Genomic DNA, 72,089 nt, shown 5'->3' on the forward strand with positions numbered 1-72,089 from the left:
CTATGTACAAGAATATAACTACTATAATACTACTGCTATGTACAAGAATATAACTACTATAATACTACTCCTATGTACAAGAATATAACTACTATAATACTACTCCTATGTACAAGAATATAACTACTATAATACTGTTCCTATGTACAAGAATATAACTACTATAATACTACTACTATGTACAAGAATATAACTACTATAATATTGCTCCTATGTACAAGAATATAACTACTATAATACTACTCCTATGTACAAGAATATAACTACTATAATACTACTCCTATGTACAAGAATATAACTACTATAATACTACCTCCTATGTACCAGAATATAACTACTATAATACTACTCCTATGTACAAGAATATAACTACTATAATACTACTCCTATGTACAAGAATATAACTACTATAATACTGTTCCTATGTACAAGAATATAACTACTATAATACTACTCCTATGTACAAGAATATAACTACTATAATACTACCTCCTATGTACAAGAATATAACTACTATAATACTACTCCTATGTACAAGAATATAACTACTATAATACTACTCCTATGTACAAGAATATAACTACTATAATACTACTCCTATGTACAAGAATATAACTACTATAATACTATTCCTATGTACAAGAATATAACTACTATAATACTACTGCTATGTACAAGAATATAACTACTATAATACTGCTCCTATGTACAAGAATATAACTACTATAATACTACCTCCTATGTACAAGAATATAACTACTATAATACTACTCCTATGTACAAGAATATAACTACTATAATATTGCTCCTATGTACAAGAATATAACTACTATAATACTACTCCTATGTACAAGAATATAACTACTATAATACTACTACTATGTACAAGAATATAACTACTATAATATTGCTCCTATGTACAAGAATATAACTACTATAATACTACTCCTATGTACAAGAATATAACTACTATAATACTACTGCTATGTACAAGAATATAACTACTATAATTCTACTCCTATGTACAAGAATATAACTACTATAATACTGCTCCTATGTACAAGAATATAACTACTATAATATTGCTCCTATGTACAAGAATATAACTACTATAATACTACTCCTATGTACAAGAATATAACTACTATAATACTACTACTATGTACAAGAATATAACTACTATAATATTGCTCCTATGTACAAGAATATAACTACTATAATACTACTCCTATGTACAAGAATATAACTACTATAATACTACTCCTATGTACAAGAATATAACTACTATAATACTGCTCCTATGTACAAGAATATAACTACTATAATACTGCTCCTATGTACAAGAATATAACTACTATAATACTACTCCTATGTACAAGAATATAACTACTATAATACTACTGCTATGTACAAGAATATAACTACTATAATACTGCTCCTATGTACAAGAATATAACTACTATAATACTACCTCCTATGTACAAGAATATAACTACTATAATACTACCTCCTATGTACAAGAATATAACTACTATAATACTACTCCTATGTACAAGAATATAACTACTATAATACTACTGCTATGTACAAGAATATAACTACTATAATAGTACTCCTATGTACAAGAATATAACTACTATAATACTACTCCTATGTACAAGAATATAACTACTATAATACTACCTCCTATGTACAAGAATATAACTACTATAATACTACTCCTATGTACAAGAATATAACTACTATAATACTACTCCTATGTACAAGAATATAACTACTATAATACTACTCCTATGTACAAGAATATAACTACTATAATACTACTCCTATGTACAAGAATATAACTACTATAATACTACTGCTATGTACAAGAATATAACTACTATAATACTGCTCCTATGTACAAGAATATAACTACTATAATACTACCTCCTATGTACAAGAATATAACTACTATAATACTACTCCTATGTACAAGAATATAACTACTATAATATTGCTCCTATGTACAAGAATATAACTACTATAATACTACTCCTATGTACAAGAATATAACTACTATAATACTACTACTATGTACAAGAATATAACTACTATAATATTGCTCCTATGTACAAGAATATAACTACTATAATACTACTCCTATGTACAAGAATATAACTACTATAATACTACTGCTATGTACAAGAATATAACTACTATAATTCTACTCCTATGTACAAGAATATAACTACTATAATACTACCTCCTATGTACAAGAATATAACTACTATAATACTACCTCCTATGTACAAGAATATAACTACTATAATACTACTCCTATGTACAAGAATATAACTACTATAATATTGCTCCTATGTACAAGAATATAACTACTATAATACTACTCCTATGTACAAGAATATAACTACTATAATACTACTACTATGTACAAGAATATAACTACTATAATATTGCTCCTATGTACAAGAATATAACTACTATAATACTACTCCTATGTACAAGAATATAACTACTATAATACTACTCCTATGTACAAGAATATAACTACTATAATACTGCTCCTATGTACAAGAATATAACTACTATAATACTGCTCCTATGTACAAGAATATAACTACTATAATACTACTCCTATGTACAAGAATATAACTACTATAATACTGCTCCTATGTACAAGAATATAACTACTATAATACTACTCCTATGTACAAGAATATAACTACTATAATACTACTCCTATGTACAAGAATATAACTACTATAATACTGTTCCTATGTACAAGAATATAACTACTATAATACTACTGCTATGTACAAGAATATAACTACTATAATACTACTCCTATGTACAAGAACATAACTACTATAATACTGCTCCTATGTACAAGAATATAACTACTATAATACTACCTCCTATGTACAAGAATATAACTACTATAATATTGCTCCTATGTACAAGAATATAACTACTATAATACTACTCCTATGTACAAGAATATAACTACTATAATACTACTACTATGTACAAGAATATAACTACTATAATATTGCTCCTATGTACAAGAATATAACTACTATAATACTACTTCTATGTACAAGAATATAACTACTATAATACTACTTCTATGTACAAGAATATAACTACTATAATACTGCTCCTATGTACAAGAATATAACTACTATAATACTACCTCCTATGTACAAGAATATAACTACTATAATATTGCTCCTATGTACAAGAATATAACTACTATAATACTACTCCTATGTACAAGAATATAACTACTATAATACTACTATGTACAAGAATATAACTACTATAATACTACTCCTATGTACAAGAATATAACTACTATAATACTGTTCCTATGTACAAGAATATAACTACTATAATACTACTATGTACAAGAATATAACTACTATAATACTACTCCTATGTACAAGAATATAACTACTATAATACTACTCCTATGTACAAGAATATAACTACTATAATACTACTCCTATGTACAAGAATATAACTACTATAATACTGCTCCTATGTACAAGAATATAACTACTATAATACTGCTCCTATGTACAAGAATATAACTACTATAATACTACTCCTATGTACAAGAATATAACTACTATAATACTACTCCTATGTACAAGAATATAACTACTATAATACTGTTCCTATGTACAAGAATATAACTACTATAATACTACTGCTATGTACAAGAATATAACTACTATAATACTACTCCTATGTACAAGAACATAACTACTATAATACTGCTCCTATGTACAAGAATATAACTACTATAATACTACCTCCTATGTACAAGAATATAACTACTATAATATTGCTCCTATGTACAAGAATATAACTACTATAATACTACTCCTATGTACAAGAATATAACTACTATAATACTACTACTATGTACAAGAATATAACTACTATAATATTGCTCCTATGTACAAGAATATAACTACTATAATACTACTTCTATGTACAAGAATATAACTACTATAATACTACTCCTATGTACAAGAATATAACTACTATAATACTACTCCTATGTACAAGAATATAACTACTATAATACTACTCCTATGTACAAGAATATAACTACTATAATACTGTTCCTATGTACAAGAATATAACTACTATAATACTACTCCTATGTACAAGAATATAACTACTATAATACTACTCCTATGTACAAGAATATAACTACTATAATACTACCTCCTATGTACAAGAATATAACTACTATAATACTGCTCCTATGTACAAGAATATAACTACTATAATACTACCTCCTATGTACAAGAATATAACTACTATAATACTACCTCCTATGTACAAGAATATAACTACTATAATACTACTCCTATGTACAAGAATATAACTACTATAATACTACTGCTATGTACAAGAATATAACTACTATAATACTACTCCTATGTACAAGAATATAACTACTATAATACTACCTCCTATGTATAAGAATATAACTACTATAATACTACTCCTATGTACAAGAATATAACTACTATAATACTACTCCTATGTACAAGAATATAACTACTATAATACTGCTCCTATGTACAAGAATATAACTACTATAATACTACCCCCTATGTACAAGAATATAACTACTATAATACTACCCCCTATGTACAAGAATATAACTACTATAATACTACCCCCTATGTACAAGAATATAACTACTATAATACTGCTCCAGTTCTGTATTTGATGACATTACTCATTTGTCTTGGATAAGATTTTGGTGACTTATAATCTCCTTATATATTCCTTATACTGTTATTTTGCCCCTCCATCCCCCCCATTAGCGCTATACGTGGTCGGAGTGCCTGTTTACGGTATAAGTGTTGGGTATTTTCTTCTATCACAGACCGTCCTCATTATCCAATAGATCTCATGGTAGCCAATGACAAGACATTGATGTGATTCTTCTCAGACTCCGGCTCCGGCCTCGTTTCCTTTGCGCTCAGTGATAAGACTTTGATTTTTGCTTCTGGGAATGTTTGGACTTTATCACACAGAAATTGTTCCCCGTCTGTAACATTAGAGACGATTATATCCCTCTAGAAATAACGTAATGAGGAGGCGACCGCGGGCAGAGGAAACACCGGCAACATTGAGTATTTAAAGGGGATGTCTAGATACAATGTAGCGATATATGGAAGTCATAAGTCTTCTCAAAAATTTAGAAAAGTATATTAAAAAAAATCCACCCTATAATGGATATAAGTTTGAGACCCCCCTAACGTATTGCTGTTGGGCACCAGATTCTCGTGTCTCCCATTGTGGGCGTGTCCTTGCCCCCGACTGTTCCATGTTAATGAGGATGGAGAAAGGACTGAACTTTTTATTGGTTTTATTTCTGACTCATTTAAAAGGGAAAGTGAGGGCCCTCTAGGGGTCTATTATATTGTATAGGGCAGTGATGGGGCCATTATATTGTGTGGGTTCAGTGATGGGGCCATTATATTATATGGGGCCATTATATTATATGGGGCAGTGATGGGGCCATTATATTGTGTAGGGCAGTGATTGGGCCATTATATTATATGGGGCAGTGATGGGGCCATTATATTATATGGGGCAGTGATGGGGCCATTATATTGTGTAGGGCAGTGATGGGGCCATTATATTGTGTAGGGCAGTGATGGGGCCATTATATTATATGGGGCAGTGATGGAGCCATTATATTATATGGGGCAGTGATGGGGCCATTATATTGTTTGGGGCAGTGATGGGGCCATTATATTATATGGGGCAGTGATGGGGCCATTATATTATATGGGGCAGTGATGGGGCCATTATATTATATGGGGCAGTGATGGGGCCATTATATTATATGGGGCAGTGATGGGGCCATTATATTATATGGGGCAGTGATGGGGCCATTATATTATATGGGGCAGTGATGGGGCCATTATATTATATGGGGCAGTGATGGGGTCTATTTTGTTGTATGGGGTGAAGGAGGTCATTATACTGTGTGTGGGACCTAATGGGGCCATTATATTGTATGAGGGTAGTGATGCGGATTATTATACTTTTGGGGGTTTGTCATTGGATCATTATACCATAACCCTCTTTTTTTCCCCAAAAATCCGGGTATTGGGTATTAGGAATCGCGTCTATGTCAGCAAAACTGCAGATCACAGAAAGTAACGTCATCCGGTCAAACCGGCCAAAGGGACGGAGAAGGACATTTTTGAAAATTAATTTTCAAAGAGATGAGAAGGGACAGAGAAAGGAAATAGAAAAATTCTGTTTTGAACAGATGGAAATTTTTGTAAATCATCCTACGACGTCATTTTGTTTTAATTTTTCTCCTGCGCTTTGTATAATGAGCCAGTGATTGAGGTTTTATTATAAATGTGTATTCCCAGCCCCCGCACTCCTCTCCGAGAACACAAATTCATCATTTATTATCTCATTTCCTATCTTCGCTCCGGCAAGAATCTAATTTGGTTCCCAAAATTGGCAAAAACAGCGACCGCTGACCGGCCGTCTTATACTCGGCTGATCTTACTGGATCCTTCTCCGGAATAGGGAGGCAAAGATAGTCGTGCAAAAATTAAAGGGATCCTATCAGTCAGACATGATTTTTTCTAAGTACCACGTCTGAATATCCTTAAGAAAGGCTACTCGTCTCCTACCTTTCGTCATCTTCTCTGCGCCGCCGTTCACCTACAATCCCGGTTCTTGTCGGTATGCTAATGAGTTCTCTCGCAGCACTGGGGGCGGACCCAGTGCTCAGACAGCATTGGAGGCGGACCCAATGCTGCGAGGGAACTCTCTCCAACGCTGCCTCCTCTTCTTCAGCAGCGTCATCTTCAGCCTCTTCTTCTGGCAATGGCTTGTAACTTCTAAGGGTGCATGCACACTACGTAACGCCGGGCGTGTATGAGAGCCGTACACGCCGGCGTTACAGCAGGGCTGCCGAACACTTCCCATTCACTTCAATGGGAGCGCTCGTAACAGCGGCGTTTACGAGCGCTCCCATTGAAGTGAATGGGAAGTGACCGGAAGCCCTGCTGTAACGCCGGCGTGTACGGCTCTCATACACGCCCGGCGTTACGTAGTGTGCATGCACCCTAAGGCCTCGGCCTTAGACTGCGCATGCCCACAGGCCACGAGAAAATGGCCACTTGCGCAGTATTGGTAGTGGCCATTTTCTCGTGGCTTGTGGGCATGTGCAGTCTGCTCTGCCCAAGGCCCAAAGCCTTAGAAGTTACAAGCCACCGCCCGGAAGAAGAGGCTGAAGATGACGCTGCTGAAGAAGAGGAGGTGGCGCTTTAGAGTTCTCTTGCAGCATTGGGGACGCCCCCAATGCTGTCTGAGCGCTGGGTCCGCCCCCAGTGCTGCAAGAGACCATACCGACAAGAACCGGGATTGTAGGCGAACGGCGGCGCGGAGAAGACGACGAAAGGTAGGAGACGAATAGCCTTTCTTAAGGCTATTCCAACGTGGTACTAAGAAAACAAATCACGTCTGAGTGATAGGATCCCTTTAAAAATAAAATTCAAAAACATTCGACTTGTTTGTAACAAATTTCCAACAGAAAAGAGGAAGTCTCAAGACAAGTATTTGGCTTGGTGGCCAAAGTCAGGACTGCAGGTTTTTTAGTTTATAGATCACATGGAAAATTTTTGAAAATTTACCAAATTTTTTTTTTAAAAAAAATCTTTCCCATTAAATGAAATTGAAGAAAAAAACACATACCAGCAGGTTTAACCCCCCACGTGGCGGGAATATTTTCTCCAGTCTGCTCAGATTATTTACTTAAGCTGTTCGTGTCATTGGATGGGAATTTTTTTTCTAATTTTTTTCCCCCCGATTCTGGAATTTCTTTTTGTTTTCTTTCCTTCCGTGATTCTGTCATCTTAGAGCGGCCTCTCGCTCCGCTGTTTATTTTTCTCACTTGATAAGATGTAGATGAAGGGTTTTTTTGCCCCCGTTAAACGCTTTTTCACATCACTTTCCATTTTTTTTATTTTATCATACTGTAAACAAAGCGCCGGGCCCCTGGAATATTCCGGATATTCCTGGCAGCGTCCCTGGAAATCAGCAGGCCGCTGCGCTCTTTGTGTAATATGATTAACGCGACGGAAGAGCTGAGTGTTACATATCACAAATGTTATCGCAGCAGATTGGCCGCAATTGTCAGGAATGCAGACACTCGGGCTCAGGCAGGAATTTTTTGTTTTTCGACTTTGGATTTGAGGCATCTGAGTCTTAGCCGTGCAGGGGCAGCTTTTTATCTGATTTATTTTCCTGTTTTATATCAATGTTGCAAACCTAAGATTGGGATTTTTTTTAAAAAAATTCTGGGGCCACAAAAATTTGTGCAGAGCCCGGGACTGGGAGTGTCGCAGCGCAGCACAAAAATACTAAGGGGTACAGCCAATGGCGTAACTAGGAATGGCGGGGCCCCGCGGCGAACTTTTGACATGCCTCGACCAACGCTGAAGACCTCGACCAACTGACCCCCAATGCGCATTTCTGTGCACACTATAATATCCTATAATATCCTATATTGCACACAGTATTATGTCCCATAGTGGCCCCTGCACACAGTATTATCCCCCATAGTGGCCCCTGCACACAGTATTATGTCCCATAGTGGCCCCTGCACACAGTATTATCCCCCATAGTTCCCCCTGCACACAGTATTATGTCCCATAGTGGCCCCTGCACACAGTATTATCCCCCATAGTGGCCCCTGCACACAGTATTATGTCCCATAGTGGCCCCTGCACACAGTATTATGTCCCATAGTGGCCCCTGCACACAGTATTATGTCCCATAGTGGCCCCTGCACACAGTATTATGTCCCATAGTGGCCCCTGCACACAGTATTATACCCCATAGTGGCCCCTGCACACAGTATTATCCCCCATAGTGGTCCCTGCACACAGTATTATGTCCCATAGTGGCCCCTGCACACAGTATTATCCCCCATAGTGGCCCCTGCACACAGTATTATGCCCCATAGTGGTCCCTGCACACAGTATTATGTCCCATAGTGGCCCCTGCACATAGTATTATGCCCCATAGTGGCCCCTGCACACAGTATTATGTCCCCACAGTGGCCCTTGTTCACAGTATTATGTCCCCATATGGGCATGCTGCATTAAAAAAAAAATTAAAAATGTTAAAAAATTTACCCCCAAATTTGTAGCACATTCATAATTTCCCATTGACTTACAGCAAAAGTCTGGCTGCAGAATTTTTTTGCAAAAATAGAGCTAGCCCTGCACGCACCCGGCACTGTGTGGTTTTCTGCATTGTGGTTCTGACCGTTGCACCAGGGGTGGAATCATCAGCAGAAAAAATCTGCAGTGTGTGAACAAGAGCATAGTGTCCAGATAAATCTGAACAGGAGAGGGGTCCAAAAGTCCCCCTCAGAGGGACGGCACCCTGAAAAATCCAATCAAGTGAGAATCCGGAGATGGGTTATGCAGATACTCCACGCGCACTACAAGTCCCAGCATGCCTCCCCCTATTATCGTGCGCCTTTCCTGCAGGTTGTCGTGTCTCGCCGCATTCCTCTGCGCAGTGTCGCAGGACATGACCATTTGTGGAATTCCCTGGGGTAAGATGGACGATGGAGGATTAAGCATCGCGTCACATTCCTTCCGAAAAATATTCCAGCGACACCAGATCCTCCGGAACATCTACATCCTTCTGTACACTGTGTCTTATAGATTTATCTCTCCCTGGGAAAGATGGATGACAAAGAGTACAGCCCGGCTACTAAAGTCCTGGTGTTGTCACCCATCTTTTCTGAACACCTTGGCTAGTGATAATGACATCATAGTCCTGCGCAGCTAAAGATCCTCCAACACGAAGGAATTTCCGTTCCTGGAAAAGCTGGGTGACACTGCAATATAGCGACTATTACAGGTCATCACCCAGACTTTCCAGAGTCCTGATGGGAACATTTGCCTTGCTCTAGAGAGCTCTGGTATTTAGGATCCAGCAATGGCAGTTGCAATGGTCACCCAGCTTTCCCAGGAACAGACAGGACTAGGAAGCAGCTGCATAGTTGCACAGTCTTATAGTTGTCATTGACAATAAAGGTCAAGTCGATCGCAGCCAGCGCCAAATGCAAGCAGGAGGAGAGCCCGGAAGCTGCCAGCCCCGAGACGCCAAACCTTACATCAGCAAACTTTATGGAAATGTCAACAGCAGGAGGAGCCGGAGGACAAAAACTGCTCACAGCTGAGGGTTTGTTACCACTGAATCTAGTCTACACAATGCTCTGTGAGCGGAATAGTCTGGGTAAGAGACTGATACAATGTAACAAACTATCAGGACAGGAATTCATAGAGTAGTGCACTGAATACAACTGTAACACTATACAGGAGGTATGTGGAGCTCACAGAGCATTGCACTGGATACAACTGTAACAATATACAGGAGGTATGTGGAGCTCACAGAGCATTGCACTGGATACAACTGTAACAATATACAGGAGGTATGTGGAGCTCACAGAGCATTGCACTGGATACAACTGTAACAATATACAGGAGGTATGTGGAGCTCACAGAGCATTGCACTGGATACAACTGTAACAATATACAGGAGGTATGTGGAGCTCACAGAGCATTGCACTTGACTGAATGAGACTGAACCAGTTTTATAATTCTGTATATATAATCTGTACACTAGGAAAAAAAACAGAACCGCCAAATCGCTTTCTGGCTGCAGCTAGCCTGCTTGTTGTTGGTTTCCATTTACTCTAGATCTGACTTACTAACATATGAAATCTTGGGTCACAAATGTATGTTGATAGATGTGACTTTTTTGTGGTTCTGGCCACTCTCTGCTTCTTACAATCGCCTATTGTAGCCGTCATGGTAAGTTACCGTATTGGCTACGTCGCAGAATAAGGTGTGAACATGCCATAAGACGTTTTCAAGATAAGTTCATGTGGCAGGACATGGATCAGATGTCATAAAAAAAGAATGGGAGAAAAAGTTATAAGATCCGTCAGCAGCAACTAGCCTGCTTGTTGATGGTTTCCATTATACAGAATTGAACCGGTAAATGGGTGGAACGTTTGCTATAATCTGCCGCCTGGGCTCAATGTGGATCATGTCAGTCCTGACAATAGACTCATCATTACCCATAGCCACGTGGACGGCGGCGCCCCCTGGGATAATATTTGCCTCTTCGGGTAACAAACCATTACAAACAAGGATTTTTCAATGACAAACATCTGTGTTAGCTGTCACATAAAATTACCAGCCCGCCGGAAGACGCTGCGAGCCTGTGGCGACTGGAACCATTCACGTCACTGATAGCGGCAAATAAAAATAGGCTAAAAGAGCCGAACTCCGACCCCCGGGGGCCACAAGACAGAAGGGTGGACGAGTGACACCACATGGTCACCAACCACATCGCTAGCCTTGTGACGTCACTGCAGGGCAGAGGATTTCAGGACAGGAGTATAAAGAAATCATAGGAGGCAGAAACAGAACTGCGTTGGTATACAGTATAGTATAATCTGGGTGTATAGTATGGCAGTATTACTTAGGTATACAGTATGGAAGTATTGTCTAGGTGTACAGTATGGCAGTACAGTCTAGGTATATAGTAGGGCAGCATTACTTAGGTGTACAGTATTTTAGTATTATGTAGGTGTACAGTATAGTAGTATGGTATGGTGTATAGTAGGGCAGTATTACATAGGTGTACAGTATAGTAGTATAGTATGGTGTATAGTAGGGCAGCATTACTTAGGTGTACAGTATGGTAGTACAGTCTAGGTGTAAAGTATTTTAGTATTGTTTAGGTGTACAGTATGGTAGTATGGCATGATGTATAGTAGGGCAGCATTACTTAGGTGTACAGTATGGTAATATTGTCTAGGTGTACAGTATTTTAGTATTGTTTAGGTGTACAGTATGGTAGTATGGTATGGTGTATAGTAGGGCAGCATTACTTAGGTGTACAGTATGGTAATATTGTCTAGGTGCACAGTATTTTAGTATTGTTTAGGTGTACAGTATGGTAGTATGGTATGGTGTATAGTAGGGCAGTATTACATAGGTGTACAGTATAGTTGTATGGTATGGTGTATAGTAGGGCAGCATTACTTAGGTGTACAGTATGGTAATATTGTCTAGGTGCACAGTATTTTAGTATTATGTAGGTGTACAGTATAGTAGTATGGTATGGTGTATAGTAGGGCAGAATTACTTAGGTGTACAGTATAGTAGTATAGTATGGTGTATAGTAGGGCAGTATTACTTCAGTGAACAGTATGGTAGTATGGCATGGTGTATAGTAGGACAGCATTACTTAGGTGTACAGTATGGTAGTACAGTCTAGGTGTACAGTATTTTAGTAATATGTAGGTGTACAGCATAGTAGTATGGTAGTATGGTCGTACAGTCTAGTTGTACAGTATGGCGTTGTGTATAACTAGTTAGTGTCATGTGATCACATTCACAGATGTCTCTCCTACACCCCTGACTGTTTCGGTATTGGCCGCAGTCAGACTCCTGGTCCTCCTCTCATGGCTGTGGCCACATTTCCTGCCCGGACCGATGATTTTTGGTTTTTCAGTTGACACCACAACAACCTGTTGCCTATAAATACGGTCTTCCGCTCGCTCGGGCCCAGCCCTTTAGGCAGAACTCTACTTCCTGATATCATTTCTTCTGAATTGTTGCGGTTTTTCTTGTTTCTGCTTTTTTTATTTCTCTTTGTTAAGATTCCATCTCTGGTCCCAAAGATAACCTGCGGGGGAGGGGATCAGCACTACAGTACAGGGGGAGTTGTACTACCACCTCACCCAGCTTTTCCACACTCCTGAATGGTAAACCTGTCTATAACAAATACAATGCCTGATATGACTTCATCTACAGTGAGAGAGGATATGGCGGTATAGCATGGGGCGGGGCCTGCTCGGTGAATTATTGTATTCACACTGTGGTCTCTGTGTGACATTAGTGCACAGCGGTGACTTATGTGGTGTAAACACCGCCCAAGGGTGTCAATGGGAAAATCAACATCAGAGTGAAAGATTCTCAGAGAGTTCTGTCTTATGATGAGGGGGTCTAGGAGGGCGGTGTGTGTGTGGGGGGGGGGGGGAGATTTTTCCCCCAGCTAGGACCCTCATCTAGGAAAGCTACAAAGAGGACATCTCAGTCTGGAGGACACAGAATGTCTACTGCAGCCCAATGAATTTAATAAGAACTATGTAATACTTAATATCACCTGAGGAGGGCGCTGCAGAGAATTAACCACTTAACCCCTGGATTACATGTGATCACTGGAGATCTCAGTAGTAGGAAAGCCTGAAAAATAACGGGGCAGTCCAACCTGTAAGATACGAGAGAAGACACTTTACAGATCCTGCTACAATGTATCGAGCGGCTCTACAAATTCTTCTGGTTGTCCTTGGAAACAGACAACAGTCTAAGGCAAGCATTGCTGTCAGTCATGTGATGTAACAGCTGAGCTCCCACAATGCACTGCTCTCTGGGAATACTGGTACTGTACGGTATACATATATAACACGCTAAGGTTACTGTATTTGTAACAGATTATCACAACCTTTGTGTCTCCCTTCCTATCTTATTTTAATGTTTTTATTTATATCTATTATTTATTGGTTTAGCACTACTACCATGTACAATATGACAGTATTATTTAGGTGTACAGTATGGCAATATGACACTTAGGATGTACAATATTACAGTATTATTTACCTGTAGAGTATAGCAGTATTACTTAGGTGTACAGTATGACAATATTACTTAGGTTACAGTATAGCAGTATTACTTAGGTGTACCATATGGCAGTATTACTTAGGTGTACCATATGGCAGTATTACTTAGGTGTACCATATGGCAGTATTACTTAGGTTAGGTGAACAGTATAGCAGTATTACTTAGGTGAACAGTATGGCAGTATTACTTAGGTGTACAGTATGACAGTATTACTTAGGTTACAGTATAGCAGTATTACTTAGGTTACAGTATAGCAGTATTACTTAGGTGTACCATATGGCAGTATTACTTAGGTGTACAGTATGACAGTATTACTTAGGTTATAGTATGGCAGTATTACTTAGATGTACAGTATGACAGTAGAACTTAGGTTACCATATGGCAGTATTACTTAGGTTTACCATATGACAGTATTACTTAGGTGTACGTTATGGCAGTATTACTTAGGTGTACAGTATGACAGTATTACTTAGGTTATAGTATGGCAGTATTACTTAGATGTACAGTATGACAGTAGAACTTAGGTTACCATATGGCAGTATTACTTAGGTTTACCATATGACAGTATTACTTAGGTGTACGTTATGACAGTATTACTTAGATGTACCATATGACAGTATTACTTAGGTGTACGTTATGACAGTATTACTTAGGTGTATAGTATGACAGTAGAACTTAGGTTACAGTATGGCAGTATTACTTAGGTGTACCATATGACAGTATTACTTAGGTGTACCATATGGCAGTATTACTTAGGTGTACCATATGGCAGTATTACTTAGGTGTACCATATGACAGTATTACTTAGGTGTACCGTATGGCAGTATTACTTAGGTGTACCGTATGGCAGTATTACTTAGGTGTACAGTATGACAGTATTACTTAGGTGTACAGTATGACAGTATTACTTAGGTGTACATTATGGCAGTATTACTTAGGTGTACCGTATGGCAGTATTACTTAGGTGTACAGTATGACAGTATTACTTAGGTGTACAGTATGACAGTATTACTTAGGTGTACATTATGGCAGTATTTAGCCATGAGCAAACCAGTTTGGATCAAACCAGATTCAACAAACATTTTTCAAAAGTTTTGGTTTGTACCTGAACCTGAACATTTGTGGTTAGTCACCCGCTATTATACACGGGGTCTCGTCAAACCCCAAAGTATAATAAGTGGGGGCCCAGAGGAGTTGTGGAAATATAGTAACCACCGATACTCACCTTTCGTCGCATCTTTGCTCTCTCAGGGTCCTCCTACAGCTTTACTAGATGATTTCGTGCCCTGGCCCCGTTACAGTGATACAGATTTTGGGGCCCCGTTACAGATTTGGGGTCCTAGGTCCACCTCTGTCATTACTAACTGGTTTATTAACACCTTAAAGGGCTTTCATGGGTCCTAAAAATTTCCCCTCACCCAGGATCCAATGTCTCCTTTTTGCACCCCCACGATTAGATGTCACCCATACTGACGACCCCCCACCTGACCAATGTCACATACTAGGCCTGTTCTCCAAAAAGCTCCATCGTTACCCTGGAGAGTTGACATTTTTAGACCACAGGGAAAACCATTACACGGGCAACAAACAGCAGCTGCCATCAATCCTGTAAGACAGTCATTGAGTATTCATAGTTTCCACTGCATAGATTAAAGGTAGAAAAATCGGGGCCTTAAAAGGATTGTAGTTTATGAAGAAGACAGGCAAGAGGGATTCACGTGACGACAGGATCAGACTACACAGAGTTTGTAGTCTGTAACATGGAGACACACCAGTCTGCATAGGAGCTGTATACATAAAACGGTAGGCGATTTAAAGGCAAAACCATTAACAAGGTTGCTTGAATTGTTATTACAGACGGGGCAATGAAAATGGTTACAAAAGTATCTGCCCCATTGATCAGGGCTCCTTTTTCCATATTATTCAGTGATCGGAGTCTCCAGGGTATCAGGACCAGAGCGGCGCAGACGATCACAAGATCTTCTATAAATATCTCCCATCTAAACAGAGTCATTTTTCCATATGTTCCTTTAAGCAGATGCACGTTGCTCCTTATAAGAAGCAGCCATCCTCAGCATCTTCTCGGCACTCCGCGGCCCCCTCCTCCTGTGCAAAGATAGTGGAAGAATTTCTAACATCCACAAATATATATGTGTGGGCCCGGCCGACAGGAGGGATGAAGGATCACTTTCCTGCAAGTCCCATCCCTTCCAACACATGGTAGGAAACCTGAGCCTGGGATGGAGGGGCTGCACATTGTGGCTCGGCTTCTATGTCGCAGCAGGACGTGCCCTGCTAGAAACTGCAATCAGCCACCGATACAACATAAGCCGCCTGGGTTTTATGGCCCCTCGGATGGAACATTAGTGACATCATCGCTCGAAAACTTTGTTATTCCCATAAAATAGAATTACACAAACTGATGGCGTCCAGTTGTCTCCAGAAGTCAAGTCGGAGTTCAGCCGAGGCACGGGCAGCGAGCGGTGACCGCCATTGTTTACAAGCCGAACCGTCATATAAGTTCTACTTTCAATGACATCGTGTTCTCTAGTCACCACCAGAGCTGCGTTTTTACCAAACACTGTGTCCAATGTAACGAGGAGAATCCGCCAAGCTGAGGCTTCCGAATCGGAAATGTAACAAATGTTAACATGACAGATATTAATGTAGCGCAGGCCAGTAACACGCCATCTGTCATGTCAACGCGACACGTCTACAGATGTGTAATCCCCTTTATCACAGTCACACAATGAATAGAAAGATGCCCCAAATAAATACCGACCCCAGAAAATAATACCGACCCCTTAAAATCCAAACAGACCGTATACTCTCGGAACAAATCAGAACAAACGTGGACATCATGGCGATCTGGGCTGGATGGAGAACAAGGGAAAGGTGTATAACAAAGTCATATTGCACTACAAGCAGTTGTACGGTCTGCAGATGGGTGTAACACTAGTATATACGGTCACTATATGGTGGTGATATTATTTATTGTGCCGCTGATCTGGAGCACAATCTACACGAAGAAGGTTCTGTTAGGTTGGTCCAGAGACAGATTTCACCCAATGTATGAGATGAGGTTTGGAAGCTCCAGCCATACAGACTCTGCACCACGCCTGGCCCCGGCCCTGCGGCTATCACAAGCCATATTTATTATTAGGGCAATCCCTTTTGGTCTCGGACCTTTGGAACAAGGAGCCTTGGAATGAAGGTCGAGTCTCTCTGAATATCACTAAACTTCTGTCAATGGAGAATTCCTGGATTGCGACGACGTCTCCGGATATTTGCACAAGTCAGCAGGAGAGGATGTTTGGCAGCTGCTCCCGGAGACAGAACAATGACGAGATCGGATGACACAAGGCTGAGTGTTCAGGACAAGGTGCTGCAGACAAAGCCGAGAGATTACCGTGTGAACCTGGCCATACAGCTCAGGGCTGGGGTGACTGGGGTAATGGGGTGACTCGGTGACTGGGTGACTGGGGTAATGGGGTGACTCGGTGACTGGGGTGTCTGGGTGACTGGGATGACGGGGTGACTGGGTGCTGCTCCCAATACCTGGAGAATGACCTAATCCCAGAACTGAACAACCAAGATCCGAAATTGATACAGTTTTGCAGATTTACTAACAAATTCTAAGCAAACTACACCAGATTTATCACAGTGCCTAATCCTGTTTGATAAATCTGGTGCATGCTGATACAGTCTCATCTAACTTTATTCCACATATTAATAGACTTAAAGAAGGACAAAAAAATGAAGTTAACCAAAATTTGGCCCGTCGGTTACTGTTACTAGTTTAGACAGGGGTGTTCTAATACTTCAGTGTGCCCACATAATTTAGTGACCTCTCAGGCAGCCCAAACAATATAGTGACCCCTCCACCCTAATGCACATGAGTGCAGGCTGATGCTCCTCCAAGGGGGGGCTCACAATGGTACATTCCACTGAACATAAAGCAAGTCCTATACAGAACCTATCGGAAGCCCCTATAGAGGTGAGGACATTATAGAATATACTCGGATGCCCCTTTGACGGTCACCCCAGCGCACTCAACTGCAGACTCGGCCCCACATCAGATGACACACTCAGTCGCGACCACGGAGCTCCATTTAGGGTTGGATAAAGCTGAAATTGTGACCCATTACCTGGAACAGCACCCAAAATGCAGGACTGTCCCACTCAATCTGGGTTGGCTGAGGGGCCCCCATATATTTGGGCACAGTGCAGATACACTGGTGAGAGATTCACGATGACCTGCACCTTGTCATCTATCTCAATACACTGACACTAATATTCTATCCATGAACCAGGAAGCCCAGGATGAGCACTGTCAGACATTGGCAAACAGTTTGTTACATTGTTGCAATGCATTATGAGAGGAAACAGTTTCAATAGAAAAGTTGATACAGTGACACAGATAGGTTTGCCTTTCAGGAGTCTGGAAAAGCTGAGTACCTGTCCTGGCCAGACTTCTTGTCACCCAGCTTTTCTCTCTCCTGCTTTTCCGCAGACTTAAGGGGAATTTTGCCCTCAGGATATTTAATGGCAGTCACTGGTTGTCACCCAGCTTTCCCAGAAATGGAAAGTCCCTGATTTATGGAATAGAGAAGCAGATAGTCCACAATTACCTGCCAGATAATGACAGATCTGAAAGAGGAACTTCCCGACACACCCTGAGCGGGCGACTATTGCAGAAATGGAATATAACACAACTGCTTAAGACCGGCTCACACCGAGAGGATGCTAAAAAAAAAATAAAAAAAATAATCATAGTTGATGTAAATCCATGCGTCATTCTCCAAAAATCCAATCCACAAAAAGCTGGGTGATTATTAACATGGCTACTAATTCAGCTCCCATATAGTTCCAATACCCAGCTTTCCCAGCGTTCCTAGTTACTGTATACCGCTATATGAGCACAAAAGATATCACTGCAGAAGTAGGCAGATTTGATATTCAGGTGTGTGGGAAAGCTGGGTGACAACCAATATGGCTGCTAATACGACTCATCTTTCCAGACTTCTGAGTGTCAAATCTGTCTAGCAATAAGGAAGCAAGCGATAGATCACTGCATACCTAGCCAGAGGGTCAGGTGTCTGGGAAAGCTGGGTGACAACTTCTTAGGCTGCTCTTGGCAGGTGAGGACCCCCAAGGTTTCTAAGCCCTGAGAGCCAGATCTGTCCAGTTAGGTAGCAATAAGGGAACCAAGAGGAGATATGGCACTCAGGGTCCTGGGAAAGCTGGGTATTGACCCCTGAGAGAGCTGTAATGCTGGCCATATTGGTTATTAGTCTTCCAGGCACAGGTGGTATTTTTAGTAGTTTGACTGCAGCAGATGGGAGATTTTATCTGAAGATTTTAGGTGAAAGTCTTCTTTAAGGGCCGGACCTCGCAGTGGGCCAAGGCTGGGCACGGGGCACGACCTGGCAGAGCCGCCCTGGTAATAATCACCAGATCTGCCCTCTGAGAAGAAGCAGGGGGTTGTCAGCAGAAGAAAAGCAGGGGGTCTGTCAGAAAGCACAGCTGTGTGTGGGTGGGAGGAGGGTCCCATGGAAGGAGCAGAGAGATCTGCAAGGAAGGGGGGAAAGGAGGCGTAGGAGGGGAGCGGGCGGACAGATGTAAGAATCAGGGGGCGAGACTGAGGAGGAGGACTAATGGAGGAACTACAAGTACAAGCATGCCCAACAGCAGAGAGGATTAGACATTGTGTATTACAACCAGATAGCCCAAGTGTCTATGAGGTCTGCAAGTCAGAAACTGTAGGTACCCCAAGGGGGAGAGTGTTAGTACCCCAGTACCCAGGCGGGCATATAGCATCGCACAACATACACATACAGATCCATATATACACAGTCCCCTATACAAATCCATATATATATATACACACACTCACTGTCATATACATATATACTGCACCCAGGCGGGCATACCTGTACTACAAGTCCAAGAAGTCAGAGTAATACACAACATATAGCATCGCACAATATACACATACACATCCATATATACACAGTCCCCTATACAGATCCATATATACACAGTCCCCTATACAGATCCATATATACACACACTCACTGTCTTATACATATATACTGCACCCAGGCGGGCACTACAAGTCTAAGAAGTCAGAGTAATACACAACACAAAACAACGCTCCTACATACATATACGGATCCGTATACACTCATAGTCTCCTATGCAGACCCATATACAGACACACAGTCTCCTATACAGATCCATATATACACACTGACTTATACCTATATACTGCACTATCTCTGATACATACACTCATTGCCTCCTATATCCATAGGCACACTGCCTGAGATCCCCATACACATTGTCTATCATATTTACTATATGTACGCAGTCGCTTATACTTCCATCCATGCGCACACATTCATATATATACACATTGGGGGATGTCCTAACCCATGGACACCAGTTTTCGGTAGTATACGGGTGTTTACATGGTGTATCTGTGCCACACAGCCCTTTATTGTGCCCTACATTGGCCCCATCTTGGTTCTGCTCCTTCTCACCATTTTTTAAGACAGTGGCTGAAGACTTTTGTATAAATGACTTAAACAATTCCTGAAGTCTACGCCAACAGGAGCTGCACAAATTCCTTCTGACGCCCCTTTCACTCGCCCCATAAATCCTCCCATTATAGTTTATTGTCGCTTCTCCTCTTAGATACTTTGTATCGAATAGTCGCAGTCAGTGTAACAAGTGTCAGAATGACATCAGAGATTTCTGGGGTTACATCATCGCCATCATCGCCTCCTTGTCACTGATCACTTTAAGACACGAACACGTCAGCAGCGTCATCGCTTATCTCATCAGCTTCGCCTGTACAGACTGGTAATAGTCACACCGAGGAATTCTAGAAAGATAGGAAACGTACAGTGAGCGGCGGCGAGGGAGCGGCCGAGTGTGCGCCCCAGGTTACTCAGTGTTGTGTCTATAGAGGAGTGTCCGGCCACATACTGGATATTATTGTATTATAGTCTATGTTATCAGGGTGTGAGGGGTTAGGGTGGCTGTGATGACCATACATGACCCAGCTCGGCCCTCGGAGGACACCAGAGCCATATACTGGGTATTATAGTCTATGTTATCAGGGTGTGAGGGGTTAGGATGGCTGTGATGACCATACATGACCCAGCTCGGCCCTCGGAGGACACCACGGCCATATACTGGGTGTTATAGTCTATGTTATCAGGGTGTGAGGGGTCAGGACCACTGTGATGACCATACATGACCCAGCTCGGCCCTCGGAGGACACCACAGCCATATACTGGGTATTATAGTCTATGTTATCAGGGTGTGAGGGGTCAGGACCACTGTGATGACCATACATGACCCAGCTCGGCCCTCGGAGGACACCACGGCCATACACTCACCGGCCACTTTATTAGGTACACCTGTCCAACTGCTCGTTAACACTTAATTTCTAATCAGCCAATCACATGGCGGCCACTCAGTGCATTTAGGCATGTAGACATGGTCAAGACAATCTCCTGCAGTTCAAACCGAGCATCAGTATGGGGAAGAAAGGTGATTTGAGTGCCTTTGAACGTGGCATGGTTGTTGGTGCCAGAAGGGCTGGTCTGAGTATTTCAGAAACTGCTGATCTACTGGGATTTTCACGCACAACCATCTCTAGGGTTTACAGAGAATGGTCCGAAAAAGAAAAAACATCCAGTGAGCGGCAGTTCTGTGGGCGGAAATGCGTTGTTGATGCCAGAGGTCAGAGGAGAATGGCCAGACTGGTTCGAGCTGATAGAAAGGCAACAGTGACTCAAATAGCCACCCGTTACACCCAAGGTAGCCAGAAGAGCATCTCTGAACGCCGCACAGTACGTCCAACTTTGAGGCTACAGATGGGCTACAGCAGCAGAAGACCACACCGGGTGCCACTCCTTTCAGCTAAGAACAGGAAACTGAGGCTACAATTTGCACAAGCTCATCGAAATTGGACAATTGAAGACTGGAAAAACGTTGCCTGGTCTGATGAGTCTCGATTTCTGCTGCGACATTCGGATGGTAGGGTCAGAATTTGGCGTCAACAACATGAAAGCATGGATCCATCCTGCCTTGTATCAACGGTTCAGGCTGGTGGTGGTGGTGTCATGGTGTGGGGAATATTTTCTTGGCACTCTTTGGGCCCCTTGGTACCAATTGAGCATCGTTGCAATGCCAAAGCCTACCTGAGTATTGTTGCTGACCATGTCCATCCCTTTATGAGCACAATGTACCCAACATCTGATGGCTACTTTCAGCAGGATAATGCAATGCCATGTCATAAAGCTGGAATCATCTCAGACTGGTTTCTTGAACATGACAATGAGTTCACTGTACTCTAATGGCCTCCACAGTCACCAGATCTCAATCCAATAGAGGAGCATCTTTGGGATGTGGTGGAACGGGAGATTCGCATCATGGATGTGCAGCCGACAAATCTGCGACTGCAACTGTGTGATGTCATCATGTCAATATGGACCAAAATCTCTGAGGAATGCTTCCAGCACCTTGTTGTATCTATGCCACGAAGAACTGAGGCAGTTCTGAAGGCAAAAGGGGGTCCAACCCGTTACTAGCATGGTGTACCTAATAAAGTGGCCGGTGAGTGTATACTGGGTATTATAGTCTATGTTATCAGGGTGTGAGGGGTCAGGACCACTGTGATGACCATACATGACCCAGCTCGGCCCTCGGAGGACACCACGGCCATATACTGGGTATTATAGTCTATGTTATCAGGGTGTGAGGGGTCAGGACCACTGTGATGACCATACATGACCCAGCTCGGCCCTCGGAGGACACCACAGCCATATACTGGATATTATAGTCTATGTTATCAGGGTGTGAGGGGTTAGGGCCGCTGTGATGACCATACATGACCCAGCTCGGCCCTCGGAGGACACCAGAGCCATATACTGGGTATTATAGTCTATGTTATCAGGGTGTGAGGGGTTAGGGCCGCTGTGATGACCATACATGACCCAGCTCAGCCCTCGGAGGACACCAGAGTCATATACTGGGTATTATAGTCTATGTTATCAGGGTGTGAGGGGTTAGGATGGCTGTGATGACCATACATGACCCAGCTCGGCCCTCGGAGGACACCACGGCCATATACTGGGTATTATAGTCTATGTTATCAGGGTGTGAGGGGTTAGGATGGCTGTGATGACCATACATGACCCAGCTCAGCCCTCGGAGGACACCACGGCCATATACTGGGTATTATAGTCTATGTTATCAGGGTGTGAGGGGTCAGGACCACTGTGATGACCATACATGACCCAGCTCAGCCCTCGGAGGACACCACGGCCATATACTGGGTATTATAGTCTATGTTATCAGGGTGTGAGGGGTTAGGACCACTGTGATGACCATACATGACCCAGCTCAGCCCTCGGAGGACACCACGGCCATATACTGGGTATTATAGTCTATGTTATCAGGGTGTGAGGGGTCAGGACGGCTGTGATGACCATACATGACCCAGCTTGGCCCTCGGAGGACACCACGGCCATATACTGGGTGTTATAGTCTATGTTATCAGGGTGTGAGGGGTTAGGACAGCTGTGATGACCATACATGACCCAGCTTGGCCCTCGGAGATCACCACGGCCATATACTGGGTGTTATAGTCTATGTTATCAGGGTGTGAGGGGTTAGGATGGCTGTGATGACCATACATGACCCAGCTCAGCCCTCGGAGGACACCACGGCCATATACTGGGTATTATAGTCTATGTTATCAGGGTGTGAGGGGTTAGGATGGCTGTGATGACCATACATGACCCAGCTCAGCCCTCGGAGGACACCACGGCCATATACTGGGTATTATAGTCTATGTTATCAGGGTGTGAGGGGTTAGGGCCGCTGTGATGACCATACATGACCCAGCTCGGCCCTCGGAGGAAACCACGACCATATACTGGGTATTATAGTCTATGTTATCAGGGTGTGAGGGGTTAGGACGGCTGTGATGACCATACATGACCCAGCTCGGCCCTCGGAGGACACCAGAGCCATATACTGGGTATTATAGTCTATGTTATCAGGGTGTGAGGGGTTAGGGCCACTGTGATGACCATACATGACCCAGCTCGGCCCTCGGAGGACACCACGGCCATATACTGGGTATTATAGTCTATGTTATCAGGGTTGGGGGGGGGGGGGGTTAGGACCACTGTGATGACCATACATGACCCAGCTCAGCCCTCGGAGGACACCAGAGCCGCAGTTGAGGAGATCTGAAGTGATTGATCCTTCACAAGGAGATTATCTCACCTATTGTGCGAGGCACCAGCCCGGTCATGCCTCAGGGGGCACCACTCAAAGGCCCTGCTGGGGGCAGATCTGGTCATTGAAGATGTCTTAATTACTAATAATCATCCCCATTACCATGGCCGGCAAGACAGCTGTACCATGGACTGACACTCAGCTTTTCTAAGCTCCTGAAAAGCAATCCTTAATCATCTGAAAAACGTATCAAACCCAAATTTATTGTTGTGGAGTCTGGGAAAGTAGTGTGAAGACCCCGCTGAATCTGTCTTGGTTTTTTTCTTTTGAAATACAACGGTGGCCATGACAGTCGTCACCCAGCTTTCCCAGACACAGTTAAGACAAGTAATAGATGCTACAACATAAATGCAATGCAGATACACAGTAATAGGTCATGACCTCTGCTACCCAACTTTCCCAGGTATAGATAAGACAAAGAAAATGGCTCAGTCTACAGCATAGGTGCAATGTATCACAGAGTAACCCTACTAGGTGGGTGACGAGTGGTCACTTTGATCGCTACCCAGCTTTCCTAGAAACAGATAAAGTAAATAATCTATCTTGCAGTTCTGTTCACAATATGAGTGTAGCGTAGTGTAAGGTTACCCAGCTTTCCCAGAAACAGATAGGCCATGCAAAACAATAAATCCTGACTCTCTGAACATCAGCACATAGTAGAATCCCATCACCAGGTGGGATGACCTTTACTGCAATTTTAATAGTGGCCATGTTGGCTGTCACCCAGCTTTCCCATAAGCAGACAGGACATGACGTGAGCGTACAGTTATGGTTTGCCAGGTTGTAATGTGCATGTTCTGCCGTGAAGTATGTGATAGACTTGAGTGTGTACAGAAGAGGTTGTGCGGATTCCAGTAATGCAAGGAAAGGGGGGGGGGGGGTACTGGTGTAGGGGGGGGGGTCACTGGGGTATGACACAGGAATGTGTGATCACCAGGAGAGGGCAGGCCCGTGATGTAGAACTACACTTACATGTGTCAGGGGAGGGGGCTCCTGGCAGGTCCGCTCCTTATTTCCTGGTTTGGGGTTTGTTCCTTTTATGGGCAAAGAGAACTGTCGGAGTGAGGTCACCGTGAGACGTCCAGGAGACTGCAAGGAAACACAAAGAGACGGTCACAAAGGGCCCGCACTCAGCAAGAAAAACTGCAACAGTCACAACTCAAGCTGCAAACTTTGCAAATATTCTGCAGGGATAAACAAAACACACAGGTTACAGATTGATACATTGTATCCATAGAAGCTTCTATAGTCCCATATACATTGTATACAGTTCTAGAAGTTACTATGTATATACTACACCAAGGCCCGGGCTACACAGAGAAATCCCTCACCGCCTGCTGTGGAATGTGAGGCACATGCACCGACCAGAAGGAAGGAAAGAAGCAAAGGAAGGAGCATGGAGGGGGCAACAGGCAAAACATGTGCATGTACAATGGACACAACATGTATTACACAATATCATACGTGTAACACGCTTCTATTATCAGCACAAAGAAAAAAAAGTTGTGTCCGATTGAAAGCAATGAGAGGCAGATTTCAGGTGAAATTTAGGGTCAATTCAAAACTTAAGATCCAATAACGCGTTTCAGGACCCCCAATCCTAGATGAAGAAGATTGAAATCAAAGGTTCAATATCCCAACTAACCAGGCACTTAGTCCCTAGATAGACAACACCTGATTAAGAAGAAGATAGAAAAAGTTCAATATTTCTAACAACAACGCGTTTCAGGACTGGTCAGGCCTCGAAATACAATGTTATATCCATTAATAACGCATTTCGGGGCTACATTAGTCAATTTTTCAGCTAAAGAGAAGATTGAAGGGAAAGGTTCAATATCCCCGGTAGTCACGCGTTTAGGAGCTAGATCAATCCCTATGGATTAAGAGTAGGTAACATTTATAAAAAAAAGTAATTGTCAAACTTAAAATGCGTTTTGGATTAGGAGTGATTGCTTCAAATTATAAGGAGACTGAAAGAAACATTTCAAGACTTGACCGGCCTCTACTTTAGACTTAACTCGTTTCAGGTTCAATAACTCCTCGGATCATATCATAATGACGCCCTTTAAGAGAGTGTGAAATATTAAAAAAGTCTGCACTGGAAACGCGTTTGGAACTGGACTGATCTCTACATATTAAAGAGAAAATTGAGACAAAAGGTTTATTTTTGCCAATAGTAACGCATTTCAGAACTCGATTGACATCGTCTTCAGAATAAGATAATATCCAACTACGCGTTTTAGGGCTGCACTAGCCCATTTTTTTCAGATAGAAGGAAGATTGAAAGAAATGCTTCAATATTCCGAGTAATCACAAGTTTAGGTGCTAGAACGATCCCTTCTGATTCAGAGAAACTAACTTTAAGAAAACCCCCGTAAATTATCAACTGGAAACGCGTTTTTGAACCGGAATGACACCCTTTAAATTAGAAGGCGACTGAAAGGAATGGTTTAATATCTCTAAAAGGAAGTTTCAGGACTTGACCGGCCTCTACTTTCGACTAAGAGAAAGCAATATCGAAAAAAATAATTGTGTCCTGTTGTAACGCATTTCAGGACAGGACAAAACTAGTCACTTCTTCAGATAGAAGAAAGACTCAAAGATTAGATAAATTTAGTTACTGTGCATTTCAGGCTTACAATGACCACCTTTAAGAATATGTAAAATGTAAAAAATAAATATACACAACGCATTTCAGAATTGGATTGATCTCTGCGTGTGAAAGAGAAGATCAAAGGAATTAGTCCTCCAATAGTAAGGTATTTTTGGACTGGCCTTTTCTTCACATTAAAAAAGTAATATAGAAAGGATATCTTAATTATCTCTAGTTGCGACGCATTTTGGGACTGTAGTGACACATTCTGCAGATTAAGAGAGGGTCCGATGACTAAGTTAATAACAGTTTGGGACTGAAATTTCCCTTTCTATAGATAAGGGGAAAGTGCTACGGTTTATTATATCCATTAATGCATTTCAAGACTCCTGTTACGGTGCGTTTTGGAACTGAACTGACCCGTTTCTACAGAATAAGAGAAAGTAAATGAAAGAAAAAGTTCACCACATTCTATGTAATAACATGTGTCAGGACTGGCCCGATCCCTCCAGATTAGGAGATGAAGTTAAAAGAAAATTCTCTCCAATTATGACGCGTTTCAGGACTGGACGAGCCGGTTCTTCAGATTCAGAGAAAGTAAAATTGTAAGGAAAAGTCCATTATCCCTAATAAGATTACGTTTATGGTACAATTGGAAAATATGATTAAACGCGTTTCAGGACCAGACGGTCACATTATGAGAGCTTATGTTTTTGGGGCCCAATTGACTCTACCTTTAGATTTAGGGGTCAAGCTGGTCAAGACCGTGTTACTTTGCTCACTGACCATCTCTTAATACAGCGCCCTCCTGTGGTGAGGTATTTATGGACCATGATGAAACCATGAATGGTGGACAAGGCTGGAGCTAGAGAGAGACTCGGGACACAAGAGCCAAAGAATGAATAACTCCTTAGACAGCCGTGAACATGCATACACTATGAGACAGCCACACTCAGACAGCAATGAATATGAAGGAATCAAGAGACCGCCACAGTCAGGTACACAGCCATGAACATGCGTACACAAAGGGACAGCCACACTGAAGTAGACAGCCTTAACCATGCATACACCTAGATATGACCACACTCAGATAGACAGGCATGAGCTTTCATATGTCAAGAGACATCCATGAACATGTATGCCACTAGACACAGCTACGCTCAGGTAGACAGCTATAAACATGAATAAAGAGACAGTCATGAACATTCATATAGCAAGAGACAGCTATAAGCATACATGTAACTAAAGACAAGTTATGGTAGACAGTCATACACATGCATGTACCATGAGACAGCCCCATTCAGGTAGACAGCCATAAACATGCATGCACCATGAGACAGCCATAAGCATGCATGCACCATGAGACAGCCCCACTCAGGTAGACAGCCATAAACATGCATGCACCATGAGACAGCCCCACTCAGATAGACAGCCATAAACATGAATGCACCATGAGACAGCCATAAGCATGCATGCACCATGAGACAGCCCCCTCAGGTAGACAGCCCTGCACACACTGATCAGAGAGCTCAGACACCTAGAGAGTGAGCACATTGCACATACCAATAGTGTGACACACTCCCAGTCATCTGCAGGCCTCGCCCTCTCCACTCCCCCTGGGCAGTCTCAGGCGGTCTCTGGCTGTCTCTCACTCTGTGCTGGCAGTCAGTCTCTGCTATTCAGAGGTAAGAGGCATTCAGTGTGTGTTGTGGGTCTGTCTCCGTGGGCTGCCTGCTGTGCTTGTCTCCTGGGTGTGACTGTCTCTGGGCTGCAGTGGTATGTAGAGTGCTGCTGGGGGTGTCGGGGCCCCAACCAGGGCTCCAGGCTGGAGAGGATACATGTCAGGCTCATCACAGCTGCCTCCTCCTGGAGATGTCTCTTCACCACTGGAGCATGTCTCTGGTGTCTGTCCTCTCGCAGCCTTTGTCCATGTCTCCCATGCCTGTCTATTGTTAGAGGCTGTCTCTTTAGTCACAATGCCAGTGCTCTGATAGTGTTGCAGATTGATACATTGTATCTTTGTCTTCCTTCTATACATTGTATCTTTGTCTTCCTTCTATACATTGTATCTTTGTCTTCCTTCTATACATTGTATCTGTCTCTCTTCTATACATTGTATCTGTCTCTCTTCTATACATTGTATCTGTCTCTCTTCTATGCATTGTATCTGTCTCTCTTCTATGCATTGTATCTGTCTCTCTTCTATACATTGTATCTGTCTCTCTTCTATGCATTGTATCTGTCTCTCTTCTATGCATTGTATCTGTCTCTCTTCTATGCATTGTATCTTCTTGTGTTGCAGTCACATTAAATGTATTTTTGTCTGAGATCTTATAGCACAAAGTTGATTTGTAAAAACTGTCTCTTTACATGTGAAGGCTGTCTCTTATCACTTCTGCTATACAATGAGTGTTGACCTGCTGTCTCCTGCCCTGTGGATCCACACCCTATCATGGACTCTCTCCCCACTGTGATGGTCACTGTCTATTGTAGAGGACACTGTCTCTTTTCCTGCCTTTGGAGATTCTTCTGGGCTGTCTCTTTTCTTTATGCACAGTATACACATCTGTCTCTCCTTGCCTGGTGTAATGGCAGTCTATGTTGATTCACAGTATGTTTCCTAGGTGCTGAGCACTCTCTTAATAACCAATATTGGGACTCTTACACCCCCCCTCCCCCAGGCCACCATCTTCTGCTCCATCTGCAGGACTGTCTAATAATACACAGTATTTGGTCTCTTACACTCAGGTCACCACAGTCTGCTCTCTCTGTACAGGACTGTCTCTGAGTATACAGTATACTCCACCTGCAGAACTGTCTCTTTATCATGCTATATTTGGGTCTCTCTCTGACTATACAGTATACTCCATCTGTAGGACTGTCTCTGAGTATACTGTATACTCTATCTGCAGAACTGACTGTCTCTTTATCAGGCTGTATTTGGGGCTGTCTCTCTGAGTATACAGTATACTCCATCTGTAGGACAGTCTCTGTATACATCTTGCTCTATCTGCAGGACTGTCTCTTTATCAGGCTGTATTTGGGGCTGTCTCTCTGAGTATACAGTATACTCCATCTGTAGGACAGTCTCTGTATACATCTTGCTCTATCTGCAGGACTGTCTCTTTATCAGGCTGTATTTGGGGCTGTCTCTCTGAGTATACAGTATACTCCATCTGTAGGACAGTCTCTGTATACATCTTGCTCTATCTGCAGGACGGTCTCTTTATCAGGCTGTATTTGGGGCTGTCTCTCTGAGTATACAGTATACTCCATCTATAGGACAGTCTCTGTATACATCTTGCTCTATCTGCAGGACGGTCTCTTTATCAGGCTGTATTTGGGGCTGTCTCTCTGAGTATACAGTATACTCCATCTATAGGACAGTCTCTGTATACATCTTGCTCTATCTGCAGGACTGTCTCTTTATCAGGCTGTATTTGGGGCTGTCTCTCTGAGTATACAGTATACTCCATCTGTAGGACAGTCTCTGTATACATCTTGCTCTATCTGCAGGACGGTCTCTTTATCAGGCTGTATTTGGGGCTGTCTCTCTGAGTATACAGTATACTCCATCTATAGGACAGTCTCTGTATACATCTTGCTCTATCTGCAGGACGGTCTCTTTATCAGGCTGTATTTGGGGCTGTCTCTCTTACCCCCAGCTCAGCAGTGTAATGTTAGTTAATGACTCCCATCTGGGGAAGGGGGTGGTTGGGGTGGGGGGGTCCAGGGGGCAGTTCTTGCTCCTCCTCTCCTTGCAATCCTGAGACATTGCTCACCTCTCATCCTCCACATCCTGAGAGGACAAGGCCTCCCCCACAGTTACCTCATTCCTGCCCCGCAGGCCTCAGCCCTGCTGGTTACCTCATACTTGACCTGGAGGCCACAATCTTTGTGAGTTCTCAGTCACAGCTGCCCGGGCCCCGCTGTAAGATTTCAGGGCCCGGGGACTTGTCAGACATTCCTGCCATAAAACATCAGCTCTGAGCTCCTGAGCCTCCCCACAATCCCTCCGCAGGGCTCAGACACTATCTGGCCCTTTCAGTGTCCCCTTGTCCTACAGCGCCCTCTGCTGTAGGGGTAGCTCATTGTAATCCCAGCTCCTGGCACCCCATAGTCAGGGCTGGGCCACCAAACAATATACTAAGGACCTGCAGCCAGCGGGGTTGTCACCCCTGACCCCAATCACCAGTCATTGACCCCTCCAGTCACTCCCAATCCCCAAACCTTCAGGTGTTTCACTCTTTGCCTGCTATATTACTGCTGAGGAATAGGGGAACAAGAAGACCCAGCACAGACCCCCCCCCCCCCCCCCCTTCATAATCTTTGCAGTGTCTCACCTTGTGCCTGCACCCATATCCTTGTGGAACCTGTTCCTAAAGCTAACTTTCACTTTGTGGCTTAAAGGGAATGGAGGGGTCATAAAGGAGCCAGACATTAGTTCTCACCCCACCCCCACCACTAAATTCATGGCCATTTGATTGGTTCTTAACTAAAACTTCCACATTAAAGAATAATTATTCAATATCTGGATCTCAGGTCTATACAACCGTAATAACTACAATATCTGCACCGTTACCCTCTAGCACCTCCTAGGCTCAGGGTTGTGTAGCTGCATCTTCTCCCGAACACTGATTACATCTGAACTGAAGCCTCTGGCCGTGAATCTTACCCCATGTGTACCCTTATATTACCATCTACTCTATATAGGCAATGCACCTATATACCCTCTACTCACAGGCAATGCACCTATACAGTCACTGCACCTATATACCCTCTACTCACAGTCACTGCACCTATATACCTTCTACTCACAGTCACTGCACCTATATACCCTCTACTCACAGTCACTGCACCTATATACCCTCTACTCACAGTCACTGCACCTATACACCCTCTACTCACAGTCACTGCACCTATATACCCTCTACTCACAGGCAATGCACCTATACACCCTCTACTCACAGTCACTGCACCTATATACCCTCTACTCACAGGCAATGCACCTATATACCCTCTACTCACAGTCACTGCACCTATATACCCTCTACTCACAGGCAATGCACCTATACACCCTCTACTCACAGTCACTGCACCTATATACCCTCTACTCACAGGCAATGCACCTATACACCCTCTACTCACAGTCACTGCACCTATATACCCTCTACTCACAGGCAATGCACCTATATACCCTCTACTCACAGGCAATGCACCTATATACCCTCTACTCACAGTCACTGCACCTATATACCCTCTACTCACAGGCAATGCACCTATATACCCTCTACTCACAGTCACTGCACCTATATACCCTCTACTCACAGGCAATGCACCTATATACCCTCTACTCACAGGCAATGCACCTATATACCCTCTACTCACAGGCAATGCACCTATATACCCTCTACTCACAGGCAATGCACCTATATATAAACCGAAGTACCCGGAGGAAACCCACTGAACACAGGGAGAGCATACAGACTCCCTACAGATTTGCCCTTGGCAGGATTCAAACCCAGGACTCCAGCGCTGCAAGACAATACTGCTGACCACTGAGCCACATACTAATATACTGAACTGCCCACTAATGTACCTGCATATTACTCTAGTCCTATAGTCAGTGCACCTAATACACCCTGTAATAATATTCAGTGCACCTAATACACCCTGTAATAATAGTCAGTGCATCTAATGCACCCTGTAATAATAGTCAGTGCACCTAATACACCCTGTAATAATAGTCAGTGCACCTAATACACCCTGTAATAATAGTCAGTGCACCTAATACACCCTGTAATAATAGTCAGTGCATCTAATACACCCTGTAATAATAGTCAGTGCACCTAATACACCCTGTAATAATAGTCAGTGCACCTAATAAACCCTGTAATAATAGTCAGTGCACCTAATACACCCTCTGATAATATTCAGTGCACCTAATACACCCTGTAATAATAGTCAGTGCATCTAATACACCTTGTAATAATAGTCAGTGCATCTAATACACCCTCTGATAATAGTCAGTGCACCTAATACACCTTGTAATAATAGCCAGTGCACCTAATACACCCTGTAATAATAGTCAGTGCACCTAATAAACCCTGTAATAATAGTCAGTGCACCCTCTGATAATAATCAGTGCACCTAATACACCCTCTGATAATATTCAGTGCACCTAATACACCCTGTAATAATAGTCAGTGCATCTAATACACCTTGTAATAATAGTCAGTGCACCTAATACACCCTCTGATAAGTCAGTACACCTAATGCACCTTGTAATAATAGTCAGTGCACCTAATACACCTTGTAATAAGTCAGTGCACCTAATACACCCTGTAATAATAGTCAGTGCACCTAATACACCTTGTAATAATAGTCAGTGCATCTAATACACCCTGTAATAATAGTCAGTGCACCTAATACACTCTCTGATAATAGTCAGTGCACCTAATACACCTTGTAATAATAGTCAGTGCACCTAATACACCTTGTAATAATAGTCAGTGCATCTAATACACCTTGTAATAATAGTCAGTGCACCTAATACACCCTGTAATAAGTCAGTGCACCTAATACACCCTGTAATAAGTCAGTGCACCTAATACACCCTGTAATAATAGTCAGTGCACCTAATACACCCTGTAATAATAGTCAGTGCACCTAATACACTCTCTGATAATAGTCATTGCACCTAATACACCCTCTGATAATAGTCAGTGCACCTAATACCCTCTCTAGTACTAATATAGGTGCACTGACTATTATTATTCTCCATGCTTGTCCAGTGCGGCTTCATCTTACTGTCCCTGTATAATAAACCTCATTACTAACCCTCTACCATAGGCGGTGCCCCCTTATTCTACGTCACGCTGCCATTGGTGCCCCCTTATCCTATGTTAGGCCGTAGTCGGTGCCCCCTAATTCTACATCACATTATAGCACCCGCGCCCCGTGTTCTACTCCACCCCCTTATTCTCCATTGCGCCATTTCCATATTCTGCGTCCTGTTGCAGTCCGTGCCCCCTTATTCTATGTGGTGCTGTAGTTAGTGCCCCCTTATCCTAAGTCACGTGCAGCCACTTCCCTCCTAATTCTACATCACATTGTAGTCAGGATCCACGCCCCACGTTCTACGCCCCACGTTCTACGCCCCACGTTCTACGCCCCACGTTCTACGCCCCACGTTCTATGCCCCACGTTCTACGCCCCACGTTCTACGCCCCGCCCTGATTCTCCATCACGCCATTTGTGCCCCCATATTCTGCGTCGCACCGTAGTAGTCGGCCCCCACATATTCTTTGTCACGCCTTAGTCATCTCCATCAATCACAGCTGGCGTTGTACCCTTCTCCTATAGCCCCCCACATTACCATACCACTATCACCCTACAGCGCCCCCTGCAGTCTGTGCTCTGAAGCCATTTCTGTGCAGGACAAGGCGTCCTCTCCAGCCCCATAGTCCCTCCATGCTGTAACGCTGAGCGGTGCAGGAACCCCCGGGAGTATTTCCATGGAAACAAAGAGAGACAGACGCAGAGAGAGAGAGAGAGAGAGAGAGAGAGAGACAGGCGGAGGAGAAGGCGGACGCACAACCTTGAGCTGCAGGATCTGTTCTGCAGGATTTGCTCATAGTGAGACTTAGATTACACTTAACTGCTATTTTTTTTTTTTTTTTTTTAACCTTTGCTATAGTTTACGTGCCGGCCGTGGCAGCCATATTGTTTAGGGGGATGGGGGGAGGGGGAAAGGGCAGAATTTGTTTTGCAGCATATTGTCTGGCAATTAAAGGGTGAAGAGCAAGCTGCATATGATGCATGTCTATGGGGAGCGGGAGAGCGTCTGTTCTGGAAAACCGTAGTGTGATCCGTATACAACAGTCCCTTCTATAGAAAAATACATTCTATACGGATATAGCAGAGCCGGGTTTGTTATTTGGTACATTGCAATGAACTATGGGTAACCTGACATAGGGGTGTATGGAAACCGAATGTATTATGGGAAGTCAGCGGGTGCACAAAGGAACGGCTCCGTGACCTCCTCGGCTCTACGACCTCCTTGGCTCCGTGACCCCCTCAGCTCTGTGACCCCCTCGGCTCTGCTATATCTGCCCCCTTGACCATGATTGTACCTCTATACGTGTCTCTAACATCTCTGCCCCCTTTTTTCTTACCACAGACGTCATCATGGACCCAGCCGCGCCCGCCACCCGCATGACCTCCTCCTTCACCATCAACATTTCTACGCCATCTTTTTACAACCAGCCCAAAAAATTTGCTCCGGTCGTGCCCCCTAAACCTAAGGTGAACCCCTTCAAATCAGCTGATGAAGGAGACCCCAAGAATAACTATGCCGGTACCCTGGATAACACCGCAGGCCCGCGAGCATTTTTGGGGAAGGTTGGAGAGTTCCCATCCTTAACGCCACCTGGTGGAGAGCAAGAGGGTGAGTATGACGTCACATTGTAATCTGTGGATTAAAGGGGTTTGTAGGTGTGAAATAGTGATGACCCCACCGATCAGTGAGGGAGCACCACAGCGCCGTACCTTATATAGTGGCCGTGCTTTGTATTGCAGCTCAGCCCCATTCACTCGAATGGGACTGAAATGGTAAAAGGCCTTGTAAAGTGGAATCGGCACTCAACAGAGCCACTCCAAATAACTGATCTGTGAGGGTCCCAGATGTTGGACCCCCACTGACCTGATTTTAAGGACCCCTCATTGCATGTTCTGTTATAGTATATGGACCCTGTAGGTTGTGGAGAAAATGGACCTCTCTCTCCAGAGTGTCTGCATGTCAATAACCCTTCTGTCCGGGGTGGCAAAATCCAGCACCGTAACACGAGGCTTTGGGGAGCCTTGTTGTCCTGGATGGTCGGTGGGCGCTCCTAGTCTTACACTGATACATCCCCCGATACATTGTATCCACCTGTAACATCTTAGGAATATTTTGTGTTTCTTTATTTTAAGTGTAAATATTGTTCTGTAGAGATTTGTATCTGCCCCTCTGTGTAAGCGCCTGATGTGATGGGGACAATGCGAGGTGCGCTCACTGCCGCGTACTGTAAGCCGACACCATTACACCACAAAGCATTTCTATATCAACACCAAACACGGAGGCGGTGTGCGGTTTTTGTTTTCTCCTACAGTTAGTGAAACCCTGGAATTTCTCACTTTCTAAATGAATGCTTCTAATGCCAGGACTGGGAGGGGGTTGGACACCTGCGACTAGTCACATTGTTTGCTACAGCCGTCAGGGGCCCGGCTGTATGTGGCCCTAAAGGTCCGCCTGTGACCTAGAATATACCATATGGAAGGGGCAGGAGGGACCCCTATGAATGATTTGTCTGCTGCCGCCCTCACCACTAATACTACGACACCTACTGCCGCTCTCACCGCTGATACTACTACACCTACTGCCGCCCTCACCGCTGATACTACTACACCTACTGCCGCCCTCACCGCTGATACTACGACACCTACTGCCGCCCTCACCGCTGATACTACTACACCTACTGCCGCCCTCACCGCTGATACTACTACACCTACTGCCGCCCTCACCGCTGATACTACGACACCTACTGCCGCCCTCACCGCTGATACTACGACACCTACTGCCGCCCTCACCGCTGATACTACTACACCTACTGCCGCCCTCACCGCTGATACTACTACACCTACTGCCGCCCTCACCGCTGATACTACTACACCTACTGCCGCCCTCACCGCTGATACTACTACACCTACTGCCGCCCTCACCGCTGATACTACTACACCTACTGCCGCCCTCACCGCTGATACTACTACACCTACTGCCGCCCTCACCGCTGATACTACTACACCTACTGCCGCCCTCACCGCTGATACTACTACACCTACTGCCGCTCTCACCGCTGATACTACGACACCTACTGCCGCCCTCACCGCCGATACTACTACACCTACTGCCGCCCTCACCGCCGATACTACTACACCTACTGCCGCCCTCACCGCCGATACTACTACACCTACTGCCGCCCTCACCGCCGATACTACTACACCTACTGCCGCCCTCACCGCCGATACTACTACACCTACTGCCGCCCTCACCGCTGATACTACTACACCTACTGCCGCCCTCACCGCTGATACTACTACACCTACTGCCGCCCTCACCGCTGATACTACTACACCTACTGCCGTCACCGCTGATACTACTACACCTACTGTCGCCCTTACCGCTAATACTTTGTCTTGCAGCCTTCATAACCTCTCTATTTCCTCTGTATGAGATGCCAGAAGTTTCCACCATGTTCCGATGGATTCTTTGGGCTTTCTTTAGCCATTATCTCATCTATTTTTGGATCCTTTGCCCTTTGTAGCGCTGACCTGTCTGTTTTCTGTATTTGGGGATTACCCCGTGCCCCCTCTTCTGTATTAAGTCGCTCCTCCGGCTGACAGCTGGCTGCACATGTAAATACTGGTTCAGCCCTGTGTTTGCGAACTATGACCACATTATTGTAGTCAGGGGCTTGGGGAGCCATAGAGCGAGATAATTAAGATTCATTATCGAGACCGGGAAACTTAAGGGAGAATTAAAAGGACCATTAAACTGGAAATTCATGCAAATTTTTTTTTTTTTGCATGGAGATGAAACGGCAGCTGGATCTGTTCATTTATGTGTCTGGAACCCCAAGATAATGCAATGGGTTTTTTTTTCTCGTATTGAAATCTTCTCTTGTTGAGAAAAGTCATTTTGTAGCTGGGGGAAAGTGGTATTTTGGAAAAGGGCCTTGCACCAAATGGGCCACATTATCGCCCAATATGGGATGGATGGGATAATACATCTGGCCATGACTCCACTCCACAGCTTTGGCCACCATCATAGTTTCCATATGGGTTGAGTTCCAGCGTTTAGCTTGGTTGAGTCTTCGGTCCACCATCGGACTTGACTCTTCATGGGCAATTTATTGCTACTACCAATAGTTGGACATTGTTTTTGCTATTGGCATCTCCTAAATTTCATCTCTCTTTTCAGAATTCATCCTGCCGCCTCCTCCACCCAGCGATGACTCTGTCATGAGCCCTACCATGTCTTTCCCGCCCCCTCCACCTTCTTTTGGGGACGATATCCTTGGTTCTCCCACCTCCAGCTTCCCACCACCTCCACCACCTGAATTTGCTGAGCCATTTCCACCTCCTATCGAAGAGTCCTTCCCTTCACCACCTCCCCTGGATGACACGAGCCTTGTCTCCGGATCGAGCGACATCCAGGTAAAAATATCCAGACTAAAAATATATAGAATCGTTTCTTCCTTATCCTGTTCCCTGCTGGTAAGTTCCAATTTAAGACGTTTTCTTGAAGACAGGTCTTCGGAGTTTTGACTAATCTTGAGTTAAGTTTTGTAATTTCTTTAGATACTTCTGTTTCGTGTAAGATAAAGATTGTGACTTCTTTTCCGCATGAGGAACCTTCCATTGGAATCTTAAGAATTGTGCTTGGAGTGTTCCATATCTTGTGTATATGACGTGTCTTCACCCCGTAGACTTTTGGTTGAACATATGAGTAATATTTCTCCAGAATCTTGTGCTTAGGTCTTCATACGTCTTAATATCATGTTCATAAATCCTTGGTTGTCTCCATCCATCTTGTTGCTGGTCATTCTCTTCTTCTTCCTCCTGAACATTGTCTTATCCAATGAGCTGGGTCTTGTAGTAATATTTCCAGAAGAAGAAGACATTCATTGGCCGTTTGACGTCAAGTTGAAGCTTCGGCTCGATTCAGTCAAGGATTTACTTCTTTACCATCCAACTTGGGCATCAAAAGCCACCATCAACAATGAAGTTTATGGGCATTGGTCAATAGTTCTTTTGATACTTCCATTGTCCATCTGGTGAAGGTCTTTTTTGAAGAACATGTTGAGATATGGGCCATCCAAGACTCCTTATCTCCGATAAACTTAGAAGAAGTGGTCAATTTGGAGAGATTGCACTATTTTTGTTTGTGTTTTTTATTCTCCAGACACCTCCATACATGGTGTCAAGTATATACACGGGGTAATCTCTCCAAAAGGACCACCTCTTTGACGAGACCATCCTTGATCTAGGCCACTTACAGATTTTTTTAATACCTATATCCATTACAATCCATTGAGATTCGTCTAACTAGGTCCCTATAGATCACAATAAACAAGGACACGACTATTAATCGTATTTTAGAACGCTAATTTTTTGTTTTTTTGGCCCTTTTTTTAATTTTATTTAAGACTAAACGCCAAGGACAAATAAAACTTTCAATATAAGTCACCTGCAGAGAGTCGCTCATCACATGCATTAAATACTTTGTCCGGGCGTGTCGGAAAACACCGAGATCAGATGGTTAAGAGAAGAGAATTCCAACAAAAACTTCTGTTTTATTTGTTGGCGCGCGGTTAAACTTCAAACAAGGACGGTGCTAAAGTCCACGTACGAGGATCAGACTTGCAGAGAGCCCTTAGTCACAGCCACTGGGGTTGGACTTCTCCATTCTCAGATTTTTTGAAATGGCTTCATCTCAGTAAAATTTTTGAAATCTGCCATTTTGTTGCTCCGTTGACCCCTGCCAGTCTTTCTGCTCCCTACACCCAAATGTTAACTAGTCGGGATATTGACTTGCCCTTGGCCAGTGACCATCTAGTGGAGACCTGGAGGTAAAGCACCATTAGAATGGTGGAAAGACAATTGGCACAAGGTTTTTTTTCAGTGGTCAGACAACCGTTCTTGGTAGCATCTGCAAGCACCATGAAAGTCGTCACCAAGGTCCAAAATACCTCCAGTACCTTAAATTTACTTGCATTATATGAGCCAGTACAGGCTCATTCTTCTCTACCTATCTGCAGTACATTACTATTATATAGCCCATCTTATTCAACTTTTTGCCTTCACAGGTCATGCCACCAGCTCCTCCACCCGTTCCTCCCCAGGGCATTCCCAAACCTCCAGCCCCATCTTCTTTTACATCTAAACCAACAGTGCCTTCAACATTTACACCTAAAAACACACCAGCCATGTTTAGCCCCAAGCCTGTTGCTCCTCCTTCAGTTAGTCCTAAACCTAACAACCCTATCCCAGTTGCACCAAAACCTGTAGCTCCAGTGGCAGTGTCACCTAAACCTTCGGCACCTAGCACATTTGTTCCAAAGGTTACTGCCCCCCCTACGTTTTCCCCTTCACAGCCTTCTAACCCACCAGCTGCTCCTTCCTTTACTCCTAAACCAGTGAGTGCTCCCACCTTCTCCCCAAAACCTTCTCCATCTAACACATTTACCCCCAAACCTTCTGCCCCACATACCTTCACCCCCAAACAGATAGAACCAGCAACAGAACCTTCACGCCCACCGCACAAGTTTCCCACATCTCAGCCCAGTGGTATCAGGGTAGAACCTTCTGCTCCTTCCGCACCTTCATCTACACGACCTTCAGGATTTAGCTATGCACAGCAACGTGAAAAGCCTCAAGTTCTTGAAAAAGCTAGACCTGACCCCGAAGGGCCACAGAAAGAGAACGGAAGGATTCTTGTGCACCAGGCTGAGATCAACAGGAATTCTGGGTCACAGATGGAGAACATTAGGAATAACCAGGGAATAAAATCCAATGGAGCACCTTCAGAAAGCTATCAGTCTCCGAAACCTCAATTTGATGCAACACAAAGAAAATCTCCTCAACCCAACATGCAAAGAGTTCCCGATTCTGTAAGTGTTACTTCCTATTCCTGAAATTCTTCTTTGGTGTTGGGTTTTCTTGGTGGACTAACCAATGTACAAATGCAGCAGAGGTGAGTTTGTTACTCTCCACTACTTTTGGGGATCTTATGATGGGCGTCTTCCATGGGCCTTTACTCTGTGACTTCATATCCATGATATTAATGACAAATTCATCTCTGCTACTTGTGTACTTTTGTAGAATTAGAGATCATTCATTGTCAATGGACTCGATTGGAAGATACTATGGATTACAGAGCCCCACCCCAAAAAATACAACGTGTAACCCATGTATATGAGTCCTTGAGTCATCCTCTTGTACAAAGTCTTTCTAGATTGTGTTCTGTAACTTCCATGACCAAAATGGCCACCAGTATATCTAGGAAAATAGGGTCTTACGCAATTGTATGAGCTCTGCCTGGTCTTATTTCAAGCAGTGTTGTGTAGAACTTCTTCACCTAGGTCAGTTATATTGGTGAGTTGAGACAGTGACCAAAAGCTTGGACTTGTATGAGATGGCTGGTCCTTAGAACTCATGGAATGATGGATGGTCAAAGTGGTTTTTGGGGTTCTATGTCTGTTATGTTGACATGGAGGCATTGTATGGAGCTCTGTACTGGCCACTGCTTGGTATTATGTTGGTGTGGACCACTGTACTGGCCACTGCTTGGTATTATGTTGGTATGGACCACTGTACTGGCCACTGCTTGGTATTATGTTGGTATGGACCACTGTACTGGCCACTGCTTGGAATTATGTTGGTGTGGACCACTGTACTGGCCACTGCTTGGTATTATGTTGGTATGGACCACTGTACTGGCCACTGCTTGGTATTATGTTGGTATGGACCACTGTACTGGCCACTGCTTGGAATTATGTTGGTGTGGACCACTGTACTGGCCACTGCTTGGAATTATGTTGGTGTGGACCACTGTACTGGCCACTGCTTGGTATTATGTTGGTGTGGACCACTGTACTGGCCACTGCTTGGTATTATGTTGGTGTGGACCACTGTACTGGCCACTGCTTGGTATTATGTTGGTGTGGACCACTGTACTGGCCACTGCTTGGTATTATGTTGGTATGGACCACTGTACTGGCCACTGCTTGGTATTATGTTGGTATGGACCACTGTACTGGCCACTGCTTGGTATTATGTTGGTATGGACCACTGTACTGGCCACTGCTTGGTATTATGTTGGTATGGACCACTGTACTGGCCACTGCTTGGTATTATGTTGGTATGGACCACTGTACTGGCCACTGCTTGGTATTATGTTGGTATGGACCACTGTACTGGCCACTGTTTTGCATTATGTTGGTGTGGACCACTGTACTGGCCACTGTTTTGTATGATGTTGGTATGGATCACTGTATTGGGCCCTTTTTGGCATTGCGCATCGTATTGGGCACTGTTTGGTATTATGTTGGTGTGGACCACTGTATTGGGCATTGTTTTGTGGTCTTCTATTGACATCGAGCCTCTGTCCAGTACATGCATTGGTCCCATCTTGGTGTTTTTGATTTTAGATTATTTGGGGAATGTGCAAGAATCTGGAAATTCTTCCTGACAACAGTAGTGAGGACCATATTGGTTGTCTCTCAGCTTTGGCCAAAACCGCTACAACCAAGAACCAACTTGAAGAAATTTTTTTTACTACTTGACAGAAGAGGACAACTCAAGGACTTAAATTTACTGGGAATTTTTGATTTGCTCATTTTCAGCAATGACTGTCAGGCAGCGGCGCGGGGAGTGGAATGGGTAATGAGGCTGCCACTATGATGTAATGATTGTGTTGCATGGCTGGATACAATTTAGGGATGAAGAGTATTTGAAGCGTGGGCGTTGTTTTTCTAAGCTGAGGCTGACTGAGCAGAGTTTTTGCTATTGTGACCTTGCAATTTAAAGAGAACGCTGTAAAGCTTTCTGCTCACTTGCTGCAGGCCTCGTGTGTGTGGTTTTTAGGCAGCCACCATTGTGCTTTTGCAATGTAGCTGGTTCACAAGGGTTAAAGAGTGGCTTCCTTGGAAATAGAAACAAAAATGTGAGTCATTCAGTCTTTCAATGTCGACATCGACTGGAACAAGTTGCAGGAGGGCGCAGCCATGACATAAGCAACATCATGGGTCTGCGTGTTCTCTTTACTCCCACAGTCTTCCCCACTAGTATACCACAACCAGTGTAACCCAAAAAGTATCCAGTTTGGAATAACCTAAGAATTTAATCTTCGGATTAACCGAAAATTTTCGGAGGCATCTTTCGAAGACCTGCCATAGCCTACTGAAACTCAAGACTAAGTCCTGTTAACAGTCAGAGACCCAAAAAGAGTCGGACTCTTGTATCACCTGTGTCTTGGCATACCAGCCCATCATAAATGTCTTCCTACCCCCTCATTAACCCTTACTTACTCCCCCTCATCCCTCCATTGTTTTGTCGCCACATCACTTCTGAAAATGCTGAGTTTGTATGTAGACCATCGCTTGAAAACCGAGCCAACCCATCCAATATTACATCCTAACTGGATGCCAAATTCTGGCCATATACCATAGATACCTGTATAGACCTTTATATGGCTTGGCCAACCATGCAGATTTATTTCACTATGGAGGCAAGTGGCCAATCTTCTGCAACATTGGCCATTTTGAAATCCAGTATCCAGAATCAGTATGGCCCATGCCATGATGGGTTAGTTGATCTTCCCCCATTGGAATGGAAAATGGAAGTCATGGTTGGCCCAAAGCATTGTTATCCAACGTAATAGAATGCCCTGAATATGTAGCACTTGGTCTTGGCCAAAGGACACCATAATAATTGTGGTATGTCATAGACCTTCAAAACTGGTGACCAATTCAAGTACTTGAAGACCAAACTTGGCCCCAATTGATACTAAAGTTACGAAAGACCAAATGGTAATAGGATGGGTTGACCCTAAAGCAGTGGTTATCTAGAAACTCGGGTGAGGTGTCTACAACAATCCTCTTCCTTCTAGGATCGGACCACTCATGGACTGAACATGAAAGAAGTGGAAGAGTTGGAAATGCTAACCCAGCAATTGATGCGAGAAATGGACAAACAGCCCACAGCGGAATCTCATACCATGGGTAAGTCGTCCTCCTACGTATATGTATTGTATTGGAAACTTGTCTGGACCTCTGTAGACCTTCTCGCTGCCTTTATTTTTGGTTTTCCAATGGGTAACAATGGTGGGTATTGAGGCTGTTGACCCCCACTGGGATATTTTTGGCCCACGTAAATAGTGATGCTCCACCAATTGAATTGTTGAGTATTCTAACGGTGTCAAAATGGCAACATTACATCACCTTGATGGAAGGCCCAAGAGATCGACCGGCTCAGAAGAAAGACCACCATAGGAGCTCGAGTGATCTCTGGTCAAGCTGAGGATTTTTGGAATTCGGGGAGGGGATAGTTCCAGCACCTCCAACTAGACCCCATTGGTTTACTACCCAACCCTGTCTCCATTAGATGTTTATACAGGTGGAGACACTTTTATTCCGTTGGATTTCGAGCCATGGAGTGTTTTTTTCCTGTGACGATCTCCCGGCTCCTCATTAGATACATAACCCACAGGCTGTTTACCGGGATCCTTCGCTCTCGCCCACTCACTTCTTATGGGAGTCAATTTCCATAATATAAACTCTCAAGTGGCCGAGTGAAGTGGAGCTGGAAGCGCTTCATCCGGGGTCAGACAGACACAAGAAGCTCAATGTTTGGATTGGAGACCCAATATTCGGCAGAATTTATGGGCTGGAATCCTCCGGGGCCTCTTTACTCCTCTGATTTATTGTTTCTTACAATCCAGAAGAATTTTTTTTTTTTTTTTTCTTATTAATTTATTCTTAATATTTTTTCATGATCTCTTTTTTTAAACAATTTATTCTGCCTGGCTATAGAGCACTGTAAACTCTTCATTTTCTGTGCAATTTTTTTTTTTTTTTTTTTTTACATGAGATCTTAAGGAGATTTATAAGTGTGAAATAAAAAAAAAAAAAAAAAAAGGAAAAGTAATAAATTTACCAGTCTAGGCCCATCTTGGAAATTTTTACTGGTTTTACGGTCCTTAAAGGTAAAATCTGGCTCCTTTAACTTCATTAGATTTTTTGTAGTTTTTCATTTAATTTTTTTTTATTTTTTTTTTACTCTCTATAGGAAACCATCAGCAAGCAGGGTGACTGCTGATGACTCTTAAAGGGGATGTGTTGCCTATTTTTTTTTTTTTTAATATATTAAACATATCTTGAAAAAAATTTTAAAACCCTCAGCGAAAATTTTGTCATCTGTATTTAAAAAAAAAAAATATAATAATAATAAATTAATTTAAAAAAACCTTCAGTTCGGACTCTGACCACTAAGCCAAATAATATGCTGAGAATTTCTCTTTTCTGTAGAAGACTTCTTTGCAGCAGTCACTTCCTTTACAGCACACTGATGATCACAACTATCAAGTATGTAGTCACAGTAGAGTTTTTTTGCAGCTTATTTAGTCCTTTCCTAGAACAATGACCTCTACCCAGGTCACACAGAACATGTCCCATAGAGGTCAATAGTTGACTCCAGACCATTGGGCCTATGACCCATCTCCAGGAGACAGGAAGTTGCAAACTATTTTAGGCTTAGTGGCAAGAGTTGGAATTGCAAGATGATGATTTTATTTTTATTACATAGAAATTTTTTTTTAAATTCTTAAATATGTTTACTATAAGGACGGGATTTAAACACTAGGTCATTTTCGGGTGACGTCTTCCCTTTAAGCTATTGAATTTTTTTTAAAGGCAACCTACTGATGGTTTCTACACAAGTTTTTTTATTATTATAAAAAAAAATAAAAAAAAAAATTCAGAAATTTTCCTTTTGTCCACTTTATAGAGCCAAGGTTAGCCCTTCACTGTGTAGGATGTGTAATAATCGGCAGCTATGGGGTTAATAAGTGGATTAGGTTTGTCCTGACACAAATCTTATAATGATTTTGGTAATTCTTGTTCTCACCCGGATTATCGGCTGTAGAAATAATTCCAAATTTTTTTTGAACAAATTAAATGTATAATGAATCGCAGCCAATTACCTGGGCTGGAGACGACTTTAATACAAACCAGTTAGAACTTGTAGAAAACCTGGAGCTCTGGTAGCCGTGGAAAAAATTCTGTAGTCTACAAGTCGTCCAGGAGAATTTTTTTTTTTTATTTTATTTTTTTTAATTTTTGGCCGGTTCTCTGACCCCTTAATATTATATGTCACAGGACTTAATTCTGAAAAGTGATTTGGCTTGAATTTTCTTTTGGCAAAAATGTATCAAATTGTATCAAATATATATGTTTAACAAAATTTTAAGAAATTTTTTGGAATTTAAAAAAAACCTGAAAAATCTCTATTCTATTATTTCTGTCCATATAAAGATAGATTTAATACTAGAGTTCAGTTCTGAAATAATACCGCCCATAGTGCACCAATAAACCTAACGCCGGCCTTACTAGTCGGGAGACCTTGTGCTGAGAGTTTCTCGTCCTTCTTTGTAGATCGCTGTAAATTATGTGGCCAGGGGTTGTCCAGGACAGAGACGGTGGTGCGGGCCGGAGAGCACTTGTACCACGTCCACTGCTTCACCTGCACCAAGTGTGACCAGCAGCTACAAGGCCAGCAGTACTACGAGTGTGAAGGGCGCCCCCTGTGTGAGGACTGTTACCAGGTGAGGACGGGACTTGTGTGGTGGTGGGAGTTGGTCACAGAGTCCTAAAAAGTCTAAGTGACTCTGCAAAGAAAGCGACACTTTCTTTCAGGACACATTAGAGTGCTGTGTAATGTAGGCTCTCTCTCTTCCAGGACACATTAGAGTGCTGTGTAATGTAGGCTCTCTCTTTCAGGACACATTAGAGTGCTGTGTGTAATGTAGGCTCTCTCTCTTCCAGGACACATTAGAGTGCTGTGTAATGTAGGCTCTCTCTTTCAGGACACATTAGAGTGCTGTGTGTAATGTAGGCTCTCTCTCTCCCAGGACACGTTAGAATGCTGTGTGTAATGTAGGCTGTCTCTCTTTTATAGGACAAATTAGAGTGCTGTGTAATGTAGGCTGTCTCTCTTTTATAGGACAAATTAGAGTGCTGTGTAATGTAGGCTCTCTCTTCCAGGACACATTAGAGTGCTCTGTGTAATGTAGACTCTTTGTCTTCCAGGACACGTTAGTGCGCTGCATGTAATGTAGGCTCTCTCCTCCAGGACACATTAGAGTGCTCTGTGTAATGTAGGCTCTCTTCCAGGACACATTAGAGTGCTGTGTAGACTCTCTCTCTTCCAGGACACATTAGAGTGCTGTGTGTAATGTAGGCTGTCTCTCTTATAGGACAAATTAGAGTGCTGTGTAATGTAGACTCTCTCTTCCAGGACACATTAGAGTGCTGTGCGGTCTGTGAGAAGAAGATAACTGAACGTTTGCTGAAAGCCATGGGCAAATCCTATCACCCTGAATGTTTCACCTGTGCCGTCTGCAGTCGCCCGCTCCAGGGAGAGCCTTTTATTGTGGATCAGAACAACTTACCTCATTGCGTTGCCGATTACCACAGGTCAGTTTGGCCAAGACGACCCTTCCCATGTCATATCAGCCATGTTATATATAAAGTCTAAGGCCATAGCATTGTCCAGATTATTCTGTAATATTAGAAACTATGGCTGAATTACATTGTCTACATTATTTGCAACCGTACAGCCCACTAGTGTTGTTGAGGCACAGTGTCTACTTCACCTTATGTTATAGCGGCATATGTTTACCTCTGTCTGCTTTGGTTGTGTTTAGGAAGTATGCCCCTCGCTGCTCAGTCTGCGGAGAACCAATCGCCCCAGAACCCGGGCGCGACGAGACCGTCAGAGTGGTGGCCCTGGAGAAGAACTTCCACATGATGTGCTACAAGTGTGAGGTGAGTTACTTTCTCCGTTGTCAGGTCTGTTCTTCTCTCCCTTTCTCCTAACTTGTGGGTTATAAAGCGAAACGTGTTTATTAGGGTTGAGATTTCAGGATCGATTTCGAAATCCGATCATTTTCCAGCCGAACCCGATCGTGAAATTTGCTCGATTGCCGATCGGTATCCAATCTCAATCCTCAACCCTTCTCTATGGGAAAAGTCACTTGGGAGTTGAGCCGATCTTGAAATAATCTCCGACCTCGTTCCTGCTGGAAAAGATTGGGTCGGAATTCCGATCGCTCAACCCTAGTGTTTATACTTAATTGATTGATCTAGAGAACGTGGGGGGGTGTCTATTTTTACCTGCTACACATTCACCCTGAGCATGACTGGTGGTGGTGGCGCCAATCTAAGCATGGACAATCAGGAAATGGATAGGTCCTTCTGTTCCAAAGACTCCAACAAAGTGGGCAAAAATTTAGATTTTTTTTTTTTTTTTTTGATAAATATTACATGCAAAAATTTCACTTGCTTTCTGGGCTGCCGTAAAACCTTGTTCCCTTCCCTTCAGGACTGCAGTTGCCCTCTCTCCATCGAAGCCGATGACTCCGGTTGCTTCCCATTGGACGGCCATGTTTTGTGCAAGAAATGCCACACAGTGAGGGCACGGGCTGCCATGTAACGTCACCTTCGTAGGTCGCTCCTAGATACAAGCTCCAGCTTTGTCCACCAAAGACTCTTGGACCGACTGACCACTCCGTCCTCTCTGCTGCTGCTTCTGATGTAGTTCAGTGTTACGGTTTAACGAACCGGTTTACAGCTTCTGCCGCGGAGACTTCTCGATAACTTCTGGTCAGCCGTCACTTCGCTGCTAACCACTAGTTAGAAATTCTCGCTTATCTGCCCGATTGCCCGCCTGCCACAAAATGTCTTTTTCGTGTTAGTGTCGAGATGCAACTTTTTATTTTTTAACGATATTCATTTTGTTTTTTTCTCCTTTTTTTTGTAAACTGTTTTCATCTTGTGACTGGAGTGGAAATCTCTATGGACTGAATGAAATTGTTGGCAAAATGACCCACCCCGGTCACCGGTGATTAGTTCTGCCAGAAACTTGGACATTGTTACCAGGTTCTGCCGAAAAACATTCCCCCCTTAAAAAAAAAAAATCCAAAAAGTTTGAGTTGCCTTCAACTTTTCTAGAATGCTAGAAATTTTTTTTTGTTCAACGCTCTCAGTGCCACTCGTGACTTCAGAGAGGGCGTTATGGTCGGAGGACGACTCAAAAGATTTGATGTTTTTGGATATTTTTTTTTTAGATTTTTCGGGGGAACTGCTTCTTCAGTCACGAGGGTCTCGGCTCATGTGTTCACCTCAGCTAGCCCTATAGGTTATCTTTGCTATTTGTTGCTAAGTTTATTTCTTTTTGCACATTTCTTACCAAAAATAGATTTAATAAGGCTAAAAAAAAACAAAAAAAACCCCGATAAAAAGCCATTTTATAGAACAATTATCAGGTAACCTGAGAATAACGGCACAGAGTTTACAGGAACTTGGCTGTAGTGCCCCGTGAACCCCTGTTCATAGAGAGGACCATATATAGGACCATATTTTTTTAAGTGACATTGTTTTTGTTAACGATGAATTACCCATTAAAATAAAAAGAAATTTTTTTTTTTTTTTTTTTAAATTAATGATTTCAAAATATCAGATCTGCTCATAATATACTAAGTGTAACTGTATCCAACATGGGCTGAAAAGAAGTCCCTTTTTGGTTTTATGGAGTCAACAGACGTGTCCATCCATACTGGCCCACTCATGCCATGCCCAAAATGACAGAGTGCCCCCTGGTGAGGAGGAGCTGGTGGAGAGCCATAGACTTTAGTGATGACATTCTGGATGGCCACAGCTGTTACTACCCACATTTATAGAGAAATGTAAATACATACGCAGCTAGCTCCCCTAGTGGTGGCTGCTGGCAGCCTTTTTGTGTGAGAGGTCTGCTTTGATGGAAGGTGTCACTTTTTATAGTAAACCTTTCACCCCCTCTGCCAGATCCATCTTTGAATAGTCCCCCCTCCACTGATTCTGGCGCAGTTGGAATTTTTTCTCTAGTCCTCACCATTCCCGAGCAATGACTTTGCTTACTTTGAGCATACTCCTACACTCTATTAGTGGGTGGACGGTCCTGGGCTGGAGCAGACATAGTCTAGGACCGCCCACCTGATAGCAGGAGCCTAAGTGTGCTGAAATTAACAGAAGTGATTACTCGGGAATGCCGGGGGCTAGAGAAAAAATTCCAACTGCGCTAGAATCAGTGGATCGGCGTAATATTGAGGCAGTAGTAAGTTGGTTGAGGTGGTTAAGATCCTTTAAGGAAGACCTTAAGATCATATAGCTCTAGGGTGTCCCCCACAAACAAATGGACACTACTAGTGGTTGGGTGAAACATATGTCGCCCCTAAACCTAGATACCTTACAATCCCAGATACCGTAGTGGGAATTGAAGATGGATGATTGCTGCCATTATTTCAATGTATCAGGGCTTAGGGTACAGCAGTTTGGGGGAATGAGGGTTTCTTCAGACCGCAGTCCTAGTGGAGGACCTATATCTAAACTATAGACTCAGACTGTGGCGCAGAACCCCAACACAAATACAGATTACACCCTCCATCCTCCTTGAAGTCCTCTTCGCTCCTTAGTGTCCGTACCCTTCTCCTTTCCTCAGCCGTGTCCAGGAGAGAAGAGCAGACATTTGCACCAACTCCCAGGAGCTCTCCCCATATTTCTGGCAAGTTGGTAAATCTGTTGCAACACATGACCGCACTTCACTTCTGCTGGGAAAAGTAATCAATTGAATCCTATGAAGTCCGCGGGGACTGGAGATTGAGCCATTCAACATATTAAATCTCTCTCTGCTTTATGAGTCCTGGGATCAAATGTCAGACGCCCAAATACAAGACTCTGTTATTGGTACAAAGGCAATCGGATATCGTTACAATGTACAAACCGGGGAAAACCTGTATATTGTAAGGTAAGATAGTGCGTGAGAATGGGATCAAGGCACGGCATAACCCTGAAATGGGCCAGGCGTACTGATACCGGGTTATACAACCACTAACACTAAGAAACTCCTGGATGTAAGGGGGCTGGTAAAAAAAAAAACAAGAAGCCTACTGGAGCCAAATTTTACCAAATTTGCAATGACATTTTTCAATGACAAATTTTACATGTTACGGTTACCCTTCTGGTAGAGACTACGAAGATGATAGAAGAGTAAACTCATATATTGATGTGATAAACTCTGCAAAGATAAATAGTAGTTAGAGTGAGCCATCATGGCGGTCTGGGCTGAGCAGAGAAGAAAAGACTACAGTCTGATATCAGCAGATGTAAGAAGTATAGATTGCTAAGCATTGATCACTATGATCCCGGCTATGACCCTTAGGTAAACCATTCATCTATACGGTATGTTACATGGCGTACATCTCGCTATAGTGTATATGGAGCGCAGGTGGCGCAGACACAAGTTCAGAGTCTACTCAGCTGTAAGATTTATTAACACATTGAATTTATTGCAATAGTAAAATATGCAAAACAAAACGATACAATGTAACACGAGCTAAACGTTAATTAGCCTAAATGAATACATTACTTCAGACCGGGGGGGATACGGTTCATCAGTAACACAGGAGGGGGAGGCGAAATACTACGGCGTACAGGAGAACTAGCAGAGGGGCGGTATTATATTAATGCTGATTCTGGGTGTTTTGGAATTTGTCACATGGACATCATAGGGGTGGGGGGTATCGTACTCTAGACCCCCTTCCTAGGAGACCCTTCCCTTGTTGGAGGGATTAGACTGGTCACATATTATGGACAGTCATATAGTGGTCAGTCCTGTTGGAGGGGACTTCCCAGTTTTTTTGGGGGGATTCAGATCACTGGTAATCCTATAATCACTAAAGTATCTATAATATGGAAAGGGTAGAAAACATGGGGGCTTTCTTTTTCCCAGGAAGTGACATCACGTCCATAGGTCACATGGCAGTGCTATCGCTCAGGGCCATTCAGTGACTTATTTTTGGGATTTTTTTCCCCTAAGCCCTCCGGCCGTCTGATAGTTCTCCCTAACACATAAAATACTCTTTACTATAAGGTTTACGGTTTCATTTCCCTCTTCAGAATCTGTTTCTCGGTAGATAGAATATATAATCTCATGTATCTAAAATAATCTGATATATTCTTAGTAACATTCCAGCTATTTTGTAACTAATGAAAATATCTTATTTTTTTGTTCCATTTATTATAATCCATTTAATAAAACGTTAAACATTTGTAATATCCTGAGAAATCACAACGGGACGGAAGTGTAAAAAATGTTACAAAGTAACACAAAAAGGCAAGAAATAGGAGACTAATAGCACAAGAAAAGCCATTGTGGCTACAGGGAAACCATCAACAAGTAGGCTCGCTGCGTCTGGCGACGGACTCTATTATGGTTTAGTTATAGGTCAACGAATACCCTTAGCAGTTCAGTTAAACCCCCTCGCTGATCAGCTGTATGGGGCCACAACTGACGCCCATACCATACACAACACAGGGACGGGAGACGTTAGCGCCATGCTTTGTGTAGTGGCCGGCGCTGGTACTGCAGCTTGACTTAATAGGTGATGGAGCCAACTTCTTCTGGCCTTGTGTATAATATGGTGGTTGTATACAGCTGATCAGTGTGGGAGCTGCCAGATGGATGGCCATTCCCATATGGCCTTGTGTATAGTATGGTGGGCCTATACAGCTGATCGGTGTGGGAGCTGCCCAATGGTTGTTTATGGCCATTCCCATATGGCCTTGTGTATAGTTTGGTGGGCCTATACAGCTGATCGGTGTGGGAGCTGCCCAATGGTTGTTTATGGCCATTCCCATATGGCCTTGTGTATAGTTTGGTGGGCCTATACAGCTGATCGGTGTGGGAACTGCCAGATGGTTGTTTATGGCCATTCCCATATGGCCACCCATTAAACTAGTAGTGTATTGACTATAGAAGCAGGTACATGACTCCTATGGGGGCTTGTGGTGTAAAAGGGCCACAAGGGGGCACAGATTTCTAAAGCTCCCACTGACCATGAGAAGAGAAGCGGCGCTCCCCATATACAGATATATTGTTACATTTATCAGCACAGAATACACTAAGTTGTAGGCTATTTTGTTGCTATTCCCATGACTGACCTTCGGGGGGCATGCCAGTACCCAATAACGAACATATTGATCACCATGTGATGGCCGCACGGTGAGTCAGAGATGTGTGACTTGCGCCTTGTATGATGGTTGCTCCATCTCTGGTGACGTCATCCATGTTCATTTCATGATATTGTCCTAGACAGGGAATACAATGGTCAGTGACCCCGGTGACCTGCTCTATAGTCACAGACTATGTCATGTGGCCTCAGCGCTAAAACACGTGAATATAAAGGATAGAACCATGACGTCCTATCTGTCACACGAGACACAGAATCCTCTGGAACACGATGTCTCACCAATTATATCCATTCCAACAGAGAGAAGATTGTAGGAGTCTGCAGTCACAGATCCTCGCTCGCCGTATAAATGAGAGATGGTAATTTGCATATTTCAATGCTCCAGGTTTATTGGTAACATCTTGTTCTAGAATTCAGTCTTCTCTCAGGGCTATTTCTAGATTTTTATGTCATGGCTGTCAATTGCTTGCAGGGAAGTAACAGAATGAGACTGTATACATGTTATCTATCTATATATATCTACCTAGGGCTTACAACCAGATGAACAACAACCCGTGACAAATCACACCTCGGAAGACTAAGCCCAAATGGTCAATGTGTCGAAAAGTGGACCCTTACCCTCTTAATACCTACGGAAGCTGTAAGATCAGGAGCTACTTATGTGCAAGTGGGATCGCTATTATTAAAGGTGAAGTTTGCTGGTCTGGAGAATTCAGGGATGCCAAGGAGGAAAGACATCAGCAATGATCTTAGAGCAATTGCTGATGCCGATCAGTCCAGGAAGGAGTAGAATTCACTTCCAGACAATTTGAAGTCCATAATGTACAACACCGAGTGACAAAAACCAAACACGGCGTGAGGATTTTGTGCCGGTACTGTTGAGCATGGAGGTGGTATGTTTTGGTCTGGTTTTGCAGCCACAGGACTTGGGCCCTTCATGGACTCCTCAAAGTCATGGGTCATGTAACAGGACATGGATCCCGACCACAACGGGATCACAATGGAATGGTTGAAAAAGGAATTGAATCTGGACCTCAACCCCAAGGATAGACTATGGTGGGACCTTAAGAGAGTTGTGAAGAAGCGAATGACCTGACGCAACGTTGTAAAGAAGAGTTGGCCAAAATTCCTCCAGATCCATAACAACATGGTGGATTCTTTTGGGGGTTGCTGTTCATCTGGTTGAATTTACCAAATTTTAAGACCTTCTAAGGACCAGAATTTTACAAGACTGATCATTAACCCTGCTGGCGGAATAAGGTATTACACGGTATTCTTCAATGGGCCGGACAAAGTATGGCTGCCTATAGATGGCGCTAATTGTCTACAGTAAGGATGTTGATCGAATAGTTAAGTCTCACCATCACTTTCTCCTCCGGGGAGCTCTCGCTGCCTTGGACACTGCAGAAGCTGCTGCTATTGGACGAGGAGTACGAGGGTAAAGGCTTCCTACAGAATTCCGACGGCTGATTTGCAAGATGCCTTTAAAGGAGAAATCGAGTGTGAACGGCCATTGCTGTAAATAAAGTTGTTACAAAAAAAATTTGCAACCACTTTTTTTTTTAACCAATCACGATGATGTCACCCATTAGAATGTGGAGGAAATGTATCTACTGCAGATTACAGAATGACACAAATGTTACTTTTTGGCCCCGATATAGATTTGGCTCCAGGGCTAGAAAACTTTTTGGAAAAAAAAACCTGTTTTCAATTGCAGCTGAAAAAAATGATTCTCATCAACATCTCCCATCATTGTGTCTATGGGGAGATGACGAGAGGTTCCTTTTAGGTCGTTTGGCTCCCTTGACGTACCTCTTCTCCTCGGAGATGTTATCTATTGCGATGCTGGCACTTCTGCATCCTCGTGAAAGTGCGTCACGTGACCTCTGGGGGCTCCTTAGGGAAAGTGAAAATGTCTGCAAGACATATCATTAGGAGGCAGTTTATATATATGAAGAGGAGAGACTTACAGAAGATGGAAAATGTAACACGGAAACTGAACAACAAGTGACCGCTACGGGAGTCCCGACTACACCTGATGCATCCGGTTGTCCAAAATCGAAGGTCTCTCACCCCCGACTGTAAGGGTGGAATTAGTTATTACTAAGCCTTTACCCATTGCTTGAGCCTGCTCTGAGGGCAGTCATTTGTCAGAGGACACCTTAGGCTGTCTAGGTTAGTTAGTATTAGTTAGGCCACAACAGGAGGTCCCAGGCTTTAGTTAGTGTTTGGACTTGTGTCAGCCATTTGGTAGGTTAGTTAGTGGTAGTTGGGCCAGAACAGACAGCCCCAGCCTTAGTTAGTGCTTGGACCTCTTTCAGACAGGGTCTAGCTAACAGCAGTGGATGGCAGTAGTTCACGAGGGCACCTTCAGGTTAGTTAGTGGTAGTTGGGTACACTGGACAGCCCCAGCATTAGTTAGTGTCTGGACCACTTTCAGACAGGGGCTAGCTAACAGCAGTGGATGGCAGTAGTTCACAAGATGGCACATTCAGCTCTGTAGGTTAGTTAGTGGTAGTTGGGCCAGAACAGACAACCCCAGCCTTAGTTAGTGCTTGGACCTTTTCAGACATGGTCTAGCTAACAACAGTGGATGGCAGTAGTTCACGAGGGCACCTTCAGGTTAGTTGTAGTTGGGCACACCAGACAGCCCAGCCTTAGTTAGTGTCTGGATCACTTTCAGACAGTGACTAGATAACAGTGGATGGCAGTAGTTCACAAGGGCACTTTCAGGTTAGTTAGTGGTAGTTGGGCACACTGGACAGCCCCAGCATTAGTTAGTGCTTGGACCTCTTTCAGATAGGGTCTAGCTAACAGCAGTGGATGGCAGTAGTTCACGAGGGCACTTTCAGGTTAGTTAGTTGTAGTTGGGCACACCGGACAGCCCCAGCATTAGTGTTTGGACCTCTTTCAGACAGTGACTAGCTAACTGCATTGGATGTCAGTAGTTCACGAGAGGGCTCTTCAGCTCTTTAGGTTAGTTAGTGGTAGTTAGGGCAGGACAGTCCTAGCCTTTAGCCAGTGCATGGACCTGTCTTAGTCAAGGTGTAGTTAGGTGCACTTCATGAAAGCCACCATGATACGAGAAGGTGAGTAGCCGCCATCTTTGGCCTCCTGCACCTCCACTTTTCTGCCCCCAGGATGTTGCATGCATGTACCTACACATTGCCCCACGACTCAGTAAGAAAGATCAAACATGGCTATAGGGAGACTTGACAGAATTATCCAAATCCAACCGGCCCCTTTAAGAACGAGCTGCTTTTATAAAGGACGCTCTACACCCAGTAAATGAGCTGCTATGTCTCTTGCCAAGTTCTTTCCAGATAAAGGACCGAAGGACGGCTCATAGTGACGGGTTTATATTATTCGTTGTCACTCACCTTGAAGTTCTCCAGGAATCCACTAGACGGATTCTCCAGTTTATCTCCAGGATGTTCCTCTAGAGAGCCCAGGACGGTCTGACTGTGTAGAAAGAGCTCGTCGTACAAGGTGTCAATGAGACAGCTCCGCGTGCGCTCCTGGTGAGCGAGAAAAGACAAGACATGGAGAGAGACAATACAAGGCTTGAACCCGGAGGCCGCGGCTGCAGATCTGCTCGGTGACCCCACCATGAGCTGTCTCGTCACCATTCAGGGACTGTCACGTAGTAATGAGACACCTGCTACTCACCTGCAGCTTGGAGAATCTCTCCGCGCGGTAACAGCTAACCTCGGCATTAATCAGCTTGGTGAGAAGGAATTCGCGAAACTGCTGGTTCTGAGGACGAGGAGAGAGAAGACAATGGGAATGTGCGGGCAATAAACCAGGCGTCTCAAGGAAAGGCAAAAACTACTTCAAGATGAGAACACTGCAGAGACGCAATCACAAGAAACATGGCTATAATATATGAAGACTGGCTTTATTACTCCCCTCTGGTTTACATGTAATACAACCGCCCAGCCTCACAGTGCGAATAGAAGCATCACAACAACATCTTCCTCGGGCGTGAAATGGACTTTACAGGGCATTAGGATCAAGGTCTGTGTTGGGTTTCAGGAAAAAACTTGTCATTTTTCAGAGAATATAGAAAGGAAGCATAATGGAGATAATGCACCATATAGTGTCTAAATAATACTACCATACAGTACTGAAATAGAGCCGTAATACTGCCATAATACAGCTGTGATACTGTCATATAGTGCATAAATAATACTACCATACAGTACTGATATAGTACCATAATACAGCTGAGATACTATCATATAGTACATAAATAATACTATCATACAGTACTGAAACAGTGTCGCAAGGCTGACAGAAAACAACTGAGACACTACCATACAGTGCCTAAATACTACCATACAGTACTGAAATTGTGCCATAATACTGCCATAATATAGCTGAGATACTACCATATAGTACATAAATACTACCATACAGTACTGATATTATGCCATAATACAACTGAGATACTATCATATAGTCCATAAATAATACAGTACTGAAACAGTGTTGTAATACTGCCATAATACAGCTGAGATACTATCATAAAGTGCATAAATAATACTATCATACAGTACTGAAATAGCAACATAATACTGCCATAATACAGCTAAGATACTATCATATAGTGTCTAAATAATACTACCATACAGTACTGAAATAGTACCATAATACTGCCATAATACAGCTGAGATACTACCATACAGTACATAAATAATACTATCATACAGTACTGAAACAATGTTGTAATGCTTACATGATACAACTGAGATACTACCATACAGTGCCTAAATACTACCATACAGTAATGATATTGTGCCATAATACTGCCATAATACAACTGAGATACTACCATATAGTACATAAATAATACTATCATACAGTACTGAAACAATGTCATAATGCTGACATAATACAGCTGAGATACTACCATACAGTGCCTAAATACTACAGTACCATACTGTACTAAAACAGAGCCATAATAATGGGGAAATAAAAGTATTATATAGGCACTGGATGGCAGTATTAGAATAACTCAGGTGTAAAGGTCCTGGAGTGAGGACCTCTCTCATTTGTTCCATTTGCCCATGTTACTGTAGAAGTCACCTTGTAGTGCCAAACTGATGTAATAAATAATAATGCTATACAGCGCACATATAATACTGCTGTTCAGATTGTAATAGTGCCACACTGTGCATGAATAATATGATGTAAGGTTGGAAGAAACCCTCAGAGAACCTTTGGAGTAATCCAAGTTGTGAAGGTATACAGAAATTTTGGCCACCTTACTGAAGAAGACACCCCGTAAATTTAATGGTGAACAGTGATCAGTCCTGGACAAGTTGGTTTCAAGTCACCTGGTTGTACCAATTATACCTGTAATGTGATTAGAATGGGGTAAGATGGGACTAAGAGGTGCCCCAGTGTGCGGCAAAGTGGAGGATCCCAGAGGTGTATTGTAGGTGCAGGACCTCCCCAGCCTAGTAGATGTGAATGCAGGTCCTGCACCAGAGTGAATTGTCCATGACAATGAGACCCCTCCTAACATTATTACATGGTGCGCGGTGTACCCCCTCCCCCTGCGCTGCGGAATTCTAGACGCCGTTATCCGATGATTCAGTAACCAATATGCGATGGATAATGTATTCGGTAATATCTACAGCTGGCATTTCAGATGAAGTTATGAATCATTGCGTTGCTTTCTTTCGCGCGGTGTTCGCTGCCCTCTGTTCTGACTCCGCCAGTAGAACGAATGGAGAAAATGTTTTATTCAGGGAAAAGCACTTGCTAAATAATTGATTGTAACTCAATACGTGCGGAGATGGAGAATATTACACGGTGACGCTGCCGCCTAGTGGTAGACTGCGCGGAACGGTAACATACAGCAATACTGCCATCTAGTGGGGAAGGCGCCCTGGGAGGTGGAGGAAAGGGTTAAGCCCTGTGACCTAAAGATATTTGCAAGAGGAGGAAACACAACAGGACATCTTGAAGATGCACAAAATAATAGAAAAGTCCGGAAATGCACAAAGGAAGAGAGATATGACAAGCACTGGGCACGCCGGGAGCTCGGGATTGGCTGGGATCCTAAATTTAGCTAACAAGGGCTGGTGGGTGGGTGACCCTGTTCTACTCATATGGGGCGAATGTCGGGGTGTGACTGTAAACAGATTCATTGCATTCCCTGTATACCGCCTAGCTGTATGTTATTAGGATCTGCCGCTTGTAGTGGTCCTCAGACCCCCAAGTGCAACCCCATATTTCCAGTCCCCCCCTATTGGAAGCAATGACATAGTAAAATGATACCCAATAAGTAGGACTCTAAATACAAGACCCCAGGCCCCTAGACGTTTGCCCAGTACAGTGCCACTCCCCAGTTCTCCCTAAAGTGCTTAGTAAATTTAAGGAATCAATTGGAACCCCCATGCATCTGCCCCACTTGTTATTGTAGTATGGAGCGCTCCATCTCAGCCCCATAGGGGACAATAATCCTACAGCTCCAACCTATCTGCTGAGTGCACGAGACCTGGAGAGTAGAGTCATGGAAGTCCATATCTGGCCAACTAATAATGGCAGGATGTGGCCTGCGGGGTGGGAAGGTCCGAGAATGTCGTGCTTCACCTGTTATCTGTGTGGGCTGGGTCCGTGCACAAGGGATATCATACCCTGGAGTGGATATCAGGCCAGTGAGGTCCAGAAGGGAGATTGGAGGGGTGTGGATTGACAACCAATTCCTGGCATAGCTGAAGGAGCCGCAGTGGCAGCACAATAAGCTGTGAATGAGGAGTGGGAGGCTCCCCTTGTACAGGTCAGTCGGCCAAAGATTAGAAATGGAAGATGTTATCTCATATTTGTCTCTGTAGCAATGTTTTCTTCATTCTCACCAGTAAAATAGTTGAAACCTCAATCAGTGGTCTTGTTTAGGTCCAGCACAATTTATAGTGCAAGAGGAAAAGGAATTAAGAGAAGAGTGTAGGGTCTGACATAAGATGGATTGTGACATCTCCATTGGAAACAATGTATCACAAAGGCCACAGCCACGGTTTGCTACAGTGTAGAAACTATACTGATGCCCCTTTTTATTCCGCTGGGGTTTTCCTTTCCGTATTCCAGTCTACTGGACATTAAGCACCTCAATCTTGTAACACAGTAGACTAATGAAGCCCGGAGGCCTGGTGGCTGCTCTCGTGGCGGGGGTAGGGAGGGGTGCACACTCTGCATATTTTATAAGCTTCTAGTTTTTAATGGATGATTTGGCAGCTGAGCAACAATTCCTTCTGAACCCAACAGAGATTGTTCTAGTTAATACCAAATTTACTCCGACCTTTAGAGAAAAAAGAAACCCAGTCTTATTGTTGTGGCCGAACTAGAAGATGACAAGTAATAAGAGCTGCCGTAATGTTGCATAGATTCAAGTGGGTGCTGGGGTGAGGCGAGGACAAGTAGCCGTAACCTGCCTTGTACTCCAGACATCTCCTGTCTCAGGCTCAGGGCAGGAAGTAACTGTTAGGTATCCATCAATGTCATTGTCAATATCTGTCACTTGGTCACTCCGAGTCCTCCCCAGATCTCTTAGATCTTCCTACCAGCCAATTACTATGAACAAGTGGTGAAGGATACTTTTAAACAACTTGCAACAGATTTTGGAACACCTGATAACAGGTAATGTAACTATTGCTTCCTGGTTGGCTACATTAAACTGACCAGCGCTAGGGGAGTCTCCCTCTCCTCGCACAGTAGTCAATGTGTTCTTGTAAAAGCCAAACTCACCCTACGGGTTATCTGCTCACTGGGGTATGAAACACCTTCGTACACTTGTCTGGTCAGGGTTCTTGTGCTTTACTCTTCTGTGCCCTATTGTTTGTTGTCTCAGGATGACGGGTCGAACAGAGACCAAGATCCTCCTGCTTCTAAATGAACTACGTGCCAACCCCCAGATGCAAAACCAGGATTGCTAATCCCACTTTAAAATTGCAAAAAGTTAATAGAAGATTTATACAGCAAAACTAATGACCATTTGTCCTATAGAGATATGGGAAACTGAATCTGGCCATCCCTTTCCTTTGCATTTTTGTAAACTGTAGACTGGCCATTGTTAGCAAGGACCTGCAAGACTGCACCTGCAAGACTGCACCTGCAAGACTGCACCTGCAAGACTGCACCTGCAAGACTGCACCTGCAAGACTGCACCTGCAAGACTGCACCTGCAAGACTGCACCTGCAAGACTGCACCTGCAAGACTGCACCTGCAAGACTGCACCTGCAAGACTGCACCTGCAAGACTGCACCTGCAAGACTGCACCTGCAAGACTGCACCTGCAAGACTGCACCTGCAAGACTGCACCTGCAAGACTGCACCTGCAAGACTGCACCTGCAAGACTGCACCTGCAAGACTGCACCTGCAAGACTGCACCTGCAAGACTGCACCTGCAAGACTGCACCTGCAAGACTGCACCTGCAAGACTGCACCTGCAAGACTGCACCTGCAAGACTGCACCTGCAAGACTGCACCTGCAAGACTGCACCTGCAAGACTGCACCTGCAAGACTGCACCTGCAAGACTGCACCTGCAAGACTGCACCTGCAAGACTGCACCTGCAAGACTGCACCTGCAAGACTGCACCTGCAAGACTGCACCTGCAAGACTGCACCTGCAAGACTGCGTCCTGCAAGACTGCACCTGCAAGACTGCGTCCTGCAAGACTGCACCTGCGTCCTGCAAGACTGCACCTGCGTCCTGCAAGACTGCACCTGCGTCCTGCAAGACTGCACCTGCGTCCTGCAAGACTGCACCTGCGTCCTGCAAGACTGCACCTGCGTCCTGCAAGACTGCACCTGCGTCCTGCAAGACTGCACCTGCGTCCTGCAAGACTGCACCTGCGTCCTGCAAGACTGCACCTGCGTCCTGCAAGACTGCACCTGCGTCCTGCAAGACTGCACCTGCGTCCTGCAAGACTGCACCTGCGTCCTGCAAGACTGCACCTGCGTCCTGCAAGACTGCACCTGCGTCCTGCAAGACTGCACCTGCGTCCTGCAAGACTGCACCTGCGTCCTGCAAGACTGCACCTGCGTCCTGCAAGACTGCACCTGCGTCCTGCAAGACTGCACCTGCAAGACTGCACCTGCAAGACTGCACCTGCAAGACTGCACCTGCAAGACTGCACCTGCAAGACTGCACCTGCAAGACTGCACCTGCAAGACTGGACCTGCAAGACTGCACCTGCAAGACTGGACCTGCAAGACTGGACCTGCAAGACTGGACCTGCAAGACTGGACCTGCAAGACTGGACCTGCAAGACTGGACCTGCAAGACTGGACCTGCAAGACTGGACCTGCAAGACTGGACCTGCAAGACTGGACCTGCAAGACTGGACCTGCAAGACTGGACCTGCAAGACTGGACCTGCAAGACTGGACCTGCAAGACTGGACCTGCAAGACTGGACCTGCAAGACTGGACCTGCAAGACTGGACCTGCAAGACTGGACCTGCAAGACTGGACCTGCAAGACTGGACCTGCAAGACTGGACCTGCAAGACCCGACCCAACTCAGATTGACCTCAGGCCCATGAATAGTGCGAGCCTTCACAAGACTCAGCAATATTAGTAAATAATGGAGGGACCACTGAAGGCCATGCAGGGCTTCTCTTCTAAAAGGAAGAGTCTGGATTTCTGCAAGTCAAATTAGCAGAACAAATCTCTACCAAATTGAGGATTTTTCTGCACTTGTGGATTTTGCTCGGCATCCACGATAAATCAGCAGAAACCCCATTGTGTCAGGATTTTAACGCGGAAATCCGCAACAAATCTGTAAACAATATACAGAACAGAAATGGACAATTCTGCAGATTTATTTTTTTTGCAGAGTATGGAAGAAATTTTGAAGATCTGGTGCTGGATTTCATCTGTGCAATTTTTGAAATGGGAACCCCAATTCCATTTTTTGGCCAGTATGCCGCCTTATTTTTGGTTTAACTGAAGATCTCTATCCACTGACCTTCTGGAACACCGCAGGGTTTGGCAGAGCGGGTCCAAATCCCGGAACATCATCCCGAGCAGACACGGAGACCTACACGGAGAAATAATAGTCAATCCCTTGTAAAATTGAGAACCCAAGCACCTCAACCCCCCTTCATTGAAAGGACAAGGAAGCTGAGATACGTGGAGCTGTATGTTGGGGTTCTCGAGCTGTATAGCTGTGTTACACCCCTAGTGACCCATTATCCCATCTGCGAGATAGACAACAAACAGCCCCTCAGATCTCAGCTTCCTGGACTATTTCATCCAACCTCTTTGGTCTTTGTAGGTTGCGAATACATAAGTGTAAGCGTTACGAGATGTATTTTCCATTAGTTTCTATGACGTGATGCTTTACAGTCAGGAGGCTCGCGGGCGTTTCCATCTGGCTCGGATCTATTGTTCTTTTGATCTATAATTTACAATATGTTGCTATTTTATCCCTGTGCGGTAATAGCCGATCACTCTCCGGCCCACTCATTTATGTCTGGATAATATTTTTTACTTGTGTTGCTTCTAAAAGCTGGATATATTTATTAACCTCGGAGGAAAGTTATTATTCCTCCACAGGAACTGTTTCAATCTTAAAGAGACTGTGCATACAAATCCCTATTGTGGGGCCCGCGGGGGTGGGACATGACAGCGTAAAACAATAGAATTACTGTATCATGCTCCGCCCCTGAGGAGCCCGATAAGTATAAAACAAGTTCTACGAAACTTTTGAATACAAAATATCCTTGAGACTGAAATCTTGAGCGTTCTAATCATTCAACACAAGTGATGTAACAAGCCCTGTGTGTACAGCTTCTTGATACACGGACCGACTGTGGTTAGTAGAGGGTTGCGGCTCCTTCAACTGTTACCAGACACAGCGCCACCACTGTCAGTGCTCTCTACATGGTATTGCAGTTTAACCATACTGGAATGAGTAGAGCTGAACTGGAACTAAGTTGCAATACAACATATAGGCAATGGTGGTGCTGTGCATGGTCAAGAGATTCTCTCTCTAAAGCTCCTAGGACATTGAAGCAAAGTCCGACCTTGTACAGGGTGTCCCCAGTGTGGCTTGGGCAGGATTGGATCACAATATAGCAGTGTAGAAAGTGGGAGGTAATGATGTCAGGGGAGAAGACGGCGCCATCATCCTGATAGACCAGGGACACTATGTCGTTTCCAATGTGACGTTTCCTCTGGAGCTGAAAGATGACATTGTAATGCTATAGGGTCAATATATACATCCATGGGGTTAGTATTGGAGTGGTCACAGAACCAGTGGGGTACCATGGGGGTTAATATTGGAGAGGTCATAGTCAACAGTGGGATACCATGGGGGTTAATATTGGAGGGGTCACAGAACCAGTGGGGTACCATGGGTTTAATATTGGAGGGGTCACAGAACCAATGGGGTACCATGGGGGTTAATATTGGAGGGTTCACAGAACCAGTGGGGTACCATGGGGGTTAATATTGGAGGGGTCACAGAACCAGTGGGGTACCATGGGGGTTAATATTGGAGGGGTCACAGAACCAGTGGGGTACCATGGGGGTTAATATTGGAGAGGTCATAGTCAACAGCGAGGTGCCACAGTGGTCAGTATTGGAGGTGCCACCAGTGGGGTGGATTGGAGGACAAAGACGTCTATGGGGCGACCCAACGTATGAAAGGATAGAACACAACTTTCAGATGATTTATACCCCTGGGCCTGTGATAATGGGGCACCATCTATGTCTGGATATAAGAAGGATTCACCGATATCATAGCCCGGAATTCTTTACAGTAATAGCGGGGACACTACAAGGATGTTGTGACTGTTGATACAATAGATTTCTGGTAAGACCCTTCACACGATACATAGGGACCCCTTATCCTTGTACCCAGTCCCATATCTCTATCACTCAGACCTGTTGCGTGTCCCCCGCTGTGTAGGGCAGTTTTGTCGACACATGAAACATGATCTCATGACCCCGGAACGTGGTGTACACCGATTCTGTTCCCGTCTGACCTTGCGATACATCCAGACCCCCACGGAACCTAAAGTGTCAAGAAAGGAATAATCAGATCGACCTCCCCTCCCCCAGCAGACTCTCAGACTGTACAATATGTAAAAGCGTGATAAATGTTTACCCGGCCGACTCGCCTGCATTATTGATAGCCCTGCATTATTGAGAGGTTCATTATGTCTCACACAAGCCAAGTCCATTTACAATGCGGAGTCCGCTCACAACTCGCCCGCTCACCCCACATTCTCACCCTTTAAAATTCTGCAAGTTGATTTTTTCTCCCAAGAAATCGAGAAATTCTGAAAATCCCAAACTCTCCTCCGTGTTACTGAATATCTCCGACTCGGTCACCTAGAAAACGGAAGAGATGGCGGTGACGTCATTGAAGACAGGATTTTGGGGCTTCTACAAACCCTCCATATTTGTGAAGGTCCGTAAAGCTACAAATGGGACTGATAATATAGAATATGTAAGTCTCTAATTTTATATAGGTGCAAACTTGGACACCCTGAGCGGTAACATCTGGGGCAGAGGAAGAGGAGGACCTGCACAAGGGGAGCAAATGGGTCGGAGTTTTGGCTTCCATTGTGTGGGGTTTGGTCTCATGTAGGGTCTGAACACTGGTGTTTAAATTTTTGGATTTGGGGTCTGGATTATAAAGGTCTGGTAGAGTCCAAACCAGACCCCATTAATTAGACTGCACCCCAGTTCCCAATGTGTCCAAATGTTGGGATTTGGTTTGGGGTCTCATTCGAAGCGTAAATTTTTGGATCTCTATAATGTGGGGTCTGAGGTTTCACTAGAGGGGTATTATATATAAATATATTCACAAGACTTGAAGTATGGACTAGTCTTAGCTATGGGACCTTGATCTGAATTTTTGGATTTAGACTAGTTTTGGATTACAGGGTTATCTAAGTTTAGGGGGATATCGTCACTCCTTGGGGAGAGACCACCATATAGGTGTGTGGAGACTTATTAAGCCTTTAGCACGCCACTTTGCAAGGGACCATGGGAAGAATATGCAAATCTGTCTTCCATGATGTAATTAGGAAGTCAGCTGCTTCCTCAGTGTTGCAAACCAATAGAGGGTGCTCACTGGAATGTGCAAGCCTGTCTTCCCTGATGCAATTAGGAAGACAGAATCTCAGTGAAATAGCCCAATAAATGACTTCCTAATTACATCATGGAAGACAGATTTGCATATTCTTCCCATGGTCCCTTGCAAAGTGGAGTGCTAAAGGCTTAAGTCTCCACACACCTATATGTTGGTCTCTCCCCAAGGAGTGAAGATATCCACCTAACCTTGTCTAAGCCTCTCACCTCTACCAGGTTAGTCTTCTCTACACCGGGCTGACGAGATGCAATAACATCGAAACGGCCGTCCTCGGTTGAGAGACTATACCTGGTAATAATCCCAGCGACATTGCAAAACAAAGGCCTCTTGGAAGGTCGAGCATGATGTTAAAGGGAGCAGCCTTTATTGGGCTATCTCACAGAGATTCTGTCTTCCTAATTACATCAGGGAAGACAGGCTTGCACATTCCAGTGAGCGCCCTCTATTGGTTTGCAACACTGAGGCACCTAACTTCCTAATTACATCATGGAAGACAGATTTGCATATTCTTCCCAGGGTTATCTAAGTGCAAGTTCCTTGTTCTTTGCAATCTTCCACAGTCCTTATATATTATATACAGGGAAGTTCACAATACAATGTATAATCTGGCCAACCCTAGCAGTCCGCACCCAATAACCCGCACCCTGTCACCTTATTCCAAGAAGTAAAAATTGGGCGATGAGGTTTTCCTGGTCGAATATAAAGCCAGACATGCCAAACTTTATTTTTCCTACAACTGCTCCAATGGGGGGATCTCAGCCCTCACCTGCCCCGGTTTCTGGTAGATGACTCCGAACTTGAAGTTGTTGGTCATGACATGTTCATCAAAGGTCACCAGAAGCTGAGAGGCCTGAGGGGCGAATAATACAAGTCACGTACAATACCCCAAATACTGTATGTAACAGCCATATAACAAAAATTAAAGGGATTGTCCATATTATACTTTATGAAAAGCCTAATTGACTTAATAGTAAAGTGATGTCCACCTCCCTGATCCTGCACTGCTCCCGATCCTGCATCAGTCTCTACTTCCTGGTCCTCAGGAAAGGCCTCTTAGCCAATCAGTGATTGAGGCGGAGTCATTGCTGCAGCTTCTGATTGGCTGAGTGGGCATTTCCTGTTTGTAGAGGAAGTAGAGACCAGCGGAGAACTTTTTGATGTGAAATGTTCATGCAATTATTTTTTTCTTTGGGGACTTTGACTTTAAATGTGATACATGGAGCAGATTCATGCTCCATGAATCCGTAGCTGTGGTGCCCACCTTCATGTGCAGGACGGGGAAGAACCTCTCCACCGACAACTCTTCACATAAGACCTGTAAGGGAGACGACAAAGAAGGTAATTTGGGAGCGGGGACAGAGGAGGGTTACATTTTGGGGATTTATTATACTATCGAAGGGTATACGTTAGAAATTGTGATCGGCTTGTCTGAAAAGATGTGTCTTTAGTTTGCATTTGAAACTGTAGAAATTGGAAGTTAATCTGATTGTCCGGGGTAGAGCATTCCAGAGAAGTGGTGCAGCTCGGGAGAAGTCTTGTATATCTGCCTGTGCACGTGGTGCCATATTGTCACGCAATTACATTACGGGGGTTTACGGGATCTTCATTAGTTCTATTGTCCTCAATCTACAAAATACAACAAATAAGGGGTTTGATAGGGTGTAAAAGGCGGTTGCTCTACCTGCGCCATCTGCCCGGCCGTCGGGAACGGACTGAAGCTGGATATATTGAGCAGCTGATGTTTGGTGCCAGACTTGGTTCTGTAATGAGATAACAGACCGGATATAAAGGTCACCATGTTAGTAAGAACTAGACAGATAATCCGCACACGAGGAGTCCAAGGGTCGGGGTCTTTGTCCTTTCCATGACCATATTTATATTAGTTTTATTATGTTTTTCCAAATAGAGAGTCAAAATCTTCCTTGTAGTAGCGAGTTGTTACCAGTAAGGGAGGCAGAGATCTGTACTCTGATAAGATTATAAGGATTGGATCTCTATGGCACAAGAGGAGGGATCACCTTCCTGCCCTCTCGACCAATCAAATTCCACTTGGGATGGGACAACAATAAAGCAGCACTATGGATGCCCATCAAAACCAAGGAAACCCAGAAAAAAATCCAGAAGGACCCCACTATAGGGCCACAGGACCCACTGGTGGCCATTGGCATCCATCACTCCATGGATTCCCAGCATCATGGCTTCCTTATAGACCAGTCACGACACCAATGTGAACAGAAGTGAATACAGATAAATGTCTCCTGGTTTCGGGTTCTTACCTCAGTATTACTCGTAGCCGCTCCGCTTTCTGTTCCAGTTTTGCGGACAGGATAACAGCCCCGAGACGCGAATCCTGAGCACAGAAGTTGTAGTGCTCCTAGTAATGGGGGGACAAAATTAGCCTCTTAATTGTACCCTAAATTACATTTCAGTGATCAAAAAAAAACATGTTTTCAAAAAATTCAGGAGTTTTTGAAATTACGGTATACTTTCGTGCAGAAATGTGGGCAGGGACAGTATTCGTAATTCTGCCCTATAGGTTCTAGATTTGTTGTTCAATTTGCCTCTTCCTCCTTCGATTCCTATCGTTCGAACCCCCCACCAATGACTGCTCCTCCCATATAAAGTCCCAGAACTCCTCCCACTCCAAATTCGGGACAGCCATACCTTTCCTAAGAAGTGTTTGCGGTAGAATCGAGCTGTAGGGTCGGATTGAAGGATCCGTAATCGGTCGTACGGGGCTGGAAGATCAGACTCTGGGGAGGGCAGAGAGTGGTTAGTTCCCTCTATCCAGTACCCACCTTGTAGGGGCACAATTAGGAGGGGCAAAGGGCGGCCTCTTCTCAACACCTGTAGGAACATTGAGACGAAATTTAGTAGGGTGAAATAATGAAGACAAGTGGCGATGGCTGAGGAGCGGGCTGTCCAAGGTAAGAAGATGTAGAAGCTATAGTCTTGTAGACTTACTTCTTGAATTCCGGGATGTGTCTTCTCTTCTCTCCTCTAGGATGATAAAAACATCACAAAAAATAAAATAAAAAAAAAAAAAAAACATCACGTCATACAAGGGTCACCATGGTCATTGCCCCCAAAACCCAACTCATTGGGAAAAGTAAATGAACCCTTTGCTGTTAGTAAGTGGTATAATCCTTGGGAAGCCATGACCCCACCCAAACATTTACTTGAAATGTTGCTCAATCTCAACATTCAACTTGGTGGTTGTTGGCCGTCCCTCTTGGACTTTCACCCCATTTTTGGCCATTACACCCCATTAGTTTTGTGTTTACATTTCTCGAGGTCATCGATGATGATTGGTGAAGGTCCAACCCGGAGGACGGCCGAATTTCTGGAGCAGCCCCATCACTAAGGCTCTAGACAAAGCAGCAAAACTATGGCAGTGCCAGGGACCCGGCACGTGGACGGACATCAGAAATGATCAGGTTGTGGTATCCTCGCTGTGCAGCCTTTTTATCCTGCTGATCAGTAGGGGTCCCGGGAGGAGGACTTCCACCCAAACATCGATTGGGATTGTGGTACTGAAGCGCCCCAACCTTATCAAAGATTGGCAACAGACTTGAATGGCTTGTTCCATAATAAGTAGAACCTCAATTCTCCCAAAAACAGCACCACAGACATCCATGGCTATGCCTGCTATTGCAGCAGAAACTCAATTAAGTTGGATTGTAACACCAGGCACAACCCAGGGGCACAAACCGAGCCCTCTGAAAGCAATGGGCTGCTAAAATTCATCAACGTTTTGGGGAGATCCTCCTATACCTATGATCGAGATGTGAGAATTTTTGTAGTACTAAGCTCCACCTCCTTCCCTATGCCTCACCCCTCTACACTGAAGCTGACCATAGAGAGAACAGGGTAAAAAAATAGTGCACTCTGTATGCCGCCCTCTACAGGGCAGCCCCCATAACATCATGCATGACTCAGTTAATAAGCCTACTAACATGTTGCGGGGTTTATTGCCAAATTAGTATTTCTATTCCAAAAGGAAGAGATTCCCAGCTAGAGAGAACACACATCTTGCTCCTTTAAGACCTCCTCTTATTAGACTATACATTGGACATTGGACTGACCTTTACGGAGGAGGGTAGGACGCAGCGTTGATCCTCCAGGCGGCTGCACTGAGGATAGTCATATAAAACATGTAAATATCGTACAGCAATGGAGTCAGAGGGTTAAGTTTCCTACCAAATCTAGCGGACAGTATGTATCTAGTATGACTATAGAGTGTGCAATATGTCACCTATACGTATCACCTTCTGTAGGTATGGGACGGTCTATATCACCATGTGGGATTGGCAGCGACCTAGGGGGCGGCCTCTTACCCCATAGACGTTGCAGTCCCTAATATGGAGAGCGTGTCTTATTTCATACCTGTGAACTAGGTAACCCTCGCCCGTTGTACGTCCCGCACCCTCATCACATTCATTATTCATATACAATCTATAGGTTCCGGCCAGGATCGCTAATTGTGATTATTTACTGTAATTAATGACATTTGACGGACTTCCCTGTGGGGTAATTGTCGGTGTCACACCGAGCTGGAAGCAATTAAGGGCCGGCATATAAACACGTCGCGAGCGGCTTCTTATAGCTATTATATATATTATTCAGGTGAAGAGTTTATGTACAATGACCTCACAGGAGTCGTATAGTGAGAACATACATAAACTATACAGTATATGGAAGAATACAGACGAGGAGACCATCAGTAAGCTGCTGCTGACGGATCTTATATTACTACTTTTAATGGGGGGTAAAGTTTTGAGACGTCTTGTAGTTCATCAGGATGGGAAGACTCGTATTGTGACTACATTGGTGGTCCTTTTAAGACGCTATTCATACAACCACCAGGGTCTCTGTTTGGAACCATCATTGGCGGACCCAACAGACTGGACCGGAGGAATCGCACCGTATAAAGGACACCTAGACTTATGCATCCTGTAGCTACAGATCAGAGCCAGATACTTCACCCCCCGATGTCTCTTACCTGCATCTTCTCAATCATTTCAAACAAGTCCGAGGGCTGAAAAAAGTCGAATATGGAAAAAATAGATAAATCGTTTCGGACATGAGAGATCTGCCAAAACCTCCCACCATCTTGGCTTCCTATACACAATCCTGTATGGCTGGCCATAGGTAGTAGACATTAGTTAACAACCATGACGGATCAATCGAAAAACAAGTTGGCCGATGATTGGAGAAAAGCAAATGACATTGATATTTTTGGCCAACCATTGGCCAAAAATATCCAGAACAGCCAATCTAATGTCTGCTGTCACCCGCTTCGCCATTGGTTGACATTGCCCAATAAAAATCCCATGTGTATGGCCGACTCTCTCGCGATGGTTAGTGACAAAGCTGTGTGGTTTCCCTGAATTTTGGTTACGAATATTAGGTAGACTTGTAAGAAGGATCAGACTACACAGTTACCATGTTACAGATCACAATACGATACAAAGTTTATAATGTATAAGTATTACATCTAAAACACTCCCCTTTGTCATTTTACGTATTGCTGTTTTCGGTCACTTCACCTCCCCCAAAAAATGTTTTATAAAGTAATCAAGTTGTATCTACCATTGGTCCCAATGAAAACTATGGCTCACCCTCCAAAAAAACAAGCCCATTTGTTACAAAGTAATTTTTTCTATATTACAATGTATCAGTGTCACCGTTCTCATACTGACCCAGTGTACACCATTAAAAGGACCTCTTTAGGGGAGTGGTGTCATCTCATGTGACAGAGGGGTCTTTGAGCCCCCTTTAGTCCCCCGGGCTTGGTTGTGATTGGTCTCAGCCTCACCATTATAGATAATATATCACTAGAGTTACTATTGATGGACTATATGGCCGCTCTACGGGTTCGACATAACATTGGTATAAGTAGCCTGATACATGGCACAATGTAATACCGCAACTATGGCACCGGCATCATTGTATCTATCACACCGGAACGCTTATCTTTGGGCCTAACCTATTCCACTGCCCACACGGACCCTGATCTCATCCATTGCAGAGGAGAAAACCAACACCCAACACAATAGTGATAACAGTCAATTGTATCAAAATATGACATAAGGGCGCCAGACCTTGTTTCGGGAGGTGGGTGGGTGAGACATGTCTTCTAGTGGTCTGTTGGGGAGATCTGGAATGCAAACGTCGGGTTCTTCTGACTTTCTGAAAATCAGGAGGATAAATCTAAGAAATCCTATCTGGAAAGGTAAACCATTCAAGAAAAATTCAGAAAAGTAAAAAAAGTTGGGTCGAGATCACAGCGACATCTTAGAACAAAGGTTGAAGATTTCCGGTACAAAAAAGAGACATTGTAACATTTTTAAGCCAACCATTTGATGAATCCCCCCCATTGTTGACCCAA

At 43.9% G+C, this 72,089-nt stretch overlaps 2 protein-coding genes and 1 long non-coding RNA gene across 6 annotated transcripts in view; 1 reads left to right on the plus strand and 2 right to left on the minus strand.

Annotated features, from left to right (window-relative positions):
• Nucleotides 1-20,558: 20,558 nt before the first annotated feature.
• Nucleotides 20,559-28,325, minus strand: LOC142219051 (uncharacterized). The gene is made up of 3 exons (XR_012717539.1): nt 28,261-28,325; nt 25,077-25,193; nt 20,559-20,670 (listed from the first exon to the last, which is right to left on the minus strand). It is a non-coding gene; the product is annotated as an uncharacterized LOC142219051 (long non-coding RNA).
• Nucleotides 28,271-49,010, plus strand: ZYX (zyxin). 4 transcript variants are annotated; one of them, XM_075287997.1, is made up of 9 exons: nt 28,271-28,382; nt 34,880-35,146; nt 37,718-37,953; nt 39,606-40,409; nt 43,409-43,520; nt 45,951-46,120; nt 46,813-46,991; nt 47,222-47,342; nt 47,899-49,009. In XM_075287997.1, the coding sequence occupies exons 2-9, from the start codon at nt 34,888-34,890 to the stop codon at nt 48,007-48,009; spliced, it is 1,992 nt and encodes a 663-aa protein (XP_075144098.1). In that variant the 5' UTR covers nt 28,271-28,382; nt 34,880-34,887; the 3' UTR covers nt 48,010-49,009. The 4 variants fall into 4 exon arrangements, with proteins under 4 accessions (XP_075144098.1, XP_075144102.1, XP_075144100.1 ...); XM_075287999.1 differs by lacking the exon at nt 28,271-28,382 and adding an exon at nt 28,397-28,473; XM_075288000.1 differs by lacking the exon at nt 28,271-28,382 and adding an exon at nt 34,297-34,335.
• A 3,664-nt stretch (nt 49,011-52,674) lies between these two features.
• LOC142219050 (rap1 GTPase-activating protein 1-like) overlaps nt 52,675-72,089 on the minus strand; it is a 19,720-nt gene continuing 305 nt past the window's right edge. Inside the window, exons 2-19 of the mRNA XM_075288006.1 lie at nt 71,803-71,890; nt 70,701-70,736; nt 69,784-69,831; nt 68,663-68,698; nt 68,363-68,545; nt 67,975-68,072; nt 67,380-67,458; nt 66,960-67,013; nt 66,465-66,548; nt 64,832-64,932; nt 64,483-64,612; nt 63,621-63,776; nt 62,561-62,632; nt 56,252-56,338; nt 55,963-56,100; nt 54,395-54,498; nt 53,944-54,064; nt 52,675-52,700 (exon numbers count right to left, since the gene is read on the minus strand). Of these exons, the coding sequence (XP_075144107.1) occupies nt 52,683-52,700; nt 53,944-54,064; nt 54,395-54,498; nt 55,963-56,100; nt 56,252-56,338; nt 62,561-62,632; nt 63,621-63,776; nt 64,483-64,612; nt 64,832-64,932; nt 66,465-66,548; nt 66,960-67,013; nt 67,380-67,458; nt 67,975-68,072; nt 68,363-68,545; nt 68,663-68,698; nt 69,784-69,831; nt 70,701-70,736; nt 71,803-71,890 (1,633 nt within the window). The 3' untranslated portion in view covers nt 52,675-52,682. The remainder of the gene's footprint in view (nt 52,701-53,943; nt 54,065-54,394; nt 54,499-55,962; nt 56,101-56,251; nt 56,339-62,560; nt 62,633-63,620; nt 63,777-64,482; nt 64,613-64,831; nt 64,933-66,464; nt 66,549-66,959; nt 67,014-67,379; nt 67,459-67,974; nt 68,073-68,362; nt 68,546-68,662; nt 68,699-69,783; nt 69,832-70,700; nt 70,737-71,802; nt 71,891-72,089) is intronic.

Source organism: Leptodactylus fuscus, chromosome 10 (assembly GCF_031893055.1).
Source record: "Leptodactylus fuscus isolate aLepFus1 chromosome 10, aLepFus1.hap2, whole genome shotgun sequence".
NCBI classification, from domain to species: domain Eukaryota; kingdom Metazoa; phylum Chordata; class Amphibia; order Anura; family Leptodactylidae; genus Leptodactylus; species Leptodactylus fuscus.

Coding starts and splice junctions, on each gene's coding strand:
- ZYX (XM_075287997.1), top strand. CDS start 34,888: ATGGACCCAGCCGCGCCCGCCACCCGCATGACCTCCTCCTTCACCATC. Junction 46,121..46,812: donor TGTGTGAGGACTGTTACCAG/GTGAGGACGGGA, acceptor TCTCTCTTCCAG/GACACATTAGAGTGCTGTGC. Junction 47,343..47,898: donor TGATGTGCTACAAGTGTGAG/GTGAGTTACTTT, acceptor CCTTCCCTTCAG/GACTGCAGTTGCCCTCTCTC.